Source organism: Cynocephalus volans, chromosome 1 (assembly GCF_027409185.1).
Source record: "Cynocephalus volans isolate mCynVol1 chromosome 1, mCynVol1.pri, whole genome shotgun sequence".
Taxonomy (NCBI): domain Eukaryota; kingdom Metazoa; phylum Chordata; class Mammalia; order Dermoptera; family Cynocephalidae; genus Cynocephalus; species Cynocephalus volans.
Window position 1 is genome coordinate 63,745,306 of NC_084460.1, and position 72,089 is coordinate 63,817,394.

Genomic DNA, 72,089 nt, shown 5'->3' on the forward strand with positions numbered 1-72,089 from the left:
GATGTCTGCACTCCCAAGTTCATGGCAGCATTATTCACAAGACAGGGAAATAACTGAAGTGCCCATCGATGAACAAACAGATAAAAGAGTGATTTTATATATATAGTAGTGTGTGTGTGTGTATATATATATACTATATAGTAGTGTAAAGCTACTATAACTTCAGACATTACCATATGTATGTACAAGTATCTGCAAATGGTTCAGTAAAATCAAAAACAGGTCAGACACAGGCCAGATCAATTCAGTCAAGTTAGATCTCAATTACAAATAGGAGTAACCCACCTCAACAGAATGTAAGTGAAACAAAGAAAAGCGAAAAAAATCATTAGTCCTGCAGCAATCACAGGGAGAGGCACATGGTGACGGCCTCAGTGGTGTCTAGATTGCCTGGACTTTAGGACACTCTGTTCACAGTCTCCTTCTATCCCATAAACACAGACTCTTGTGCAGCTCCAGACCCCCACACAAGCAGATCTGTGATTACCAAAATTACAGAGGGCATAGCAGACTCACTCCCCACCCTGGATGAAATATTCACCATGCAGGGCTGGTCATGCAGCACTATGGCTGGTACATCTGGGTCATGTATCACCCCTGTGGTCACACAGCTGGCCCATTACTAGAATAATGTGGAGAAGAAATGTTGGGCAGACAAAAACAATAGACACTCCAAATAATTTAGTAAATGGTAAAGATCTTATTTCAATTCATCAGGTGATATAGACGGAATGTTTGTGTCTTCCCAAAATTTGTATGTTGAAGCCCTAACCCCAAATGCAATTGTCTTTGGAGACAGGGACTTTTAGAAGGTACTAAAGGTAAAATGAGGTCATCAGGTAAGCCCCAAAATCTTCAAGACTGCTGCCCACACAAGAGAAAGAGACACCAGGGCTTTCCATCTCTCTGCCCAAGGGCACAGTGGAAAGCAATAAGGTGACTATCTGCGAGCTGGAAAAAAAGACCTTATTGGGAACAAACCTGTCGGCACCTCGATCTTGCACTTTCAGTGTCCAAAATTGTGACAAAATAAATGTCATTGTTTAAGTCACCCAGACTACAGTATTTTGTTATGGCAGCCTAAGCAGACTAACAATGGGTTAGAAGTAAATTAGTTATAAGTCATAGGATAAGGAAGTGACATCAAAAGTTAAAATAAGATCCCCACTACACATAAAATCTAGTCAAGCAACTCCAGGGAGAGTTATCAATGAACAATTCAATTTCAACAATATTCACTTTCAACGGTTTAAAAGATAGAAAGACCTGACACCATGCTATGTCCCAAGAGAAATCTTCTACTCCTATGACATCTTATCAATATACAAACAGATTCCCTTTGAACAATAGAATAAAAAAAAAACTGTATTTTTAGTGCAGAATGCAGTAACAGCCAACCTTGAAGCAATTTTTGTTAAGTAGTCCACAATTGCATTATGCAGCATTTCTGAAGTAATAATTACTATAAAATTAACCTCTGACACTCAAGATACCTCTGCTTTAAGAAACAAAAACCCATAACTTCATTGCTCACATACCCAAATTTATAATCTACATGTGGCAGACACATCCTAATGTGACCTCATGTAAGCCCTGGAGTGTGGATGGGGCTTGTGATTTGGTTCTAACCACCAGAATATGGCAAAGGTGCTGGGATGTCACTCCTGTGATTATTGTTATTTAAAACCGTCCTAGCAGACTAGAGTAAAATCCTTCCTCACTACCATTAAAGAAGCAAGCAGCACTGTGTCTCCTGCCTATGAAGAGACAGGGAAATGTGGGTGGACTCCATTTGGCAACCAGTGAGAAACTGGGCCCTCAGTCATACATCCTCCAGAAAACAAGTTCTGCCAAAACCTGAATGAGCTTGGAAGCAATGTTCAACACTTGAGCCTCCAGGTGAGAATGCAGACCCACTGAAACTTCGATTGCAGCCTTCTGAGATTCTGAGCCAAGAATCCAGCGAAATTGTGCCCAGACTCCTGACCTACAAAAAATAGTAAATGTGTGCTGTTTTGAGCTAAGTTGATGGCTATTTCTTAGGCAACAAGAGAAACCTAGTGCTCTGTATAAATGTCCCCAGAGACACTCCTAAGCTGATTATTTCAGTAACCCTTCACATCATCACTCACAGTGGTTCTACAGTGTTCTGCTCTGCCATTCTTAGCCCCCACACCCAAGGCAGCAATATGCAACCAGGCGACACATCCACAAAGAGCAACATCCTGCTGAGGGAGAGTCACCTTTTCCATGTCTGTCTTATCCTTTGAAGAAACTTTTCCAGACATGCCACAGTCTTCCCAGAATGTCACTGGACAGATCTGAGTCACATACCCCAAAGGACTAACAAAAAAGATTAATCTGAGCTAATAATAAAAAGCTCAACAAAGATAAATCCAAAAATAACTTTGTATAGGAGTAAGTAAGAAAACCAAATCACTTCTTCACCAAAAGTGAGAGATGGCTCATATGTTAAAAACAAAAAAACCCCGAACAATCTGTTGTCACATCCTACCAATTTCTCACAGACTTTTTCTGAAAATTATAATAACCAATACCATATCTACAGATTATATATTGTTTACCAAATACAAGGTAATATTCAAATCAATTTACTTAACTAGTTTACTCCTCACAATGACCCTTAGAGGAAGGTTCTATTATTACTCCCTTTTTAAATATAAAGAAACAGAAGCTGAGAGAGGTTAAGGTAAAAGTTATAGTAAGTGCAGCGGAGATTTACCAGGTTGTCCCTATTAGGCAAGGCATGCACACAGTCCTCCATCACTGGAAACAGATACATAAAAGATCCCTTGGTTTACACAGCACCTGCTGCACATACTCATAACTGTGCTGCTGCCACCATTTAAAGATATGAGAAATAAGAACAAAGGAGGAACTTTCTTTCCAGAGACTTCTTTTCACTGAGTAGAATGAAATAAGTAACAATGTTCACAGCTGTTATACTTCTCGCTGTGTAACCGAGATGCAAAAAAGATTACTCAAAGCAACATTGCAATGAGAAGACTGAAGGGAATGCACCTCAGCAACTCCTCTGTTAGAAGGAGAAAGTGAGTACAGCCCTGATTCAAAGTTAGCTTCTGTTTTTATTATAAAGACAAGGAAGTTTCACAAGAAAAATCAGTTGATTCAATCATTTCAAAAGGACACAAAGACACGGGCAATGTGACAAAAGTTATCCATAGCTAAGTATAGCTTAAACAATGGAACATAGTAACATCATTAAAACAGCATGTTATTCAAAAGTATAATTAGTGAAATGTTAAGCTAATTACACTGTGACCATTATCTTTAACTTAAGATATAACTATTTTTATAACAGCTAAAACAATCATTACATTCCTATGATTCTGTGATTGTATCTTAAGTTTCCATTAACAAAAAATTTTCCCTTCAGCAAACATTTCTCACATATTTTCCTACAGCAATTCTTTAAAATCTCTTAAGATCAGTATGTCAACCATCTGTTAACACACCATACCTAAAGTATACAATCCCATACCTAAACAGTGATTGGCGTTGATTTGATGCGCTATTGCCTGCTTAGCTGTAGGCCGTTGCCTCCTAGCTAAGGACTTTTGTCCCTTAAGTTTTTTAACTAACGAGCCCTATCTAAAAAATCAAACAAGAATCAAGATTTCTAATCCTCTACATTTTATAATAAAATGAAATATAAAGTACCAGGTGGGTATTTTCATACCTTGCTGTAGAGCTAGAGCTGGGGTCTGGAGTTCACAGACCCCTCAAGCCTGTTCACAAACACTTCACATGCAGGTCTATGAGCTAGGTAACAGCAATAAGGTCTTTGGAGCCATAGGTGAAGAAAGAATAGTCCTTATTCAGCACACACACCGCTAATAGCTAGGCAGTAGGAACAGAAACTCAGAAAATCTACTGCTACTGGCAAAGTCCCCCCCAAAAAAACTGAGCAGCTGCCAGCAGAGTAAACATGCTCTATTTTTAGATGCAAGCTCTCTGTGGCCAGCTCTGCTTCACAAACTGAAGAACACACACAAGCAACAAACTAGAAAGATACATGGGCACACATGCCCGCTAACTCAACCCACACACAACTTGTTTACAAGGAAATGTGCTGCTTGACCCCCAACCAGACCTGAGCCAAGGGAGCTTTACTAAATTATCCTGTTTTCCCCACAATCGTGCATGTAATTTTGAATTTGCACACCATCCTGAAAAGTAATTTCGTAATGTTTCAAAATCTTAAAAATGTTCACATCCTTTATTCAGCATAACTCCACATCTAGAAATGTACTCTAAAGATTTAACCAGATGTGAATTAAAAGACCTTATTTGAGGATATTTGGTTGAGAGCTCATATTTACAATGCCGTCACACAGAAAGTAACTAACAAGAATAGATAAAAAACAATTCCTACCAATCCAAAATGAGCAAAGGATCTGAATTCACATTCGTCCAAAGAAGACATGAAAATGACCAACAGGTATATGAAATGGTGCTCAACATCCCTAATCATCAGGGAAATGCAAATCAAAACCATAATGATAAAACACTTCACATCCATTAGATGGCTATACTAAAAAAGAGAAGATATAAGTGTTAGCAAGGGTGTTGTATGCTGTTGGTGGGAATGTAGATTGGTGCAACCATTGTGGAAAACACTAGCTTCTTGTTTGCAAACATGCAAGTAATTGTACAAAAACAAACAAAGAAAAAAAAGAGCATCTGAAAAGCACACAAATAAACTGGAATCCTATTGGTTAGAATAGAACTTTAATAACATCCTCACACAGAATCATCATTACAGTGAAACAGATAAAGGTTACCCAGAACGGAAATAGAGCAGGGAGTCAGGACAGTCAGACAGTCCTGACAGTCCTCAGACAGTCAAAAGATTCTGTCAACTCCTTCCAATTTTGCTGCAGCTTCCTTTGAGGTCTCCAGGGGAACTTCTGTTGTACAGCCTTCCTCTTCTGTTATTCTTGCCTGCAGGAAAAAAACCATGTTTAAGTAGATGGGTCCCAACTTCCTGTCCCCACCTGAGATAAAAATTTCTGGACCCCCACAATTTCAAGACTTTACTTTCTCTGGGATTCTCCTCATCTGATGGGGAAGTCTTTGGACCCACTTATCCCTTCCGTTGCTTCTTGACATTCTGGGTTTTTGCAGGAATTTGTGGGGCTAGTACTGTGGTAATGACCAGTCATTTGCCTTATCTCTTTGGAGATCAGGTCAACTTCCTCAGGTATTGATTTTTGGATGTCCTGGATCATAAAAAAATATAAATATTTCATATACCAACAGACAAAAGTTCTTATGCACCTTCTTCTCCACGTGCAGATGAGATGGCCTCATGACCACTAAGTGAAACCCATTTCTCACACATTGATGTCCCATTCTGAGGTGCCATGATTATTCTATCAGAATAGGATCCACAGGGCTGACCAGTTAGCTCAGTTGGTTAGAGTGGTGTCATCACACCAAAGTCAAGGGTTCAGATCCCTGAACCGGCCAGCCACCAAAAAAACAAAAACAAAAACAACAAAAAAAGTAAATAATAGAACCCACAGTTTAGGACACAAATTTTAAATGGTGAATTTAGGCCTGTACCCTTGAATGCCTGATTTTGGAAGCTTGTGATAGTATATCACAATAGAATGTATTAGGAAAAAGAAAGACAGCATTTCTCTAGACATACAAAATAACAGAAGCCTATGGGAATGCTACATTTAATCCTGCAGCAAATATACTTGAAAATCAAGTGTGCTACTTCTTTAACATTCAGTGAGATGATAGTACACAGGACAAGGATCAACCAGATAAGAGAGGAAACACTATCCTCAGCCATTAGGTTCTGTCATTAGCTGAGTCTGCTCACATCCCTCCTCACTATTCTCCATACCATAAAAACATCACTAATCCCTGGTCCTCAACAGCTGCTACATTTCAAAGAATTCTGCCAGAGGTTTGTTTTGTATTTCGTAGACATCTGTTTACAGAGCTCTTTCTCCAGAGACTTGTAGATAATTTTGAAAAATTCACCATAAAAATGGCCCATATAAAAGTCAAATTTGACGTGATTATTTGGATGTAATTTATAAACCCAATGAAGACTGGCTTAAAAATGATCTTCATTAAAATAAACACTGTTTAGTCCTGAAAAAGGAACTAGTTTTTTAGTGAGGTGGTTTTTCTAAGGAGTGTCTAGAAATTTTTTCTTATAATAATGCTCATAAAAACATAAATGGAGAAATTATACTTCAATGCACTGTCACTCCTTTTACCCCCCAGCTTTCATCAGATCTAACTGCCAGCCAAGGAATAGAGACTCAGTCAAGTGGTGAACAGAACTTGGTTTATTCAGACACCCATCTTATGGGCTCAGCTTCTCATAAAGAGATATGCATCCCATGTGGACCCAGAGAAATCACTAAATGGGGAGTCCAAAACATGAAAAGCCCTTGATCCAAAGGGCATACAGTCCAGGCTCCTCAGTCAGAGTCCAGTTTCCAGCAGGTCTGAAAGAAGTGAGCTGAGCTTGGGGGAAATGAACAGTGTCCTGGAGAAATGGAGCAGTGTCCTCCATATAAGCCCCAGGGTGGTTTGTCTTACTGCCTCAGAGAAAGATTTCTTCCAAAATTTAAATTGATTTGAGTTCAAATATTAATACTAAATAAATTTAAAAGTTTGAGAAACTGGTATTAGTTCTGGAAGAATCAGAAATGTGCTCTCTTTCAAAAATCATCTTTGAGAAATTTCTGTAGCCTGAATAGGTGGGATCTGGCCTTGCCAAATACCCAGCTAGCACAAACTTCAGAATTTCAAAGGAAATAAAAAAAGAGATATTAACGCACATATTTCACACTAAAATTTATTAAGGACATAAATTAAGCTACTGAAATTTGAAAACCTAATTTTCTTTTTCTTTTTTTGTGGCTGGCTGCTTAGGGGATCCAAACCCTTGATCCTGGTATTATCAGCACCATGCTGTAACCAACCGAGCTAACCAGACAGCCCTAATTTTACCATTTTTTGAAATGTTCATGTGAGAACAGACGGCCTTATCAAACGTCCCTGGTAATATTCTAAAATTAATTTTTCATTAGTTAAATACAAAGTCCACATATCTCCTAAACAGTATTCATTTTACAAGCCTCATATCTGTACACGAAATAAAACATTCAGAAATAGAAAACAAGAACATATATTAAAATATCTCATATTTTGCAATTCAAAAAAAATAGTTTCAGACAGTAAAATTACAACGTATTCAGAAATTGATAAACTATGGGATGCCATCCACGCTTGACCTTAAGGTATTGAATTTATAAACCATCGCAAGAAGTGTGAAACAGAACAAGTGAAATATGAAGGAGAATGGAATTACACATATACAAGAAGTAAATTTTGTTCTTTTAAAGCAATTCCTCAGCCTTCACCCTCAGCCCAGGCCCTGGCCCCATAAAGACCATGGAATTGAGCCCAGACCTCCGCCTTCCAGGAGAATAAATAACACAAATGGAAACCACCTTCTTCAGGAGTCAATGTGACATCGCGTACTCCACACAGGCAGTGTGGAGTGGGCTCCAAACGGAGCCAACCCCGCTGACTTCAGTAGGGCAGAGAGAGAGGCCGACCAGGAAACGCGCCGAGGGCGGAGCGAGGGAGGCTCGCCGGCCCTGCCCCTCGACCACGCCCCGCCTCGTGCGACCGAGGCTCCGCCTCCTTGCGCAGTTTCCTTTTGACCCGGAAGCGAACTCTACGGAGTCAAGGCCCACTTGGGTGAGTGCGCTCCGGTCTTTGTCGCTCAAACTCGCGTCTCGCAAGCCCCTCCTAACCCAGTCCTCAACACCCGGGGTCGGTGGTCCCCGCTGACGTCACAGGCTCCGGAGAGTCCCGCGTTGCCCTGATACTCTCCGAGGCCGGTTTCTCCGCTGCCGGCTTCGCGTCTGCGTCAGCTTTTAGTTAACACGCCCCGAGGCCTCCTCCGCCGGGCCTGTTAGCCTTGAGTGTGTTCACCATCTTCGCCCGCCGCGTTAGGTCTCCAGTCGGCAAGTGAATTCTTGCCTTTCGCCTCCAGCCTTGCCCCTCGGCCCCTTAGGGCAGTCCAGGGATTCTGCAGACCCCAGCCCTCTCCTGAGACCCTTCCTCAGCCTTTGTACCCCATGCGGCAAGTCCCTCCTGGTCCCCCGGCCTCCCCTTCGCGGTCACCGCCTGGGGAGGCTCCGAGCCCCGGGATGGAGGAGGGGACTGGCCCTGTCCTGTGACACCCCGTGTCCTCTTGCTTAGTGTTTACCTTCCCGATGTCCCACTGGAAGATGAGCTCTTTCCGCTCAGGGCATTGTTATTCCATCCCTGTGGACGTCTAGGTGGGCCGAGGGATGAGGAGAAAAGAGAGACGAAGAGGGAGATAGAGCTAGTGAAGGACAGTGAGAAAAAGGGAGAGTAAAATAGAGGATGGAAAGTGGGTGGGTATGACAGACTTGGAAAGACGCAGTAAGAGTGCTCCGGGGCAAGGAACAGTGCGATAAGACTAAAGGGGATCGATCAGCAGAGAAATGGAAGAGGGCGCGGAGAGGAGGGGGCATTGACCAACAACAGCAGAGAGGGCAGCAGAAGGGTTGATCTCAAATTTATTATATGGTATTCTAATTTTCAAATTACTTTCCTTTTAAAATTTATTTGTTAGGTTCAGATTATGAGACCGCAATGCTTTCCCAGTCTTTATTATCTATTGAGAATATTTTTGGTATTTAGTAAATAATTTTACACTATTTAAACTTGGTAATGATATTAACTTTTTATCTTAACAGTCAAAAACAAGTTTAAACAGTCTAATATTTTCACCAGCTTTCTTTTTTTCCCTTATGTGATCTTTTAATTTAATGGGCTGTGGGCTAAAGTTTCCAACTAAGTGTGTGATCTCTCCAAGTTTTTTGTCTTATTTTCTGCAAATATTCAAGGATGGGCTGGATTGTCCTGGAACTTTGTTCTAACAGATCCCATCTGTTCATCTGTTTGAATACATTGTTCAAAGGTATTTCCAGAGCTGACCTTCTTTTCTGTTTTCCAGTGCCAATAATTAGGTCTTCTTAAATTATGTATTTTTTGATGGCTTAGTGTGTCCTGGAAAAGAGAAATTAAGTGCTTTTATACAATATGATTAAAACCGTGTAAGACCTGTTGCTCTTGGTCAGGAGTATGAAATATAGTCTGAAATCTTTAGGGGGGATGGTAAGTGCAAATCCTGCTACTTTCCCTTCCAGGTCATGTCATTCCTGTGAAGCCAGTGCTACTGGCCTCCCCTGTTTACCTCTCCACCTTTGACACAAGGCAACTGGGTAGGGAAAGAGCAAGACTTTTTAGATTAAGCCCAGAACAGAGGTATCTCTCCAATGAGGCGGTGGCCCTTGGTTCTGGGAACGGGGCTTGGAGGAGGAAGGGCAATGCAGTTTGGGTGTTCAGGACCTAGGAATGGGGGAGAGCCTTGGGAGCTTAGGAACAGGAGAAAGGAAAAGCTCTGCCAGTTCTCATCCAGTGGCCCTGTGCTCAGCAAGTACTAGCAGGGACTGCAGGTTCTGTGACTGAGGAGTCAGACCAGCTCATACACCCACAGCTGCCATGTAGCATGTGGGCTTCACTAGGATATGAGGGCATTATGAAGAAAGGGGCAGAAAAACTCACTGTTTAGTTTCCATGTAAGTTTACTGTCCTGAATTCCCGATGGTTCAGTGGAAAGCAGAAGAGTCTTTTTCACGTGTTGAGTTCTGCCCCATATGCATGGTTGTGGTATAGGAAGATGGGGTATGTTGATTTGAAGCCCCAAAGGGCATACTCCTAACATTCGGGAGTGATCTGACCTTACCTGAGAAAAGCTTAGTGAAGGAAAATGAGCAACAGTCAGGAATGGCTTTCTCTGGTAAAAGTCCTATTTTCATTTATTGTTCTGTTCTCTCCTTCCTGAAATGCTGTTTTGAGGACTTGCTAATCTCTGACTCTCAAATATCCTGCCTAACACATTTCCTAACTCACCAGTAGCCTTCCGTTAGCCCCCTGTTATCTTCAGACTGATACCATTATATTGTGAACCTGTGAAAGAGAACTAGTGAAGTGATTTCTTTTAGGGGGTCATATGGGCGGGGCTTCATGAACCCAGACATGGAGTAAAGATGGGGAGTGTGCCCCATGAGGTAAATGAGGTTGGCCAGTAGGTAAGATTTAGTTTAGGGGCCAATCTGGATGCACTCAGCTTTCTGGATCAGGATTAAAGAAACATTAGTGGTGAATTAATGTCAGGAATACCTGACAAATCCTGGAAATGAAGATTGATGAGAAGAACTTTGTTCTGCCTGATTATGTAATGTATTTGAAGCTTAACAACGAATCAGTGTATATCTGGCCTCAAAATATTAATGACTTGGGAGAGAAGGGAGAATTTACAAACTGAGCCATGACAAGTTAAGGTGGCAGTTCATCCACAGGGTGGAGTGTGTTTTATTCTGTTATTGCTTGAAAGTGGAATCAACCTAAATGTAGGAGGATTTTCAAATCATTCACAGCATATTCCAAGGAAACCTTGGTGTTCATGGATTTCTAAAAATTGCTGCATTGGATGCTTCTTAGCACACTCACTTCTCTGCAGATGTCTGAGGGTTCCTCCACTTTGGGTAAGTCAGGGTTTGATTCCCCAGTCAAGGTATGATGCATTTCAAATTGTAATAGATTCTAGAGAGATGCACCCCCAGAACTACAAAGATGTCCTCATCTATCACCAACATGTGAGGTTCCCCCCTACTTTAACCAGGACATGATACTATATGTATATTTTTTATAGATTTGGGTAAGATGACAAGTCTTTGTTTTTATTTCCATGTTATTACTTGTGAGGCTGCATAAATTTTGTTTTATAGACATACATGTGTAAAATGAATTTTTCTACTTGACTTATTTTTGCTGTATTTTAGGTACCATTTTCTTTTTTTTTCTTTTTTTTTTTTTTTTTTTTGTCTTTTTTCGTGACCGGCACTCAGCTAGTGAGCGCACCGGCCATTCCTATATAGGATCCGAACCCGCGGCGGGAGTGTCGCCGCGCTCCCAGCGCCGCACTCTCCCGAGTGCGCCACGGGCTCGGCCCTTTAGGTACCATTTTCTGTTCTGTAGTTTAATCGAACATACATACTGACACATATATACGCTTTGGTGTCTTATGTTTCTGCAGTGAAACCAAAATCCATCTTTAATGCACTTTGAGTTTTGTAATACAAAATATTATAAAACCTATTTTGTATTATGTTCCATTCAGTTCTGATATTATATTGTTTAATCTAAAATTAATCTGACTTACTTTGAATTTTCAAATAATATAGGTTCAGATGAAATTTGACATGTCTCCATTTTGTTCTTTTCATATTTATTTTTTGCTGTACCCTCACCAAAAATCAAAATAGAGAAAAAATTGATTTTTAGGGCTAAATCTCTTTTTTTACCTGAAAGATCACAAATGACTTTTAAGTTTAGGTTACACTGAATTTCTGCAGTCACCGAGGTTTTATGTCACTATGTCCTTCAGTCTAAGAACTTGGCTTGCCGGGCTTTATTCATGTCATTTTTATTTCTTCAATAATTAAAAAAAAATTTTTTTTTTTTTTACATGGGTCTGCAAATTTATTTTTAGTGGGAGTCATTATATTTTGCTGTTTTAAATGGAGACTGATTTTTGTGTGTCTGCTTAGTTTGTAAATTATTCCTACTGAACAGGAAGTATGGATATCAGTATATTCAAAATAGGTTTGTCCGCTTTTTAAATGTTCTTATTATTTATAATAATTAAAATGGATTCTTCCACTTTTTGAGTTTGCGGTTGTATTATCTGAGAATAACTACAGTTTCAGCTTTTTGACTCCTTTTTTGTATTTCCTCTTTCCTTTCCTCTTTTCTTAGTCGCAACTCAGGCAACCTTTGCAATGGTGAATGGCAGCAGCCCTGGCCAGCCCCGTTTTGTCAGCTTTACCTTTACTGGAAGTGCTTACTGCCAAATGTTTATTGAAGTTTTCTTGATTAACAAGAATTATTCCACCCATTTGACATGATTTTTAAAGATTTTAAATTAATTTTAAAAATGTAAATGATTTAAAATATTTTTGCAAGGGCCTATTGATGTGATCTAATTTTTAATCTGTTAAATTACTCTATGAAAGTGATAGGTTTTCTAGTATTGAATCATCCTTTCATTATTGCAGTAAATGCCACTTGACAATGTTGTATTATTATTTAACCCCACCAGTGATGACCTAGTGGCCAAAATAAATTGATGATAGCTAAAATAAATAGGTAATGGCTATTAAATTGCACTGATTTTTGTAAATGTACTCAGTAAAGATTATCTAATTTCCATTTTTTTTGTTTTGCATTTGTGTACGTTTTGATTAGCCTAATAATGAAGACAGGCTTATGTTTTTCTTTTAGAAGAATTTGCATTACAGAGGAACCATAAGTGATTTAACATGTTGCCAGAACTCTCACAAATCCCTTTTAGAGATAGATTCTAGTGTATAATTTATATATTAAAACTGGCTAATCAGTTTGTTCTTGTTAGTGAATGTTTATAACATATTTTCTTGGAAATTAATTTCTTGGAACTACATATTCAAATTAGTAATTAGTGAGAACAGAATTCTTTCCATTTCTAACATTTTAAAGTATTGCCTTTAAATAAATAGATGCATTTCTAGCATTTTAAATTATTGCTTTTAAATAAATAGATGGTCTGTTTTAATTACCAGTGTTATTTTTTCATGGGTCTTTTTAATTCCAAGATTTAAACTCTCAAAAGTTTTATTTGACTGATTTATGTCAAATCTGTTTCTTCATTGCATTCTTTAATCATTAATTTAATATTATTATTTTAACTTTTATTCATAGCTGCTTAATTTGTAATAATTTGAAAAGTCTAATAACCCTGTTTCCTTTTTCTTTCTCTTGGTATAAGTGTTTTTAAAGTTTTGTATTTTTTCAAGGTCATAGCTATAGCCTTAATTCCATGGTTTTGACTACTTTCATTTTTCATATTTATCATGACTAATTGAAACACCCTTTGATTTTATTGTAACCCTATCGTTTAAACTATCTTAGTTTGGTTTGTTTGAACTACTTGATTATTATTTTCATTTTGATTTTACCATGGTAACTACTTGTTACCCAGATTATATATTATTTTTTACAATTGGCTGATATTTTCTCTTTGCCAACTACACAATCATATTTGACATATACCCACTGGTGTACTTAAGTGGAAAAAAGTCTCTATAATTTGGATAAAGGTTCTCTTTGTGTTTACTAGTTATTTATACTAAATCCTCAATATGCCTAATCATATTACTGATTACAGATGTAATGATTTCAGAGCACATTGTTATTAAATCCCCCTGTCAAATTTAAGGAATTAGCAATTTCTCTTTGAATTTTTGTTTTTAATTATGTGTATTTCCAACATATATTTTTATATATATGATATATTTTTCATAAAAATATGATAAATTTTATATAAAAATATATATTTTTATATGAATATAATATTTTGGTATTTAATTTCTGCAAGGATTTAGGCAAGACTCCAGATTCAAACCTAACTGCCACAGACCCACCAAAAATGTACATTAAGCACCCAGTGCTGTTTCAACACCCAGGGCCTGGTTGGCCTTCTACCATTTGCACTACTGGGCCCCTTGAGATCTGGACATCTCAGTTGGCATAACTCTACTGTGGCTATTGTTAGGTCCATTCATCTGTGCTCCCTGCTGGCAGGGCCAACCCAGGTCTGCATGAGCCATTGCTGGGCTCTTTGGATGACTTAGAAAATTCTAAAATTGCTCATGAGTGTGCGTCACCCTCCACATGCCTTCCAGTCCAGCACCACCCTTTTGTGTCACCTGTGGAAATTTAGATCATAACCAAAGGTGTAATAGGACACCCTTCTTATACCTCAGTTGTCTGTCATGGCTAGTCCCACACTACTGAGCTGAGGCAGTTAATTCTGAGGAGGTGTGTGGGGGTGGGGACACCCTATCTATCTAGTCTTTCCAAGAAGGTAAAAGTGGTTTGTGGACCTCCAGGTAGACTTAGAAAAAATTTTAGGGTGGCTCTGTTGGGCTAAGGAAGCTCTCCCTGTAAAGGGTGGCACCAGAGGTTTGATGGGACATGCAAATTTGTACTGAGTCTTAGGTACTGAGGTTATAATTCCTGCCCAGTTGGGTCCCTGACTCTGGAGAGGGCCTTGGAATATTTCAGGAGGCCCATACAACTGAAGAGTTCTAAGTAGTATAGCAGAGGTCTGGAAGCAACTGTGTGTATGTGTGTGTGTATATGTATGTACATGTGTATGCTGGGGAACCCTCCATAAAGACCTTCAGTAAATCAGACAATCTCTGTGAATAGAGCAAATCTATGGAATCTTGTATAACAGTCACAACAAAAATTATTATTAATAATAAATGTGATACCTAAAGTAATGTTAATATACTATAAGAATGACACTGATGACTATTACAGTGGTATTAATATTGCTCCTAATAAGAATGATAATAATGATAAGCCTAAGGAGTTGGGAGATTAGAGGACAGACTTCCCTAAATGAATGATAGGGTACTGATATTGGGCCTTATGGGGAGCTTCAGATTCAGAGTCGTAGTTTTGCATGATGAAACATGTTTCATAAGGCAAACATGGGCAGTAGGAGGGAAAAGAAAACCAACCTGCAGGAGGGCATGGGCTTATTTAGGGACTTGTATGCCAACCCACAAAGGAGAGGCCTATGGGGAGGGGGAAAGGGAACCTATTGTAGGGACACAACAGGTTGCACAGACCCCAAAACATTTCATGAGTTCAGCTAAACTAGCTAACTTGTAGGGAATCCTTGAAAGGAAAGCAAGCCTCCGATTATGCATCCAGCACACAAAAGCCTTACCTATAATGTACATAGAACCCTCAGAACTGTCTCAGTCCTTGCAGCCTGGCTTCCCTTCTGCTGTCTGTTCTACCCAAGAGTCGTGGGGACCCAGATATATTGAATTTACACATGTCATCCCAGGGCTGTTGGAGGAAGTCATCCATAGTGCTCCCAATCCAGCAGGGGCTCATGGGCCTCCATGAGCAGTTCCTGGGCTCTCTGGAGGACAAAGTTCTACGGTTGCTTTTGAGAGGTTGGCTTTCTCCTTGCACCAGCTTATCCTGGGCAATGAGTGGATCCAGAACATTTTTAGACGTTCAGGCAGGTCTAGAAAGCTGTACTTGAGCTTCAGTTGTTGTCAGTGGTGATCCCAGGCCCCTGAGCTGATATACAAAATTCTGAGGAAGGTTAGGCTGGTTGTGTATACACGTATGTCTGTTGGGGAAAGCTGCATAATTCTCAGTGAATCAAACATTTCTGTGTTCATAGAGCTAATCTATTCAAGTGTATGATAACAGCCACAAAATTAATACGTAGCAATAAATGTAGTAACAAAAATAATGATGGATAACAGTAGAAATGATGACCATGATTTTATTTCAATATTACTACTATTACTAATGATAGTAAAAATAGGCCATAGGAGATTACAGACTCCTTTAAATGAATGAGAAGGTAATGATCTCTGCAGTCAAAGGGTAGTCTGTAGTCAGAGTCTTAGGTTTGCACAATGGAAGGTGTTTAGTAAGGCAAATGGGAGCAGCAGGAGGAAAAAGAAAAACAACCTGGAAGAGAGTGTGGTGAACATGTGGACTCCTGCACCAACGTGGGAAGAAAAGCCTAAGGGGAAGAGAAGGAGGGACCCTGGTCTGGGGCCTGAATAGGACTGATAACCCACTAGCTTTCAGGAGATATGCTAGATGGCTGAGGGGCAGAAAGGGAGCAGGAACTCCTGATCTATACTCATACCCCCTGCAGTGCAGCAGCAGCCCCACCTGCCAGGATCTTGAAACTCTCCAGCAGTATGTCATCCCTCACCACCGGCTGCTCCTCTGCCATCTCCTGTCTCTGAGACCAGGAGGTGGACATCTTGGCTTGCATTTCTCTGCCCAGAGCTGTTGAAGGGTGTTGTGCTTGGTGGTCCACAGCTGGCAGGGATGGTAGGGGCAGGTCCTTGTCCATCAGCAACCTCTGGTCTACAGGTCTTCCCTCTCCATTGTAGAGTTCACAGTCCATCGCTCAAAAAAACATATATATCCTCACCTTATTCACCTTTCATAAGTTCCTCCTGGAGAAATCTCCACTTTGTCTCTTTGACACCTTTCTAATAAAGAGCTGAAATCTATTGGATTGAATAACACCAAACATTGTGCTATCATAAACTTACAACTAATAGCCCAAGTTTAACAACACTAATTGTCAGTCCCAATAATGTTTGGAAATCATATACTAATTACAGATAGTGTGTGTCTTTGTACAGTTGGAATACTTTTTTTTTTCTTGTAATATATGATTTTCTGTGAAAAATAGACAAAGTTCCCCCTTGGAGCTTGCATCATTTAGTCTAACCTTTTCCATAAATGATAAGATTTTTTTTTAAGTTTATTTATTAACATTACTTTTTTATTATTATTTTTTACATTCTTTGATGTTGCAGAGCAGTTGGGGGGAAGAGGAAGAGAGGGAAGGGGAAGAAAATAGGGTGGGAGAAGGAGGAAGGAGGAGGGGCGGGGTTGAAGCCTGTGGCACCCCCCACCTCATCCTTCCTGTATGGGAGACCAGGGGGCTTCCAGAGGTGGCTTGGTCATTGCTGGGCTGGGTGCAGATGTCAGAGGGCTGTAGCTGAAGCCCTCACCCAGTGATCAGATATTAAATATTTTATGCTTTGAAGACCTTACAGTCTTTATTACTTGTGCAAAATTGGCCATAGACAATACATTAAAAAAATGTGTAGCTGTATCCCAGTAGACACGGAAATTTGAATTTCATATAATTATTATGTGCCATGAAATATCCTGCTTTTAATTGTTTTCTCAATCACTGAATTATGAAAAAATGGCTATTATCTAGTGCACTGTATAAAAAGGGACAGCTGGCAAGATTTGTCTGAAGTCTGTAGTATGAGGACCCTTGACTTATATTATAGTTTCCATAATCTGCTCTTGTATCCTTAATAGTATCATTTCAAATACCCACGTCAATAAAATTCTGTCCCTAACCTTCTCAATATATGTGCTGGACCACCTTCATAAAAAAAGTAAATCCCATCTCTTTGGAACTTTTCTTCACCAAAAGTTAAGAAATTTTTAAAAGAAAATCTCGTATCTCAAACTTCCTTTGCTACCTCTATCCTGTTATAGTAATTTGCTTCCCTCTAGGAGTCCTTTCTTGGCCTTTCCAAACTGGGGAAGTTGTTTTGCTTTCTCAAACACACTTTTCTCTCTAAGTTGTAGTTTTTGGTTTAATATTCCACCCAAAGACATATCCATCTCGCACTTGGAATCTTACTTTCTTCTGCTTCTGCTGTCCACTAGAGAAAACTGCTTGGAAGGGCTTTTGTGATAAGATTAGCTCAACCTGCATAATCTCCCTCTTAAAGTCAACTGAGTATTAACCTTAATTACATGTGCCAAATCCCTTTGCCATGTAACATACCATAAGCACGAGGGGTCAGCTACCACAAGTGCCAAATTTCTGCCTGAAGTTGCTATTGTCAAAAATGCAGACTGCTGGTGTGACCAAAGAGGACTGTTGGGTGACCTTTCTAATTTCCAGATTCCACAGGGCTTTCCTAACCTATGAGTTTTGTAGTTAGTGCCAAGGTCAGGAACCTTGGAGGCCTGGTACTGTTGTAGGGCTCTTGTTTTTCTCACTGCTGTGTTCTGGCTGATTTATTTTTTAATCGTGCCCAACAGATTGTATCATGGAATTCTCAGCACATTTTCTGTAGAATGTAAGGTAATTTTAGTTTTGTATTGCTGTTTCTATCTTAGCAGCTCATTGTTTGTTTAGTTAGAATGTCTGTAGAAGATCAGTCTATTAAAGAATAACAAAGGTTCATATTGAGAGACACCCTGGAAGACCACAGGTGTAGATACACGGGCTAAGGGAGTCACCAGTGTATCCCAGCACCCTGAACTCTTGCCCTTCTGCTCACTTGTCAGCTGCAAACAGCCCTCGCTGACCCTGATGTAAATAAGAACAGCTGTGGCTCATAGTGCTCCATCTGTGGGCACTTCACTCTCAGTATCCATTTCCATCTGTCTACAACCCTATGAAGAGGAAGGGGTCATCTCTCCATTTGTGCGTGAACCAGCATGTGGGGGAGCCTGGCTGGAGCCCAGGCAGGCAGAGCCCAGAGCCTGGGCCCTTCACCCTTGAGGTATCCAGTCCCTTGAGCTGTTTCAGTATCCTGCTGGCCTTGGGGGCATACATACTACATGATGATGGTGATGATAGCAATGGTGGTGATGCAGGCTGTGACACTGAAGAAGGTTATGGCAATATTAAGAACTACTGCATTGTTTGAGCACTGCCATCTGCCACGTGACACCTAGGCATATTCTACATTAATTCAGTTCATCTTCACAACACCCTCTAAGTCAGGAACTGCTAGTGTCTCCATTTTCTGGCACCTTGTTAGAGCACTTGCCAAGAGCAGCAGCACAGTGTAGTAGTGATAAGAACTCAGACCCTGTAGTCAGATCCTGGCTCCACACCCTGGAGCTCTCTGCCTACATGTGATAGCTGGGCACAGTTTACTTGGCCTTTTTTTTTTTTGCCTCTCTGGTCACATCTGCAGAACAGGGAAATATTAATACCTCCCTGGGAGGGTTGTAGTGGGGAGTTACATGGTTAATACAGCACCTGGTAACTTAAATAAATAGAAATACTCTTTTTTTTTTTTTGGCTTTTTTTGTGACCGGTAAGGGGATCGCAACCCTTGGTGTGGTGTCGCACGCACCGCGCTCAGCCAGTGAGCGCACCGGCCATCCCTATATAGGATCCAAACCCGTGGCGGGAGCGCTGCTGCACTCCCAGCGCCGCACTCTCCTGAGTGCGCCACAGGGTCGGCCCTAGAAATACTCTCTTAATTCTGCATTATCCTTTCTTCTCCCTTCTCCTCTGCCATGTTTTTGTTTCCAAGTCTCAACTGCTAACATTTCTGGTGGAGCTTCCCTGCCCTCTTGCCTGACATGGCTCTCTGTTCTGCCCTGATACTCTGACGTCCCAGCACTCCCTGTTATCTCTTTATCTTCCTGCATGCTCCCTGCATCTGTGCCAGCACTGTTCTTGCCACATTGTTGAGCACTATTGATGTCCTTTGTTTGCTATTCCTACACTGTCCTCCTCGACAGACTTTGTGATGCAAATACTACTGTATTCTCCAGGTCTTTTCATCCCCTTGTATTTGCCTGTGAAAATGAGCATCAAAAATAATAAGATGTGAATCTTCAGTCACCTCAAAACAAATTCTACAAAAGGATATAAGGGAGGTAAAGAGCAAATATGAAACCTCTAGCCCCTTGAGGAATGGCCAATCAGCAATATCCTATGTCTCCAAAATTCCATAACCCCCGACTACCACCATTTTGCAGAGTTCCCAAGCAGCTACTTCCTCTTCCTGGAGTAGAACCTCGTGCCCCATTTACTCCCAATCCTCAGTTCATAGACACTGAGGCTCCACCTCTCTCTGTGGCCCAGCAACGGGATAGAAGATCCAGATAGAAGGGAAAGGAGAGCAGAGCCGAGAGGTTGGGCCGGGGGTCCTCCTCCTCCCCAGGCAACCCTTGATACAGACAAGGTCTGGGAAGAATATGGGGCTACAAGTGCAGAGGGTGGACCCAGGCCCCTTATACACTGCTGCTAGGCAGGGGAAAGGCATCTGAAAATGGCCCCTGATCACCCCATTTGTGCTCTGAGAATAGCAGCTCTGTCCTGTCACTGCAAAAAGCTGAGCTTTCGTGGGGTTCCAGGCCCAACAGAGTCGGGGAGGAGCAGGTAGGAAAGAAAGGGCCTAGGCCTCAGACCCACCCCTGAAGGGATAGTAGGCCTCCGCTGACCCTTGGTGGCCTCACCCCAAGTGATGCTCATCATTGAAGCATGAAAGGGTAGGGGCTAGAAATGGGGAAGCGGCTGACTTGTGGCTTTATGGTTAAAAGGGTATATGAGGGGGGTTGTCTTGACTGTGTGTACAGAGCAGGCACACTGCTCTTACTGAGACTGTTTATGGAAGAATTGGACATAGGTATGAAGCCCTCTCTAAACCACCACTTCAGTTTGACTATTTAGGAGTGAGAAAATGCTTCTGTGGCCAGTGTCCTGGAGGAAGGGAGATGTGTTTCACCTCAGAGAATACTAGGGCAGACTTGTGGGGGAGTGGGTACTGCTTGGCCTTTAGTCAGTCGCAGATCTTCACCAAACCCTGGGGAGATTGAGGGGAGGAATGACAAGCTACTGAGGTACAGGCCTGAAATTTTTCAGACTATGTTTCTAGCAGGGTTGGGAGGTAGCAGGGAAGTGGGATATCTGGGTCTGTGGAGTGGGATAAGGAGGAGGGTCTGCCCTCAGGTAGAAGTGCGATGTCTAGGATACAAAATACTCTTCTGTTCCTGAGGGGAGCAAAGGATTATAACAATTTTGATAGAATGTGTAAATGTAAATGCAAATGCGGATTCTTACACAGACTGGATGAGGTGATACAGAGCACTCATCACCTGTGCTCTTCTGTAGGAATGTGAGCCTCAGCGAATGGACTTACTTTTCATGTAGAGACATAGAAGAGAAACCTTGAAGTGATGCATGCACAGTCTCCTCGTTCCCCCAGGGTAACACCTGCTATTAATCACCAATCCTCAGTTTATAAATGAAGAGTGCGCCCTGTACCGTGGAAAATTCTTCCCTTTTCTCCCTCTGTTCTTCTGTTACTCACCACTGATTTCCAAGCTAATTCCTATGTAATATCAGTCTGATAATTTTTAAATAACACATTCCCAGCACCTGCCATAACACCTGGCTTATTATTCATGCTCAATAATATCTGAGAAAAAACAAATAATAAAGCTTTGTGAATTCTTCCTGTTCCTCATCTCACTTATCCATCCATTTTCTCCCTTCATGACACTACCAAAACCCTGTGACAGAAAACAGTCATATATTTCTCGAAACTCAACAGTGCCCTTCTTAATTACTTCAATACGTTCTGCAGCAAAAGGCTCGCTGATGAACACAAATCTGTTATCACTTTTCTGCTTTAATTTCATCAGTGTTTCTCAGAAGAAGGACCTTTGGACATGCTCTGACCTTCAGGCCCTGAAATCTACAAGCCTGCTGCCTTCTCCAGTCCAGTCCACCTCACTCACTTGCCTTCAGTCTGCTCTCACCTTCTGGAATACAGCAGATTTGTTTGTCTCAGGAATTTTACATGCATTCTGTCAGCCTGACTAAAAAACCGAAACAAAACAAAACAAAAAATCAAGAAGCTCTAAAATCATTCCTGTCGTCCCCAGTATTTCTAAGACTTTGCCTAAATAAATTTGTAAAACATTAGCTAGAATATCTATCTGTACTTTCCAAGAGAGTTTTCCCTTCTTCACAAACGATGTCTTTTACGGTTATATACATAAAGTTTTTTTTTTTTTAAATATAAAAAATTATCTCTTCTGAACTAACTTTTATACTCAACTGGTCTGGCAATCTGCCATTTTTATTTTTCGGTATAACTCCATTCCCTTCCTGACACAGATCTAATTCAGCATCTCTTTCCATATATATTCATTTCTGACAAAAAGAAATCGTTTGCCTCAAAAAATGTTGCAGTGTAAGTAGGCTAAAAAAAAATACAGGAACACATAAGGCAACCATGAAAATTGAATATTTAATTACCTAAAATGCTTGCTACAAAAATAATACAACAGAGCACACTTTTTTACTTGATAGAAATACATTTTAAAAAAATATTCTTTTTGGAATCAAATGCTTGTGCTTAAGATGAAAATACAGTCATCCCTTGGTATCCATGGGGGATTGGTTCCAGGACCTCATGTGGATACCAAAATTCAAGGATACTTAAGTTCCTGGTATAAAACAGTTTAGTATTTGCGTATAACCTGTGCACATCCTCCTATATACTTTAAATCATCTGTAGATTACTTAATACCTAATACAAAGTAAATGCTATATGTAAATAGTTGTTATACTGTATTGTTTAGGGAATAACAAGGAGAAACAGTCTGTATGTGTTCAGTGTAGATGTAAGCATCCTTTTTTTTCTTTTCGTCAGTTTATTTGCTTGTTTGTTTTTATGGGACCTGGCCAGCATGGGGAACTGAACTCTTGACCATAGTGTTAACAAGGCCTACATTTTTAAAACGTTTTTTAAAAATATTTTTGACCCAGATTTGCTTTAGTCTGGATATGGAGGGCCAACTATATGTATGGCTTGATTTTTCTTCAGAAGTAATTTATTTCACAGAGGGATGGGAATAAAATGGATTTAGGACACCCCCCAAAATAATAATTTATTTCATATCTTATTTCCTGAGACTTAAAGTTTTTAATATTATTCAGAAAGAAAAACAGTTTAAAATATCATGTTTACATGAAAATTAATAATAAAATTAGACAATTCTGGGAATCATTAATATTTTGAAGTGTGTAGAATATTACAGTTTCTAGAATTTTTATTAAACCCGAATTGAAGAGACCCACACTGGATGGTCTTTCTCTTGATTGGTAGCAAAATATGCATTCTCGAGAACTTTGAAAAAAATTTTCATTTATACAGATACACATAATTATTTTTTTCTATTTTTATATTTACTTGTATATATTTATGGGGTTTAGTGTGTTGTTTCAATACATGCATATATTTCACAATGATTTACTTAGGGTAGATAGCATAGTTTTGTGCCCATTAGTTTACCATTTCTCCGCCCTCCTGTCCCCCCACTGCAATACTCCTTCTCTTCATGGCCTTTGGTAACCAATATTCTACTCTTTACTTCTGTGAGAACTACATTTTTTTTCTTTTTTCTTTTTTTTTTTTAGATTCCATGATTCCATGTGTGAGTGATATCATGCAGTATTTGTCTTTCTGTGCCTGACTTACTTCCCTTAACATGATGGTTTCTGGTTCTATCCACATTGCTGCAAATAATAGGGTATCTTTTTTCTTTTTTTTTTCAATAGCTGAATAGTATGACATTGTATGTATATACCACAACTTTTTATCATTTAATCCCTCAATGGATATTTCATGTAGCGTTTTTCCTATGTTTTCTTCTAGTAGTTTCATAGTTTGGGTCTTACATTTAGGTCTCTAATCCACTTGAAGTTGATTTTTGTGTATGGTGAGAGATAGGGGTCTACTTTCAGTCTTCTGCATGAGGATATCCTGTTTTCCCAGCACCATTTATTGGAGAGGTTGTCCTTTCCCCACTGTATATTCTTGGTGCCTTTGTTGAAAATCTGTTGGCTGTAAGAATGTGGGTTTGTTTCTGGGCTCTCTATTCTGTTCCGTTGGTCTATTTGTCTATTTTATGCCTGTACCATGCTGTTTTGGTTATGATGGCTTTATAGTTTATTTTGAAGTCAGGAAGTGTGTTGCCTCCAACGTTGTTCTTCCTGTTCAAGATTCCGTTAGTTATACAGGGTCTTTCATGTTTCCACACAAATTTTTTTTTTTTTTTTTTTTTTTTAAAGATGACCGGTAAGGGGATCTTAACCCTTGACTTGGTGTTGTCAGCACCACGCTCAGCCAGTGAGCAAATCGGCCATCTCTATATGGGATCCGAACCCGGGGCCTTGGTGTTATCAGCACCACACTCTCCCGAGTGAGCCACGGGCTGGCCCTTCCACACAAATTTTAAGGCACTTTTTTCTATTTCTGTGAAGAAGGTTGTTGGTATTTTGATATATGTATTGTTGAATATGTAGATTGCTTTAGGTAATATAGACATTTTCATGATGTTAGTTCTTCCAACCCATGAACATAGGGTATCTTTCCATTTATATGTGTCCTCTTCAATTTTTTTCACCAATGTTTTATAGTTTTTGTTGTAGGGTTCTTTCACCTCCTTGGCTAAATTTACTCCTAGGTATTTCATTTTTTGGTATTTATTGTGAACAGGATTACTGGCTTGATAACTTCTTCATCTATTTAGTTATTGGTATATAGGAAGGCTATTGATTTTTGTGTGTTAATTTTGTATCCTGCCACTGTACTGAATTTATTCATTACTTCTAGTAATTTTTTGGTGGAGTCTTTACGGTTTTCTATATCTACGATCATGTCACCTGCAAAAAGAGATAGTTTGACTTCCTCTTTTCTGACTTGGATGCCCTTTGTTGCTTTCTCTTGCCTTATTGCACTGATTAGACTTTCCAGTGCTATGTTAGATAAGAATGGGGAATGTGGGCATTCTTGTCTCATTCCAGATCTGAGAGGAAAAGCCTCCAATTTTTGTCTATTCAGTAGTATATTAGCTGTGGGTTTGTCATATATGGCCTTTGTTGTATTGAGTTACATTCCTCCTATATCTAGGTTGTGGAGTGTTTTTGTCATGATGGTGGTCCTTTTCTTTCATTCTGTTGATGTGATGTATCACATCCCTAGGATAAACCCCACTTCCTCATGGTGAATGATCTTTTTAATGTGTTGCTGGATTCTGTTTGCTAGTATTTTGTTGAGGATCTTTGCATGTGTGTTCATTAGGAATACTGTGGTTTGGTTTTCTTTTCTTTTAGTATCTTTTTCTGGCTTGGGTATAAAGTTAATTTTGGACTCATAGAATGAGTTTGAAAGGGTTCCCTCCTCTTCAGTTTTTTAGAAGGGTTTGAGAAGACTTGGTATTAATTCTTCTTTAAATGTTTGGTAGTAAAGCAACCTGGCCCTGGGGTTTTCTTTGTTAGAAGACTTTTTATTATTGCTTCAATCTCATTACTTGTTTTTGGTCTGTTTAGTTTTTCTAGTTCATGATTCAACCATGATAAGTTGTATGTGTCCAGAAATTTATCCATTTCTTCTAGGTTTTCCAGTTTGCTCACATGTAGTTCATAGTAGTCTCTTATGATCCTTTGTATTTCTGTGGTATCAGTTGTAATTTCTTCTTTTTCATTTTTGATTTTATTTTACTCTTTCCTTTTTTCATTAGTTTACTTTCTTTTCTTCAAAGGTTTATTGGTTTTGTTTATATTTTCAAAAAAGCAACTCAGTTTCATCAGTCTTTCGCATTTAAAAAAATTTCTAATTTATTTCTGCTCTGATCTTTGTTGTTTCTTTCATTCTAGTGAATTTCATTTTGCTCTTGTTTTTCTAGTTCTATGAGGTATAATGTTAGGTTGTTTATTTGAAGTCTTTTGTTGTTGTTTTGTTTGTTTGGTTTTTGTTGAAGGCTGATTGGTATGGAGATCTGAACCTTTGACCTTGGTGTTATAACACTGCCCTGTAACCAACTGAGCTAACTGGGCAGCCCTGAAGTCTTTCTTTTTTGGTGTAAGTATTTATTGCTATAAACTTCCCTGTTAGAACTGCTTTTGCTGTATCTCATAGGTTCTGGTGTGTTTTCATTTTCATTTGTCTCTGGGAATTTTTAAATTTCCTTTTTGATTTCTTCTTGGGCCCAGTTGTTGTTTAGGAGCATGTTGTTTAATTTCCATGTATTTGTATGGTTTCTAGTATCTCTTTTGTTATTGACTTCTAGTTTTATTCCATTGTTGTTGGACAGTGTATTTGATGTGATTTCAATTTCTTAAACTTTTTTGAGACTTGTTCTGTGACCTAACATATGGTCTGTTCTAGAGAATGTTCCATGTGCTGCTGAGAAGAATGTATATTCTGCAGCTGTTGGATGAAATGTTCTATATATGTACGTTAATACAGTCAGCCTAGAGTAGAGATTAATCCTGATGTTTCTTGGTTAATTTTCTGTCTGGATGATTTGTCCTTTGCATAAATTGGGGTGTTAAAGTCTCCAACTATTATTAGGTTGGAGTCTGTTTCTCCTGTTATGTCTGTTAGTAATTGCTTCATATAACTGGGTGCTCTGGTGTTGGGTGTGTATATGTTTAGAATTGTTGTATCCTCTTGTTGAATTGATCCCTTTGTCATTATATAATGACCTTCCTTATCTTTTTTACACAGTCCTTGGATTGAAGTCTATTTTATCCGATATGATTATAGCTATTCCTGCTCTTTTTGGTTTCCATATACATGAAATATCTTTTTCGATCTTTTTACTTTCAGTCATTGTATGTCTCTGTAGGCAAAGTGAGTTTCTTGTAGGCAGCATGTTGTTGGTTCTTGTTTTATATTCCATTGAGCCACTCTGTGTCGTTTAATTGGGGGCATTTAGTCCTTTTACATTTAGTTATTGATATATAGAGATTGTTACTGCCATTTTGTTACTTTTTTCTGATTGTTGATCCTTTTTCTCCTTTTTTTGATGTTACTGTCTTCATTTGTGATTGAGTGGTTGTTCTCTAACAGTGTATTTTGATTTCTTGCTATTTATTTTTAGTATATCTCATAAGTTTTTGTGTTGTGGTTTCCATGAGGTTTACAGAAAATATGTTATAGTTATAACAGATTATTTTAAACTAATAACAACTTAACTGATATCTAAGAAAAAACAAAGAACCAAGGCCAACTCTATGCTTTGGCATCATTCCCCCTCCCTTTTTGACATGTTGTTGTTTCAAGTTACATCTTTTAATATTTTCTATCTCTTGTGCAGTTGTTGTATTTGTTGTTGTCTTCTTAGGTTTGTCTTTTAGTCTTTGTACTAAGGCTATAAGCAGTTTTTTCAGCTTTCTTATGACTTTAGAGTAGTCTGAGGTTGTCTGTGAACCTTTTACTAATGAGTTATGTACTGTCAGCTGTTTTGTTGCTGTTCCTTAGTGTTTTCTTCTTTTAGATTGAAGAACTCCCTTTAGCATTTCTTCTAAGGCAGGTCTAGTGTTGGTGAATTCCCTTAGCTTTTGTTTGTCTTGGAAAGACTTTATTTCTCCTTCATATTTGAAGGTTAGTTTTGCTGGATAGAGAATTCTTGGCTTACAGTCTTTTCCTGTAGCACTCTGAATATATCATCCCACTCTCTTCTGGCCTGTAGGGTTTCTACTGAGAAATCTGCTGAGAGATGTATCGGGGTTCCATTGAATATGATCTCTTTATTTTCTCTTGCTGCTTTCAGTATCCATTCTTTGTCTTTGGTTTTTGATAATTTGATTATGATGTGCCCTGGAATGTTCCTCCTTGGATTGAACTTGTTTGGCAACCTCTGAGCTTCCTGTATCTGAATGCTGTCATCTTTCTCCATATTTGGGAAGTTTTCAGCCATTATTTCCTTGAATATGTTTTCTACATCTCTTCCCTTTTCCTCTCCTTCTGGTATACCAGTTATGCAGAGGTTGTTTCACTTGAGGGGGGTCCCACATTTGCTTTAATTCTGTTTCATTTTTTCTTATTTTTCTTTTTTGCTCCTCTGATTTCATGTGTATTATCTTTGAGCTCATTGATTGTTTTCCTCTGTTTGAGTGAATCTGCTATTTGATCTTTCTATGGAGTATTTCAGTTCTGATAATGTATTCGTTATTTTTAGAATTTCTATTTGTTTTTTTTAAATTGTTTCAATTCCTTTGTTGAGTTTTTCAGTCTATTCCTGGGTTGTGTTGCAGATTTTATTTAATTTTCTGTTCGTATTTTCTTTCCTTTTGGGGTTGGGGTAGTTCTTTGATAAATTGCTGATGACCTATGATTTTTGGATCTGTGAACCCAGAGGCCAGGGCTCCTTATAATCTGAATGTCTGCTTAGGAGTAGGGAGAGACCCAGGGAGAAAGGGAGGGTGAGAACAAGTCACCTCAGCTGTAGAGCAAGACCTGCCTCACTGGTCAAAAGCAGAATCCCTGAGGATCAGGGAGCAACAGGGACCATGCCAAGGTGCAGTCTGGGGACTAAATTGTGTTCCTATTCTGATCCATCAGGGTTTGGCTGATGGTTCCCATCACAACTCCTCCATGTTGATGCACTGGGTTGTAACTGCCAGGCAATACATTAAGTCCTCACATGACAAATGGGATCATCTTTTTTTTAAGTGGGTAATCATTACTTATTTAGTTGAAACATAATTGATTAAACATATTTATGGGGGACAGAGTTTACTGTCAACAATTTGTGTACAATATATGATGATCAAATCAATATATTAGCATGTTCATATTTACAGATCATAATTATTCTTGTGACCCTTACGCAGTTTCTCTCTAACCAACACACCTCCCCCTTTCCCACCTCTAGTAACCGTAGGTATGTTCTCTCCTTCTGAAAGTTCACCATGTTATTGTGATCTCTTTATCTTTCTCTCTCTCTCTCAGAGCTGATTAACAATTTCAGTAATGATGCAGGATACAAAACCAACACCCCCAAATCAGTAGTGTTTTTATTCTCCAATAACAACCTAGCAGAAAAAGAAATAAATTAAGCAAGTCCATTTACAATAGTCACCAAAAAAATAAGGTACCTGGGGATAAATTTAACCAAGGAGGTGAAAGATCTCTACAATGAGTACTACAAATTACTACAGAAAGAAATTAAAGAGGTCACAAGAAGGTGGAAAGACATTCTATGCTCATGGGTTGGAAGAATTAACATTGTGAAAATGTCCATACTAACCAAAGCTATCTACTGATTCAGTGCAGTCCCCATCAAAATACCAACGATGTTCTTCACAGAAATAGAAAAAAACAATCCTAACATTCATGTGGAACAACGGAAGACCCTGAATAGCCAAAGCAATCCTGAGCAAAATAAATAAAGGCATAATACTACCTGGTTTCAAATTATACTACAAAGATATAGTAACCAAAACAGCATGATACTAGCATAAAAACAGACACTTGGATCAATGGAACAGAATAGAAAACCCAGAAATCAACCCACATACTTGCAGCCAACTGATCTTTGACAAAGGCAACAAGAACATACATTGGGGAAAAGACGGCCTCTTCAATAAATGTTGCTGCAAAAATTGGACATCCGTATGCAGAAGAATGAAATGACCTGTACCTCTCACCATATACCAAAATCAACTGAAAATGGATTAAAGACTTAAGTATAAGACCTGAAAGTATAAAATTACTTAAGGAAAACATAGGGGAAACACTCCAGGAAATAGAACTGGGCAAAGACTTTATGAATAAGACCTCAAAATTACTAGCAACCAAAGAAAAAATAAGCAAATGAGATTCTATTGAAGTGAAAAGCTCTGCACAGCAAAGGAAACCATCAATAGAGTGGAAAGATAACCTACAGAATGGCAGAAAATATTTGCAAACTATACATCTGATGACAGATTAATATCCAGAATATGCAAGGAACTCAGACAACTTCTCAGTAAAAAAAGAAATATCTGTCTTTTCTTGTGACTCCCTGAACATCTTTAAGAAGGTTATTCTGACTTCTCTGTCACACTTTTCATAAGTCCACTGTTCCTCTGGGTCTTTTGCTGGTGCTTGGTATTTCGCTTTAATGGTGTTATATTTCTCTGTTCTTTCTTGATCTTTGTGTCTTTACATTGATGCCTGAGGAGATGGCTGCCTCTTCTAGGTTTTATAGGTGTTAATTGACAGGGTTAATATCAGAGCTTTGTCTCTGTTTTTTTGTTTTGTTTCAGTTCAGTGTTGGGTTTTTAGCTGCCACCACCATTTAAACTGTGCAGTGTAACTAATTGGGGGAACTTTCTTTGGGGACCAGCACTTGACCCCTGTGGTTGAGCTAAATTGCTGCTTTGCTGCTGGTTCTTTGGAGAAGGCTCATTGTATGGCTCAGATTTTAACTATTGGCTTTTTAGTCACTTCTGGGTCTTGTGAGATCAGGTAAACCTGAGCTTTGTGGAAATTCTGGCCGGGAACTGAATCGTTCCAGTAAACTGCACTTCCTGCAGATCTGTGTCCCTGATCAGTTTCCACTGAGTGGGCGTGTGTGAAAGGCAGATCAGCTGCCCATGCTACACCCCCATGTTCCCCTGGCAACCAGCCTCCCCCTGCACTTCAAACACTTCCCTGCGGTGTGGGCCATGCACAGGTCCTTCACAATGAGTCATTGTCCTGTGGGTCGTTTTTTACTTCAGTCAGCTGCAGCCCCTTACTCCCAAATGTGTCAGTGGGAACCTGTTGGTGTTCTCACTGGCCTGGGGGCTGGTAGGGTGTGCTCCAAGACACTCTTCTCCACTGTAGGCTCCAAGCAACTTCACACAAAGGACACAGCTGCAGTTTTGTTGGCTGCTGTTCTCTGTGCTACAATTTCTTACCACCCCTCACTGGGGCCAGCCCGGAAGTAGTTGGGGCTCAAAATAGTCCAGGTGATCACTTCATTCTCTCACTGCAGTTTCTTCTGCCTTCACAAGCTCTGTAGGTCTTTCATCCTCTTCCCCCAAGCTCCAACAGTCCCAGGTTGGCATTCTTTGCTTTCTAATAGTTGTAAATTGATCAGTTGTGGGAGAGACTGAAACTGGGGACCATCTATTCTGCTATCTTGAAGATGTCTCCCTTTGTTCTTTTCTTCCTCTTTGACTCTCTTCCTTAATGAATTGGTAATTTGCTATAGTGAAATGCCTTGGTTCATTTTTCTTAATCTTTTGCATATCTACTGTAGGTTTTCACTATATTGTTGCTATGAGTCTTAGATAATATATCTTAGTTATACCCATCTATTTTAAGCTAATAACGACCAACTTTGATTGCATATACTCTGCACTTTTACTCTCTCCCTTCTCTCAAAATTTTGTTTTTGATATTTTTACACTTTGTCATTTTATATTGTTTTTGTATTTTTATATTTTATATTGTTTTTATATTTGTTTCCACAGTTTACATCTATTTATGTTGTGTAGCCATTAACCTGCTATTGTAGTTCCAGTTATTTTTAATACTTTTGTATTTTAACTTTTATACTAGAGTTATAAATGATTTACAAATCACCATTGCAATAATAATAATAAGGTATTTTGAACTTGACTATATATTTACCTTTATTAGTGAGTTTTATATATTCCTGTGGCTAATTAGTGGATTTTTAGTTTCAGCTTCAAGAGCTCCCTTTAGCATTTCTCATTAAGAAGATGATAAAGTTTGGATGTGTTATCCCACCAAAACTCATTTGGAAATCTGATCCCCAATGTGGCAGTGTTGGGAGCTGTTTGAGTCGTGGGGGTGGATCCCTCATGAATGCATTAATCCTCTCCCTGGGGTGGGGGTAGTGAGTGAGTTCTCACTTTATTAGTTCCCATGAAAGCTGGTTGTTTAAAGTACCCTGGCACCTTGCCTCTCTCTCTCCCTTGCTTCCTCTTGCCTTGTGATCTGCTTGTACCTGCTGGTTCCCTCTGCTTTCTGCCGTGAGTAGAAGCAGCCTGAGGCCTGCACCAGATGCAGCTGTCCCAGAATCATGAGCCAAATAAATCTCTTTTCTTTATAAATTGCCCAGTTTCGGGTATTCTGTTATAGCGACACAAAAAGGGATTAATACAGAAGATACCTATGAACTCCCTCTAATTTTATGTCTTCCTCATTTTGAAAGGACAGTTTTTCCAAGTAAAATATTCTTGGTAGATAGTTTTTTCTTCCCTATGCCCTGTATGTTGAATATATTGTCTCACTCTATCCTGGCCACAAAAAACATCTTAAAAAATTTAAGAAGTTTGAAATTATATGAAGTATTTTGGCCAAACACAATGGTTTAAAACTAGAAATCAATAACAGGGAAAATTGGGGGAAAAAATGACCAATATGTCAAATTTAAACAGCATACTTCAAAAAACTGAATGGGTAGTAGAAGTAATCAAAAGAGAAAATGCAAGATACCTTGAGAAAAATGAAAACAAATCATGACATTCTAAAACTTATGGGATGCCACAAACCAATACTAAGTATAGCAGTAAACATCTACATTAAAAAAAGAAAGATGTCAAATTAACAACCTAATGTTACACTTCAAAGAACTAGAAAAAGAACAAGCTAACCCCAAAGTTAGCAGAAAGAAAGAAATGATAGAGATTAGAGCAGAAATTAAAGAAATAATGACCAGGGAAACATCAGAAAAATCAATGAAACCAAGAGTTCTGTTTTCAAAAAGATAAATAAAATTGACAAATTTTTAGCTAGAATAACTAAGAAAAAAGAAGACTTGAATTAATAAAATAAGAAAAGAAAAAGACATTACAACAGGTATCACAGAAATAAAAAGGATTGTAAGAGACTATAACAAATTTTGTATCACCAAATTGGGTAGTTTAGAAGAAATGGATGAATTTTTAGAAACATACAACCTACCAAGACTGAATCATGAAGAATTACAAAATCTAAACAGTCTAGTAATGAATAAGGAGATTAAATTAGTAATTAAATATTCCCAACAGGGAAAAGCCAAGACCAGATAACTTCTCTAATGAATTCTGTTAAATATTTAAAGAATAATTAATGTTTATCCTTCTCAGGCTCTTTTTATAAAGAGAAGGGAGCACTTCTAGACTGATTTTATGAGGTCTCTATTACCCTGATACCAAAGGCAGACAAAGACTGTACAAGAAAAGAAAATTAGAGGCAAATATACCTGATGAATATAGGTGCAAAAATCCTCAAGAAAATGCTAGTGAATAAAATTGCAGCACATTAAAAGGATTATACACTATGGTCAAGTATGATTTATCCCTGAGACCAAAGATGATTTAACATACGTGAATCAATAAATGTAATATACCACATTACCAGAATGAAGGTAAAAGTCACATGATTATCTCAATAGATGTAGAAAAAGCATTTTACAAATTTCAATACCCTTTCAAGGTAAAAACACAGGTAGATAAGGGAAGTACCTTAATATAATATAATTGATATAAGACAAGCCCACAGATAACATTGTATACAGTGATAGAAAATTGAATGGTTTTTTCTTAAGATCACAAACAAGAATACTCACTCTCCTTACTTGTATACAACAGGTATAGTACTGAGATCTTATCAAGAGCAGTTAGGCAAGAAAAAAAGAAAAGGATTCCATATCAGAAAGGAAGAAGTAATACTGTCTGTTTGCAGATAACATGATCTTATCTGTAGAAAACCTTAGAGAGTTCAGAGAAAACTTGTTAATACTAATAAATTCAGTAAACTTGCAGGATTCTGAATCAATATTACAAAAATCAGTAACACCAGCAAGCCACCAAAAAAAAAAAAAAAAATCAGTGACATTTCTATACACTAATAACAAACTTTCTGAAAAAGAATTCAAGAAAACAATCCCATTTAGAGTAGCATTAAAATGAATAAAATACTTAGGAATAAACTTTACCAAGGAGGTAAAATACTTGTCTCTTGACAGCTACAATACATTAATGAATGAAGTTAAAGGATACACAAATAAATGAAAAGATGTTGCATGTTCATGGTGAGAAGACAGTATTGTTATAATGTCCATACTGCCCAACTCACTCTACAGATTGAATGCAATTCCTGTTTAAATCCATTGGAATTTTTTACAGAATTACCAAAAACATATGGAACCACAGAATTACAAAATTCATACGGAACCACAAAGGATCATGAATAGTCAAATGTACAAAGCTTGAGTCATCACACTTCCTGATTTCAAAATATATTACAAAGCTACAGTAATTAAAGCAATATGATACTGGCATAAAAACAGACCAATGGAAAACAGTAGAGAACCCAGAAATATACCCACATATGCAGTCAACTGATCTTTGAGAAAGTTGCTAAGAATACACAATGAGGAAAGGACAGTCTTCTCAATAAATAGTGCTGGGAAGATTGGATATGAAAAAATGAAAAAAAAATGAAATTAGGTCACTGCTTTACTGCATATAGAAAAGTCAACTAGGTGTCAATTAAACACTTAAGTCCTGAAATTTTAAAACTCCTGGAGTAAAATATAGGGGTACGCTTTATGACATTGGTCTTGGTAATAATGATTTCTTTGATATCACACTAAAAGCACAAGCAACTAAAGCAAAAAGAGACAAATGGCAATACATCAAACTAGAACACTTCTTCACAGCAAAGGAAACAACATAACAAGAAGGCAGCCTACAGAATAGGAGAATATCTTCAAAGCATGTAGCTGATAAGGGACTCATTTACAAAGTATGGAAGTAACTCCTATAACTTTCAAAGGAGGTTTAATGTGCACTAATTATCCGTCCTGTGGGAGGACTGCCACTGCCTGGAGGATAGTAAAGATCATTAGTATGACAACCACCGAGAATAGGAGTCTGGACACTTTAGCCCACTGAATTTGGGGCTGCAGTTTCTATCACTTGAACCAGTGTTGTCAGAACACTCATATACAACAAGTTAAGTGAAGTAACTTTATTACAGATAGGCAATGAGGTACAGTAGAACCATAGGATTAATGGCGAGCCAGTCTCCCAAGGCTCAGGAAAGTTGCCCAGGGCAGATGGAATTTTGTCTGCACATGCTACATTTGTACCACAACTGAGTGTCCTCAGAAAGCAGTCCACCTTGAGTTTTATATCTCAGGTGTCAAAGGAATTGCTGTTCTAAGGCGTTAAAGGACATTCTGTTCTAGAGGGACAGGAACTGAGCCTGTACTGTTATTTCAGGGTGTTGCATTACCAACACATTCCATTTTTGAGAACTACAAGCAGTAAGGGGGAGGGGGAGAACTGAGTCAGTCCAAGGCCATCCAGAGAACTGTCCTATACAACTCAGTAGAAAATACACACACACACACACATATACACATAAATTAATGGGCAAAGACTTGAGCAGACATATTTCCAATGAAAACATACAACTGGTCAACAGGCATGTGGAAAGATGCTTAGCATCATTAATTATTAGTGAAGTGGAAGTCAAGACTGCAAAGAGATGTCACCTCACACTATTGGGATAGCTGTTACTGAAAATCAAAAGATAACAAGTGTTGGCAGGTTGTGGAGAAATTGCAATCCTTGTACACTGTTGGTGCGAATGTAAAATGGTGCAGAAGCTATGGAAACAATATGCTCCCCCCCCCCGAGAAAATCTAAATTAGAATTACCATATGATCCAGGAATCCCGCTTCTGGGTGTTTATCCAAAGGAATTGAAATGAAGATCTTGGAAACATATTTGAACTTCCATGTTCATTGCAGCACTACTCATAATAACAAAAAGTACAGGAACTACCTAAGTGTCCATGGACAGATGACAGGATAAAGAAAATGTGGTATATACCTGCAGTGGAATATTATGCACCTTTAAAAAGAAGATAATGCCATTTGGGACAATGTGTGCGAACCTGAAGGATATTGTGCTAGGTGACTTCAGTCGGTCACAGAATGGCAAATTCTGCGTGATTTTACTTATATGACGTATCTAAAAAGTCAAACTCATAGAAGCAGAGAACAAAATAGTTGTTGCCAGGGGCTGGGGTGTGGAAGAAACAGGGAGTTGTTCAATGAGTATGATGTTACATTTATGCTAGATTAATAAATTCTAGAATTCTGCTGTACAACATAGTGCCTATGATTAACTATATGGTATTGTGCACTTCAAAATTTGAGAGTAGGTCTCATATTAGTTATGCTTACCACAATAAGTAAATATATACATACACACCTACATACATACAAAGGGACAAGGAAACTTTGGGAGGTGTTAAGATATGCATATTACTTTGTGGTGATGATATTATGGGTGTTTGCATATGTGCAAACTGTTCAAATTGTACACGTTAAGTATGTTCTGTTCTTTATCAACTTCATCTCAATAAAGGTGTTTAAAAACAAAAAAACCCCAAAAGTTTGGCTCAAATATAAGCTAGGCAATAGTAAAGAACAGAGTATAAATCAATTAAAGTAGAAATAGAAAAAAATAGAGAAAAACCAGTTTAAGCCAGAAGGTGGGTTTTGGAACAGATTAATAAAATTGCTAAAACAAAGGAAAAAAGAAGGAGTACTCAAATACCAATATCAGGGGTGAAAGAGGAGATTATCACTAAAGACTATGAACATTAAACAGATAATAGGAATACCGTGAAAATTCTATGAAAGTATATTTTACAATTTTGATGAAATCAGCAAACCTCAAAAACCACAAACTAAAAATCTTAACTTTTGATAAGTATAAACTTAATTGTCCTGTAACTACTAAAGCAATTAAAACTGTAGTTGAAAACCTTCTGGAAAAAAATGTGCAAGCCCAGATGGCAAATCCTACTATAAATTGAAGAATGAAGTAACAGCAGTACTATGCAATTTCTTCCAGAAAACAGAAGAGGGAAACTTCTCAACTCAATTTATGAAGGCTTCATTAACTTTATTTCAAGCTCAGATATAGTACAAGAAAATTACATGCAAATATTATTCATGAACATAGATGCCAAAATTCTCAATGAAAACTTACTAAGTTAAAACCAAAAATATATAAAAAGAATAATATACCACAACCATATGGTGTGAATCCCAAGGATTCAAGGCTGGTTCAATTTTCAAAAGCAACATTAACCATACTGACAATCTGTAAAATAGAGAAATGAATTGTATCTATTGGTGCATAAAAACCTTGATAGAGATTTAACATCTCTTCTGATATTAACTCTCATAGATGCCGGGGAAAAAAACACTAGGTAATCTAGGACTACAAAGAAATTTCCTTGCTAAGGGATTTATATTTAAAAACCTACAGATAACATTATACCTGATGGTTAAAGACTAAAATATGGTTCTTCTAAGGTTAAGAAGGCAAAGATGTCCACTCTCATCGCTCTTATTCAAGATTGTAGAGAAGGTCCTAACTGGTACAGTAAGGCAAGAAAGAGAATTAAAAGGCATGCAGAATAAAGAAATAAAGCTCCCTATTCTTATACATTATGATTGCTTACATTGAAAATCCCAAGGAATCTCCAAAAAAAAGAATTAAATGATTTTAGCAAGGTCACAAGATACAAGCTTATCACACAAAAATTAATTGTATTTTTATATGCTAGCAATGAAAGATTAGAAACCACAAAAATTAAAATCAATTGTATACTGTAGCTTCTAAATAAAAGATCAGATATAAATCTAACAAAACACATACAGGAATTGTATGCTGACATCTACAGGTTGCTAATTAAAGAAATCAAGACCCAAGCAAATGAAGACATATACTGTGTTCATAGATTGGAAGACTCATTCTTCCATCAGTATGGCCATATACTGTGTTCATAGATTAGAAAGCACATTCACTTATCCTGGTAATTATGTCAATTCTTCCCGAATTGTTTTATGGATTTAAGCAATGGCAATGAAAATCGTAGCAGAACTTTTTGAAGATATACTTAATATGATTCTAAAATCTATAAGGAAATGCAAAGGAACTAGAATAATCAAAATTCTTTTTAAAAAGTAAAGGTTCAAGAAATTGTATCTGATTTTAAGACCCAGCAAATGAATGTAGTGTTTGTGATGGGACAGACACATTGGTGGAATAAAATTGATAGTCATCAAATAGATTTATGCAAATACAATTGATTTTCGAAAAGGCACATAGACAATTTTGTAAAGAAATGGTAATATTTTCACAATTGGTATTGGAACAATTGTAAATCTGCATGGAAAAATTATTATAAAATGTGTAATAGATCTAAATGTGAAACATCCAACTAGAAATCCTTCAGAAAAAAGCATAGGAGGGCCGAGCCTGTGGCGCACTTGGGAGGGTGCTGCGCTGGGAGCGCGGCGACGCTCCCAGCGGCCGCGGGTTTGGATCCTATATAGGAATGGCCGGTACACTCACTGGCTGAGTGCCGGTCACGAAAAAGAAAAAAGAAAAAAAAAAAAGAAAAAGAAAAAAGCATAGGAGAAAATCTTTGTGACCTAGGATTAGCCAAAGTGTTCTTAGAATGTTATTAAAGGCATGATTCATAAAGAAGAAATTTGATTAGATGGACTTACCAAAATCAAAAACTTTTGCTTTGTGAAAGACTTTTGATAGAATGAAATGTAGGGCAACAAACAGAAAATATTTGAAATCATCAGTCACATAAAACACTTGTTTCAAAAATATATAAAGATCTCTGAAAGTTCAACAGGAAGAAAACATACATTCCAATTTAAAAGTAGTCAAAAGATTTTCACAGGCACTTTACCAAAGACGACATACAGAAGACAAATAAGTACATGAAAAAGTGTTCAGCATGATTAGTCATTAGGGAAATGTAAATTTAAACCCATAACAGAATACTACTACGTCTCTTCTAGAATATCTAAAAATTGAAAAGACTGAGCTTATCAAGCATGAGAATGTGGAGCAATTAGAAGATCTCTCATGCATTATTGGTAGTAATACAAAGTTCTCTACCTACTTAGTACATTTTGATAGTTTTTGTAAAGTTCAGCATTCACATATATGTCCCCTTCCTGTGGTTTGAATGGTTTAGTCTCTTCAAAATTCATGTTGAGACTTAATCCTTAGTGGGAAAGTATTAAGAAGTGGGACCTTTAGGGGGTGATTATTGCCCTTGTAAAAGGGCTTGCGGGAGCCTGTTTGGCCCTTTTTGCTCTTCCATCATGTGAGAATGCAGCAAGAATGTGCTATCTTGGGAGCAAAGAGCAAGGCTTAACCAAACACCAAATCTGATGGCATTTTGATCTTGGATTTCCAAGCCTCCAGAACTATGAGAAATTTATATTACTTATACAGTAGTCCCCCTTATCCATGGTTTCACTTTCCATGGTTTCAGTTACCTGCAATCAACCATGGTCCAAAAATATTAAGGTATTTTGAATGCAAGAAAGGGAGAGGGCACATTCAGATAACTTTTATTACAGTATATTACTATAACTTCTGTTTTATTATTATTATTGTTAATCTTTTACTGTGCCTAATTGGTAAGTTAAACTTTTTTATGGGCATGTATGTGTAGGAAAAAAATCATAGTATACATAGGGTTTGGTACTATCTTCAGTTTCAAGCATTCACTGGGGGTCTTGGAACATATGCACTATGGGTAATAACGGACTACTCTAAATTATCTATTCAAAGGTATTCTGTTATAGCAGCCCACGTGGACTAAGATACATTACCCATCAAACCTATTTCTAAGTATTCACTTTAGAAAAAGGAAAACATTTACACAAATACTTATATACTTGTACAATGTTTATAGCAGTTCTTTTAATAATTGCCCCAAATTGGTAACAACCAAAACGTTCTCCAGTTGGGTGAATAAATAAAAAGCCTGTGGTACATTGTTGTAATGAAATACTAATCAGGAATAAAAATAAACACATGCAGCAAATTGGATGAATTTAAGGCACTATCTTAAGTCAAAGAAGCCAAAGATTACATATTAATGACATTCCTGAAGAGAGAAAAAATAGTGATAGTTATAGGTGGAGGGAGGATATGACTGCAAAAGGATAGAATGGAGAAGCTTTGGGTGGTGATGAAACTCTTCTGTATCTTGATTGTGGTGGCTACCATAGGAAACTATACATGAGAGTATTTCAGAAAGTTTATGGAAAGATTAGTATTATGTTTTAAATCTATTTTTCCACAAATTTTTTGAAGTCCCTGTGTACATGTATTAAAATTCATAGAAATGTATCCTGCAAGTTTACAGAATTAATTTATTCTAACAGATTTTTGGTGCACTTTAGGGTTTTCTATATAGGAGATTATATCATCTGCAAAAATTTTTTAATACTTTTTTGATTTGGATGCTTTTATTCGTTTTCTTGCCTGACTGCTCTAGCTAGGACCTTCAGTACTGTATTGAATAGAAGTGGTGGTTGTGGGTATCCTTGTCTGGTTTCTGGTCTTAGAGAATAAACTTTCATCTTTCACCATTCAGTATGATGCTAGCTGTGGGCTTGTCATATATGGCCTTTCTTCTGTTTAGGTACATTGCTTCTATACCTAATTTGTTACAAGTTTTTACCACATACGTATATTGAATTTTGTCGAATGCTTTTTCTGCATCTATTGAGATGATCATGAGTTTTACCCTTCATTCTGTTAATGTGGTAGGTGTATTACATTTACTGATTTGCATAATGTTGACACATTGTTGCATCCCAGGAATAAATCCTACTTGATCTTAGTGTATTATTCTTTTGATGTGCTGTTGACTTCTGTTTGTAAGTATTTTGTTGAGGATTTTCGCACCTATGTTCATCAAAGATATTGGACTCTTTATTTTTTTTCTCCTGTACTGTTCTTATCTAGCTTAGGTATCAGTAATTCTGGACTTGTAAAATGAGTTTGGAAGTGTTTCTACCTCTTTACTTTTTTGGAAGAGTTTGAGAAGGATTGGAGTTAATTCTTCTTTAAATATTCGTATTCACCAGTAAAGCCATCATGTCCTAGCCTTTTCTTTGTTGAGAGGTTTTTGGTAAGTGATTCAATCCCCTTACCTGTGATTGGTCTGTTCAGATTTTCTGTTTCTTCATGATTCAGTTTTGGTAGGTTGTATGTTTTTAGGAATTTATCCATTTCTTGTAGTTTATCCAATTTATTGACATATAATTGTTTGTAGTAGTCTCTTATGATCCTCTGTATTTCTGTGGTATTAATTGTTATATATACTTTTTTCATTTATAATTTTATTTGTGTTTTCTCTTTTCTTAGTCTAACTGAAGGTTTGCCAATTTTATTTCTTTCCCCAAAACCAACTCTTACTTTTTTGATCTTTTGCATATTTTTTTAGTTCCTATTTTAGTTATTTTTGCTCTTTTCTTTATTATTTTATTCCTTCTCCTAAATTTAATTTAATTTGTTCTTTTTTCCCTAATTCCTTGAGTTGTAAAGTTAGGTTGTTTTTTTGAGATTTTTTCCCCCCCTGAACCTAGGTGTTTATTGCTACAAACTTCCCTCTTAGAAGTTTTTGCTGCATCCCATAAGTTTTGGTGTGTTGTATTTTTGTTTTCGTTTTTCTCAAAATATTTTTTTGATTTTCTTTTTGGTTTTTTCTTTGAACCCTTGTTCAGAAGTGTATTGTTTAATTTCAACATATTTGTGAATTTTCTAATTTTCCTCGTTATTTCTTTGTAATTCTATTGTGGTTGTTAAAGGTACTTGATAGGATTCCAACCTTAATTTGTTAAGATTTGTTCTGTGGCCTAGCTTATGATCTATACCAGAGAGTGTTTCATGTGTGCTTGAGAACAATATGTATTCTGCTGCCATTGGATGCAGTGTTCTGTGTGTGTCTGTTAGATATATTTAGTCTACAGTATAGTTCAATTCCAATGTTTGTCTATTGATTTTCTGTCTGGATGATCTATCCATTGTTGAAAAGTGGGGTATAAAGTCTCCTACTATTATTGAATCACTTTCTATTTCCCTCTACAGATCTGCTAATATTTGCTCCATATATTTAGGTGCTTATTGTGATAGTTCTTTTTTTACTTAGTCTATTTTGTTTTTATATAAGTATAGTGACACCCTGCTATCTTTTGGTTGCCATTTGCATGGTATGTCTTTTCCCATCCATTTACAATTGTTATGTCTTCCTGATGAATCGGCCTCTTTATCATTACAGTATGATCTTCTTTGGCTTTTAAAACAGTTTTTCACTTAAGGTCTATTTTCCCCCCTGTGAAGGTATAGCCACTTCTCTCTCTTGGTTATGATTTACATGGAATATGATTTCCCATCCCTTTACTTTTAGCCTATCCGTGTCTTTAAAGCTAAAGTAAGTAACTTGTGGGCAGTATATAGTTGAATCTTTTAAAAAATCTATTTAGCCATTTTATGTCTTTTGATTGGATAAATTAATTCAATTACATTTAAAATATTTATTGGTAAGTTAGAACTTACTACTGTCATTTTTGTTGATTATTTTCTGACAGTTTGTAGTTCCTTTTTTTCATTCTTACTCTCCTGCTGTCTCCTTTTGTGATTTGAGTTTTTTAATGGTATAATTTGATTTCTTTCATCCTTTTTTGTGTATCTACTATAGAGTTTTTTTGTGTGTGTGGTTACCATGAGGTATACAAAAACATTTTATAACAGTCTATTTTAAGCTAACTTTAACAAGTTAACTTTACTGCATTTCAAAACTTTTTCATTTCTCCTCCCCTATATTTTTTGTTATTGATGTCACAATTTATATCTTGTATATGTCACATATCCTAAAAATATTATAGTTATCTTGATACTTTTGTCTTTTAACTTTTATACTAGAGTTACACATGATTCATGCACCATCATGACTGTATTAGAGCATTCTGAATTTTACTATAGTCTTACCTGTACAATGAGTTTTATACTATAAAAACAAACTGTATACCTTTTCTACTCTCAGGTCTCAACACAAAACACTTCTTTTCCCAAATGCATGGGTTTTTTCTCCCGTCCTGCTGACGAATTCTCTGACACCAGTTGGGTGCCCTACAATTCAATTCAATTCTGACACTAACTGGAGTTAGTGTAGAGCCCTTAATGGGCCTAGTTCCTTATTACTGCCACTCACTTGAGATAACAGTCATATGTAGCAGGTTTCTGGGTTACCTACAACTTCTGTTTGACTTGGCTACAAATTGGAGGTTCCCATGACCCTCTTCTCAGGTTCAGTGTGCTTGATTTGTTTTATTTGCTTGATAAGAGCAGTTCATAGAACCCAGGAAAACAATTTTCTTACTATTTATGATTTATTACAAAAGATATTTTAAAAATTACTAATGAATGGTGAGATAAAGAGATACATAGGGTAAGATATGGCAGGGTTCCTTGTTTAGGAGGTCCATCCCCATGGAGTTGGGATGTGCCATCCTTCAGGCATGTGGGTGTGTTCTAGTTTGCCAACCCAGAAGCTTGCCAAACCCCATAGTTCAGAGATTTTTATAGAGTCTTCAAGGATTTTTATAGAGGCTTCATCACATAGGCATAGGCATTTATTAACTCAGTCTCCAGCCCCCTCCCCTTCCTGGAGGATGAGTGGGGTTGGGGGGGGCTGAAAGTTCTGAGCTTCAAATCATGGCTTGGTCTTTCAAGTGACCAGCCCCTATTTTGGAGCCCAACAAGAGTAGTCTCATCAGAACAAAAGACACTTTTATCACCCAGGAAATTCCAAGTGATTAGGAGCTTTGTGTCAGGCAAGGTCAAAGACCAAATAGGACAAAAGATACTCCCAGCATCCTCATTGCTGAGAAATTACAAGGGTTTTAGATGCTCTGTGCCAGGACTGGGGATGAAAAACAAATTATATTTCTCATTACAAATCACAATACCATGTATACTTTCATGTTGTTAGTGTCCTTTTGTTTCAACTTGGAGTATTTCCTTTAGCATTTCTTGTAAGATATGTCACTGAATTGATTATAAAATGTAATCTGATGTTGCTTGGATGATAAATGAATCCATGCAGAATAAAAGTCAGGGTTGGGGGAGTGATATTGCTGGAAACCCTATGTGGAGGAGACAGTGATTCAGGACAAGTGTATCCTGAGGGCCAGGGGCAGGAAAGAGGTGGAACGGGGTGAGGCTCCAGAGAGGTTGGATGGATGTTGGCCAATGACTACTAGTGCATAAACCAGGAATAATTAAATCTGAGAAATTCTGTTTTCCTGATAGCGGAGACCAAAATTCACGTGGCATGAGCTGGGGAGCCCTATTATTTAGAATTATGGAGGGTTTTGAAAATTTCAAAATACTGTGGACTAATAATCAGCATATAAAACTCAGTGACTTTCACATTTTTATCTCTAAAATCAAAGTATTTATCTCTTTTTTATTAGCATCGGTAGTCATAATCTTCTTACTTTCGACCCTGGAAGAGGGAATCCCTCTCCTATTTCTTAGAGTATACTGCATGTCCTTATTTGTTGGGCTGGGGCTACTTTTAAGTGACAAATTGGACAAGACTGGAGTCCCATGGTTTCTTTCTTCTTTCTCAGATTTGCCACCTTAGTGCTTGGACTGTGTGAGTGAAAACCCAGTGGCTGAGCTAGTGATAATGCAATCACAGGTGAGTAGAGAATTCCTCTTTGTACTGAAAGTGTATCCATCTCTGCCAGCATATGGGCCAGTTTTCCTATTAGCATGGATGTTCTAAGTGCACACAGGAGTAGTTCAAGGACCTCGGCTCCAGTTAAGATTACCCGGGGGTTTGTAATAGTCATGTTGGATTAAGGGATATTCACGAAGTAATCTTCCCAGATTTTACTAAGGTATTCAGCCTCTATTAATGCTATGTATTCACAGAAGAGATGCAAAATGTTTTGTTTTTCTCATTGAGCCCATGGCCAAAGAATTCACTCATTAACCATGTTATTGGCAGAAATGGGCTTAGGATTGTAGTGAATGCAGGTTGGTGAAGATAAGTGAAAACAGAAAGTTACAGCCCAGTAGGGAGGCAGATGTTCACCAGATGAGCTCAGTCAATTCAGTGTTACAGGTGCTGGGGAGAGGGCTGTACAGCATTGAAGGGAAAGCAAAGAGAGTTAGGCCAGAGAAGACAATGAGCAATTATTTATTCATTTTTCTTATTTTAAACTTCTAAAAGTTTTGATAGAATGTATTTATGCTTTTTGAAAAACTTATAAAAAAGAAAACTAAATTTTGTTATTACCCTTGTCCCCAGTCATGATTTTTTCCTCTTTGTAATCAACCTTTGTTCAAATTTGATAACTGGAAGGCAATGCATAGGGAGTGTTGTTTCCTTAGTTTTGGCTGTTTATTTAGGTGAAGGAGTATAGGAAATAGAGTAAATTTAAGGCCCTGGGGAAATTTTTGAAGTGTAGAAATCAGAACAATTAAGAGGCTTTTTTTACCCTTGAACATAGAGATAAGTTGAAGAAACAAAAGAAACAATGATATCTGGTGTTTGGAAATCACAGAGAAAATTGAGAAAGGGAGGCCTCAGATGATGGGAAGGGTCAGGATAACACTGTCTTTCAGTATAGAAATTTAGAGCCCCTGGCTTGGCTGCTGACCCACTTATCTTTATTTGTTATAATGAACACCTGAGTTGTGTAGAGATGAGAGGCTGCATCTGCTGATCCCAAGTTCTCTATAAAAGTTGTTCAGTCTGCAGAATACTGGACATTGTTTCAGTGTTCTCAGTCATTTAGTGAATAATATGTGACTTTTATTTGAGAAATATTTGATATATAGGAAGCACTTTACACACTAGGTTATTGGACCTTTCAGAACTCATAACAGGTCATTAAATTATTTTGTTGGTGAAACTTAGGTCATGTAGGAAAATACCTAACTGTAGTCATATATAAAATATGGCAAATCATGGATACTGCTTGCCTTGTGCTGAGTCTGTGAATTTACTTAAAGTTGGTGGAGAGGAGAATTTTAATAGCGAATTTCTAAGTGTAAATTTTATAATTTGCATCTAGAATTATAATTGCAAGTTCACTGGGAAATCTCCAGATTATGCCACACTTAGTATTTCTTTTTATGGAGTTTTATGTATTTATAATGTATTATGTCTTTGAGTATATCTGAAAGTCAGGTAAATGCCCAGGTCAGACTAAGAACAATGTGACTAGAATCCCAAATACTGAACTTTCTGTACACATCACCCTGTCTCTTTGACCATGCTCCCCTTAATATTGGTAGAGATGGCCTTGCTAGAAGCAGAATGTCTATAATGTTTTAGGAATCCATGACCTTTGAGGATATAGTTGTAGACTTCACCCAGGAAGAATGGGACCTGCTGGACACATCCCAGAGAAAGCTGTTTAGAGATGTGATGCTAGAGAACATTAGTCATCTAGTCTCTGTTGGTGAGTCTCTTAATATTTGGTGTGTGTGTGTGTGTGTGTGTGTGTGTGTATTCATTCTTTCATTGATATATTAATTCATTCTAAAAGTGTCTAGAAGAGCTTTTCTGCCTGTCATTCCAAACTCTGCCTAGATTCTTTCATAACTTTTACAACTACCTGAGAGCTATTTGTTTCTTTACTTTTCACTTATATTAATTTTTCATCCCAGTAGAATGTAATCTTTCTGACCACAGTGTTGTATGTTCTTCTTGCTACTCAATCTTCAACACTCAGAACAGTGTTGGCAACTCACTGTTTTTAAATAGAAAAATAAATGTACTGATTTTTAAAATATTGTTATTCTGCTGTACAATCTCTTGCACATAGAACCTAGATTGTTCTGATGGAGCGTGTGTTTATTGGATTATTTTTGAATATTCAAACACTGAAAACTTGTAATTTCTCACTGATTGAAAATAGTGAGGATTCTGTAGTCTGTCTTTGAACTTAGGCATGGGCACCAGAAATTATTGGTCTTTAATATCTTTGGGAACACATTCAGGAGTTATACCTTTGTTCATGAAGGACTGTTGATGTTGTTTTCAATGTACTCTTCCCTGGGTGACCTTCCTCATTACTCAGCCCTGTTCTTGGTGACTGTGCGTTATCAGCACAAAACTCAATATCCATGTATCTTTTTTCCCCACAAACAGGCAAACAGCTCTGCAAATCAGGTGTGCTTTTTCCTTTGAAGCAAGGAGAAGAACTCTCAGAAGGAATAAGTGTTCTGCAAGGCCAGAGTCCAGGTGAGCTCCAAGAAGCTGTGTGCTTCACTAAGAGGAGCAGCCTGGTCAGTGAATGAGTAGGCCCTAAGTGTTACTAAATGAAGATTTCTTAAGTTAGTGTTGTTTCTGAAATGTAGGCAAAAGCATATGGGAAAAATTCCTCAGGTGTTGTCATTATACCTTGCAGGTATCAATTTTTATTCAAGTGTCTTTCAGTCATTGTCTTTGACTTCAGTGAAGGAAACATTCTTGTACTTATTGGAGTTAAACTTTCCCATAATGGCCCTTGTCATGGTCCTCTTTGAATATTTTCCTTTCTTTACTTCCCCTACTTGCCATCTTCATTTTATTTTTTCTCATGTCCTAGAAATACCAATTGTCCTGTAATTCTCTACTTCCCAGAGTATACTTAGTCATTCTTTCCCTGTCTGTGTGTCAATATTTGAAACATACTCAAATGGGCATTGGGTCTGTTTAACATTTTCATTCCCTTCATGACATTCTAAAAAAATTATTTCAGGTACGGAAGGTTACCCTATAAAACAAGAAATGATATCCATGCAACATACCTATAAGAAGGACACATCCACGAATGGTGCAATGGTAAGCTTTATGGGTGTGAACCCATTTTTTCCCAAATAGAAACCTTGAAATGGAATAAGTTAGAAATTGGCAGTTACTTAACAGTACTTAAAGTTGGGATCAAGGCCTTTTTCTGTGGAAAGTTTTGGTTAGTTTGAATTTAGCGAAAAAATTAACTTGAAGTCAAAATCAACATGAGATCTTATAATAGGACAATTGAATAAATATGACTTTATATCTAAGCTTTGAAATATAATAAAGTCTTAAAAATAAATCAGATAGCTCTGCCATTGGGATACTACAAAAGAGAAAATCTCTATGCATACAGGTGGGTCATACACCATGTTTAACTATTACAGGAACAATTGTAACTGGAATCTACCACTGAATGATTACTCTAGAGTTAATATGTAGAGAAATGAATAAAGGATTGAATGAATGTGGGTAAACCTTTAATTGTCTTTCATTTCTTTCCCCAAAGCAGAGATCTCATACTCAAGAGGATTCTTCTGAATGTAATGATTTGGGAGAAGATTTCACTGAACATATTACATTGACTCAAAATGTGATGACTCACATGGGAAAGATACACTGTGTAAGCAAAGAATTTGGGAAATCTTTCAGTGACTGGTCATTCTTTAATCAACATAAGGAAATACACACTAGATATAAATCATATGAAAGTCATCTGTGTGGTTATGCCTTTATTCAAAGCTCTTCCCTTAGATCACACAGTACGACTCACCCTGGAGAGATAACATTTGAATGTCATGTATGTGGGAAAATCTTCAGTAAAAGTTCTAATCTTAGACGACATGAGATGATTCACACTGGACAGAAGCCACATGGATGTCATCTATGTGGGAAGGCCTTCACTCATTGCTCTGACCTTAGAAAACATGAGAGAACTCACACTGGAGAGAAACCATATAGATGTCATCTATGTGGGAAAGCCTTCAGTAAAAGTTCGAATCTTAGACGACATGAGGTGATTCACACTAGAGAGAAAGTACATGGGTGTCATCTATGTGGGAAAGCATTCTCTAATTGCTCTGACCTTAGAAAACATGAGAGAAGTCACTTTGGGGAGAAACCATATGGATGTCATCTATGTGGAAAGGCTTTCAGTAAATGTTCTTATCTTAGACAACATGAGAGAACTCACAGTGGAGAGAAACCATATGAATGTCATCTGTGTGGAAAAGCCTTCTCTCATTGTTCTCACCTTAAACAACATGAGAGGAGTCACAATGGAGAGAAACCACATGGATGTCATTTTTGTGGAAAAGCCTTCACTGAATCTTCTGTGCTTAAACGACATGAGAGAACTCACACTGGAGAAAAACCATACGACTGTCATGTATGTGGGAAAGCCTTCACTGAATCTTCTGACCTTAGACGACACAAGAGAACTCACACTGGAGAGAAACCATATGAATGCCATCTGTGTGGAAAAGCCTTCAATCACTCTTCTGTCCTTAGACGACATGAGAGAACACACACTGGAGAGAAACCATATGAATGCAATATATGTGGTAAAGCCTTCAATAGAAGTTATAACTTTAGACTTCATAAGAGAGTTCACACTGGAGAGAAACCATATAAATGTGCTCTGTGTGGGAAAGCCTTCAGTAAATGTTTTAACCTTAGACAACATGAGAGAACTCACACTATAAAAACAATAAATGTGGACGATTCTTCAGACATAGCTTCAACCCTAAATACACTAGAGGACTAACACATTAAAGAAACATTATGTCTGTAATTGTGGAAGAAGCTTTAGCCATCATTACTGCTTCACTCAACCTAAGTTAGTTTAAGATGGAGAGATTCCATATGTATTTTATCTGCATGGTACAAACTGTAGACACTGAACTGATCATGTACAGCATGAGAGAACTCACACTATAAATCAAATGAATATGGAAGAATCTTTATCCACAGCTCTGTTTAACAAAAGGGGGGAAGCACATCTCAGAGAAATTCTGTGCTTGTCAACAATGTGGAAATAACCTCATTTATAATTCATCCTTTAAACAATTGAATAAAATCCACAAGAGAGAAACCCTAACTGCAATTGCTGTACACTCTTATTTAGCTAAACAAGAGTCTTGGTATGCACAAGAAAATTCAGTGTAGGGTAACTGCTAAAACAGGAATAAGTGAAAATATTTGTTGCTAGGTAGATGAAGCCTCTTGGACAATTCCAGATATTCATAGTGGAGAAGTTATTCAATGAGAAATTATTTTATTAATAGAGTAATACTTATATATTAGGCCAGGATTCACATGGTATAAAACACTCCCAATGTCATGAATGAAGGAAACTTCAGTTATTACTTATTCCTTAGTCAATACCAGTATTTGGCCACTGAGGAGAAAACAGTTCTGATACAAAAGTGGAAAAGCCTTCATGTAGATTTCATGTCTGAAAAGTCAAACTGTAAGAAAAATTTTAAAAGCCATTAAGCATATGATTCTGCAAAAAGTTGGAATTTTGACCAAAGATTTGTTGTTGAAAACATGTTAAATGTAAAATTCTGAAGAGATCTGGGTGTATTGAATGCAGAATTTTGTAATAAGTAACAAAGATTAAACACAATTAGTACTGGCAGAAATGCAGGTAGTAAGTGCTGTTGCTGAATAATCTAATGTTATCTAATGTTGGTAAAGTTCTAGGCTTTTTATACAGTTTTAAACACATAAATTGGGGCCAATTAGAAACTAACATTGAATAGCACTGATATATGTAGAACACAAAATTATATGTCCTAACTATATTAGTGGTATATGTGTACATGGCAATGATAAAATGAAGCATCGATTATTAAACACACACTTAACAGGTAAAATGTCATGGTACATAACTTTGCCTCCTTTATTTAGAAACCACTTTATTGAAGTGTAATTGACAGTACAAGAAGGTATACATGTTTAATGTGTACAACTTACAGATACATTTACACTCACGAAATCATAAATGCTATCTAAGCCATAAACACATTTATCCCCTCCAAAGGTTTCATCCTTCGCTTACTTTTCATTTTTTCTTTGTGATAAAAATACTTAAATAAGGTCAACCATCATAGCAAATTTTTAAGTAAATATTACAGTGTTAAATATAGGCAGTATGTTGTAAAATTTGCCTCCATTTAAAAGTTAATACTGCAAAAAATTAAAAGTAATTGGAAATGAATCTATTCAAATAAAAATTGGTGGTCCTTTGTAATTGTGGGTACATTAGTGTGAACATTTCTCAGAAAGCAGAATCAGAGTGTCATTCTGTGCAATAGAATTTAGTTGCCAAGGGCTTTTTTCTAAAACAAACGAGGACATGGAAGAAGAGTGGAGACATTTGGAGTATACTATTTTCAGAATGCCTTATATACTTACACTAATTTATGTAATAAAAAAAAGCACTGACCCTTCTAGGGACAGGCAGAACACTGTTTAGCAACGCTGGCAGAATAGAAAGGAGTCATGACAATCTGATCTTGCCCATATTTTCCAGTGACAATGACCATGAATCTACAAATCACCAACTGGAAATGAGTCTCTCGAGTCCCAGCCCCTCCATACATGCAGAGACTGAGAGAAATAAAGTTGGAGCTTCTCTACCAGAATGACAAGAGAAGGCTCCATTCTTGGGTACACATTTGGGAATTATTAATATCCCTGTTTCAAACATGGGAAAACAGAACATAGATGCTTATAATTAATCTAGCCCATGTTTTTCTGAGGGATATGCAACACCCTCCTCAAATATTTCTGTGCTCTAGTTTGTATATTTTATGTTGCTGCTTTTTCAAGTTTTCAAATGTTTTCTATGTGTAATGTTTGTTAAACACCTCCACCCATGGACCATAGTTTGTCAAACCCAGCACTAGTGCACTTCTTTATCTTTTCAGTCACTTCTTACTATTTTCTCTGTTTTACGTTACATACTTATAGTTACTATAAATTACTTTTCTCCTGACTCCAGTCTAAAGATGTGTGGGTTTATTTGTATTGTCTCTTTTTTCTTTGTTTCTAACACAAACTTTGCTGCTTTGCACAGATCATGTTTTTTAAAATTGTATGTGAGACATTGCCTAATAAAAAGGAAGGAACTGAAATTCTTGTTTTACCCAGAGATGTTATCTATTCTCTCTCGAGTGAGGACTCATCAAGTTTCTTCCACTCAGGAAGTGAAATGAACTCTGGCTGGGTTGCAGCTTTGATTTGATTCAATCTGACCCTCATGCCTTTAGGTTCATTCTTAAGTTATTGCATGCATCTTTCTGTAGTTGGATGTTATTTTCAAAATACCGTGGGACTGAGAAATAATACTGCTTTTCTTCTCCTGTCCCCACACAATAGCCTTTGGGGAAAAGCAGCCCCATGTGTGGTGATTCTCTAGGTTTCAATCTGCCCACCCACTCCACATGTCCATACATTCATCTGCTTGTTTTTATTTACCAGTAGTGTCTTTCTGCCTATGGTTTTCAGGGTCTGAACTAAGCCAATTCTCTGAGGTAGGGAAATGTGTAGTGTTCTCACTTCTCCTAACAAGGGCTCTTCTCTTTCTGTAGTTTTAGTTCTTTAAGTCCTCTCTATTTTCACAACTCTCAGGCTTTTAAAGTTTACACTTTAAAATGAATCTATATTTTCTATTTTTTGCCTCCCATGGTGTTAATTTCCAAATGCTTGAAAACAGTGAGTGTGGAAATGATACAGCATTGGACTTCCTCTTTCTCATGTATTGTACCTCAACAAATCCTGTCTGAAGAGGTTGCACTCCGATACCTTAAAATAGTTGTTTGGCATATTTCATCTATGTTTTGTTATTGTTATTGGTGTGTTGATCCAATTAAAGAAAAAAGTGGGAACTGAAATGTTTTACTCTGAAATATTTTGAGAAAAGAATGCTTTATCTCTATTTTTATGAAGAAGATATTTAATTTAGAACTTTTACAATAATGATTATATATGCTGTGGACTGAATATCTCCCTCAAATCTCACTGAAGCTCCACCCCCATTGTAACAGTGCTAAGAGGGTGGGAAACCAATTATGGTATTTGAAAGGTGGGGCCTTTGAGAGGAGGTTGGATCACGAGAACATTGCCATTGTGAATGGCTTAATCCATTCATGGAGTAATGAGTTACCATGGGCATAGTTCTGATGGCTTCATGAGGAGATCCAGTGAGAAGTTTAGCTCTCTTGCTCAGCCCATTCTCACCATGTGACACCCGGTTGCCATGAGACCCTGTAGAGTTCCAACCCAGAAGGCCCTCACCAGATGTGTTCCTGGGACCTTGGACTTCAAAGACTCCAAAACTAAGAAATAAATTTTGTTTATTTATAAATTACCCAGTTTCAGGTATAAAGTTATAAGCAACAGAAATGGACTAATAAGATATAAGAAAAATTCTCTACAATTGACAACTTGGAATCACATCAAATCATTTCCTTCACCTGTCTCATGTACTACACATCACCATAAGACCTGGCTCTGCTTGGTAGTGATGGAGGTAAGCACACATTTTGTCCCTGTGCCACCTGTGTCTCCCCTCTCAGCCCTGAGTTTCCATGTTGATGCTGAAATGTGAAATTCCTCACAGTGAAAGTACACATATGCACAGCAAGGATTCTCAGACTGTTGTTTGTGTCAGAAATTGAGTGTGGTTATAGGGCATCGTCTTCCCCTCTTTCCATGGCGTTTCCTCGCCTGTTGCCCTCTATCTTAGATGCATGTCAGTCTTGCACTAAACCACATAGACCCCCAGGTTACATCCCCACAGCAGCTCCCATCACCCCAATCCTATGCAAACTCTCCTCCATCAGTTCTCTTCTTCCTCTGTTTTGCATTCTGACCCTGTGGAATCAGAGGGAATTTAGGTGACTGGCCACCTTCAGGTGCCCAGAACCCAGTAGTCCACCCTGATCCGTATTAGTGGGACATTTAACAAGGCTGTTCAACCAGTGGGAGGGCGAACAGGAGGAATCTCGCTCCAGGAGATCATTGCTCAACTTCCTCAGACCTTTTGTTGACTATAAGATATTTCTAATCCCCTTTCCCAAAAGAAACACAACCAAATATCCTCGATTCAGTGTCCACATCTCCACTTTCCTCCAGCGTCCCACAAACAGTCCAAGTCATTTATCATTTTGGGGGGGGTGACTCTGACTAGCCTTTGTAGGGGGGTGTCTTTTCTTTCAAGTGGTTTCTCCTTCACATTTGTTAAAGGGTCACTATGGAAGGGGATCCTTTGTGGGGAGGGTTGGATGGAGGGAGAGAGGGAACTGAGTCCCATCTCCAAGTCCAGGTGAAAGAGTTTCAGTGTCTAGAGTGAGAAAGGGGCTAGCAGGGTGCACCAGCCTATAGTTGCATCTCAGATGGCAGGTGTGGCTCCCACCTATTAGATGACAAGTCTTCTCCTTCCTGACACTTCACCAGAGACCCACCTGGGCCAGACCAAGGGATGTTTCTGGTTTTGTGATGCTTGGGACTCAGCCACAGGTGAGGTGAGGCTTGTGCAAGAAGGGTCCTGTGGGCATGTCCAGAAGCAGGAGAACAAGAGCAGACGGGCAAAGGGCAAATAGTTAAGCCCTGTCTGATCTACAGTCCAGTCCCTAATCAGTAGAACTTGAGATCCTGCCAGGTTAATGCTGCTTCCTTCACCATGACATGCAAATGAGGGCCCTCTTGGAGTCCAGAATAAAGAATCACAGAAGCTAATCTAAATGAACAAAATAACTATTTTAATATATCTTCATTTAGAAAATTTCATCCTTAAAGTCACACTGAAATATGACTTTTAAAAAGTTTTAGAAAGATAAAGCATCACCACAGACACCTCATCATGTATGTTTCAGGAAATATTCTCTGAGGGTGGTCAAAATACAAGGGGGGAGGAGAGGTGTACAGGTGCTCTGGTTTGAGTGTTTGTCCCTTCCAAAACTCATGTTGAAATTTTGTTGCCCTTGTGGCAGTGTTAGGAGATGGGATCATTGGGAGGTTAGGGTGGAGCCCTTGTGGGTGGGATTGATGCCATTACAAAAGGGCTAGTTTGGCTCCCTTTTGCAACTCTTTTGCCCTTTGGCTTTCTGCCATGGAAGGGCATGGCATTCTTCTTCTCTGAGGGCACAGGAGGAAGGACCTCACCAGATGCTGGTGCCTTGATCTTGGACTCCCCAGCCTCTAGAACTGTGAGAAAAATTAATTTCTGTTCATTACAAATTGCCCAGTCTCAGGGGTTCTGTTATATCTGCACAAACAGACTAAAACATGGGGTCAAGTAAGCTTGGATCCAGAGCTGAGTCCTGCCTCTAATCATAGTCTCTAGGCCTTTATCAGTTTTACATATGGGGTTACAATTATTTTTAAAGGGCACGGTCTTTTTTTGATTTTTAAGAAGTGTTTTGTTTGTTGGAGCATAAAAAGATAGGAGAGGAGCTCAAGGGTCTTTCGGTTACGGTAACCTGATAAAAGCTGCCTTCTTTTTTTTTTTTTTTTGTATTTATATAAATTGCACTAAAAACTGAAGAGAAAATGCTTCAATTTGTCATTAAATTCTTCCTCTGCAAAAATTTAAAGGATTTTAATTCTAAGAAATTTATAATCAGTGGTTCTCAATCCTCCAAGGGCATCAGAATCACCTGTGAAACTTGTTACACATTGATTTTAAGAACCACATCCAGGGGCAGGGGAATCAGGTCCAGGTGCGAGCATTTAAAACACTCTTGGGTAATGCTGAAGCTCACCTTATTGTGAGAAGCCCCATAACATATTTTGATCATAAAGACATAAATTTGATTTGTGTGATTCAGTCAGCAATCACCTAGATAGGGTCTTTCAAAATCACAGCTCCCAGAACATCTTCAGTTAAATAACTTAATTATTCAGGCCTCCAAACCTCAACTCATGTTGGAACGTGGATTTTCATTTTAGGTTTGTATGTTAATTAGAAGTCCATTGCTTTAAATGTAAACCTGTCACCAAATTCTGCTATACTATAGACAGGTGATGTGTAGACATGTGTTAATGAATGATTGCTTTTGCTGGCAAGTTGAAGAGCGAGAACCTTGATTCCTAAGTTAAACTTACATGATTTCTCTACAGATTAACAACCACCACAGCCTTAAAATTGTCATTTGAAAAAATGACCCTCCTAACTGGAAAGTGAGATTTTCTGGATGTTTATATTTCTCAGGATACTATTTCACATTGTGATAGTAATATTGAATGAAATTAGATTTTTTTTACATAACAATAAAAGATGTCAAAATTTAACACATGTACTTTGTTACTCAGAGTTTGTTCAGGTATATGCATGTTGGTTTAACTTGCCAGATGAATTCTGAAAGTAAAACTTGAAATTATTTTCTAAAGGGATGAATCCCTAGGTCTTGAGCAGGGCGAACAGAATTTGTGTAAAGGGTCATAGGAAATATTTTATGCTTCCAAGCCAGATCATCTCTGCTGCAACTATGCAAATCTGCACTAAAACAGCCATAGAAAATGGCAAAAGAAATGGTATGTTTATGTTCCAACATAACTTTCTTGAGAAGCAGTTATCTGGATGAATTTGGCCTAAGTATCATAGATTGCCAACCCCTCATTTTGAAGATGAGAAACAATGTCAAGATTCTAGATATCCCTGATCTTTACTCGTGTTCTTCCTATCCCAAAGGAATTAATTTTTTTTCCTCCTTTATGAGCTGTACTAGGATATTTAAATACCTAAGAAATACTCAGGTCTATATTTTATTCAGTATTACTCATAAAATTTGTTTTACATTGCTTCTAATTTATATTTAATTTTGTTTCTGCATTTATATTATTACTGTATCTAGAAAGATGAATCAAAATAAATTGATTCATTATTGCCAGAAAATACATTTATTAAAGTTTCCAGAGGAAGGAAAACAAGTGTAAAATATATGATGAGCTTAGTTTCAATTAATATTATTTTTATAGTGTACAGAAGATTGCACTATTTATATAAATTATACAGTAGTTTAAGCACGGGCAACCAAAGGAAAAATAAACAAATGGGATTATATCAAACTAAAAAGCTTCTGCACAGCAAAAGAAACAATTAAAAGAGTTAAAAGACAACCAACAGAGTGGGAGAAAATATTTGCAAAATATACATCTGACAAAGGATTAATATCCAGAATATATAAGGAACTCAAACAACTTTACAAGAAGAAAACAAGCAACCCAATTAAAAAATGGGCAAAAGAGCTAAGTAGGCATTTCTCTAAGGAAGATATCCAAATGGCCAACAGACATATGAAAAAATGCTCAACATCACTCAGCATCCGGGAAATGCAAATCAAAACCACATTGAGATACCATCTAACCCCAGTTAGGATGGCTAAAATCCAAAAGACTATGAACGATAAATGCTGGCGAGGCTGCGGAGAAAAAGGAACTCTCATACATTGTTGGTGGGACTGCAAAATGGTGCAGCCTCTATGGAAAATGGTATGGAGGTTCCTTAAACAATTGCAAATAGATCTACCATACGACCCAGCCATCCCACTGTTGGGAATATACCCAGAGGAATGGAAATCATCAAGTCGAAGGTATACCTGTTCCCCAATGTTCATCGCAGCACTCTTTACAATAGCCAAGAGTTGGAACCAGCCCAAATGCCCATCATCAGATGAGTGGATACGGAAAATGTGGTACATCTACACAATGGAATACTACTCAGCTATAAAAACGAATGAAATACTGCCATTTGCAACAACATGGATGGACCTTGAGAGAATTATATTAAGTGAAACAAGTCAGGCACAGAAAGAGAAATACCACATGTTCTCACTTATTGGTGGGAGCTAACAATTAATATATAAATTCACACACACACATACACACATACACACACAAACGGGGTGGGGGTAAGAAGATATAACAACCACAATTATTTGAAGTTGATACAACAAACAAACAGAAAGGACATGGTTGGGGGGGAGGGGGGGAGGGAGAAGGGAGGGAGGTTTTGGTGATGGGGAGCATTAATCAGCTACAATGTATATCGACAAAATAAAATTTAAAAAAAAAAAATAAAAAAAATAAAAAAAAAAAATAAATTATACAGTAGTTATAAAAAGGTCTAAATCAAGAAATGAAGGGAGAAGACTGAGCATTAACATGGAATACCTTAGGGAAAAAGCTTACAGCAATTAAAACATTGAAGAAACAAATTATGATTGGAACTATTACAAACCAATTATTTTGAGTAAAAACCCAAACCATTAGCTTTAAAAGGAATTGCGTTACAAGATTTAATTTATAAATTCATTGCATAATCTTTTCCCAGTGCCTGAAGTTATGTAATTTGTCTGTAATTTCTTGGTGTCTATCACTGTCCTCTTCATGGGTCTTAGTTTGAATTAGTGTTACAGGAGGGTTTCTAAAAGAATGTATAGGGAAACGTAACAGTACAGAGACCTCAGCAGAAAGAAAATGGAATTTGAAAAAAATGGAGAAAAAGGAAGTAAAAAGACACAAGGGAAAATACATCCCATTTTACACTGTTGCCTATGGTTTTCTTGTATACTTGAATTTCTTTATATCTAACATTTGTAATTTATAATTCTTGGTGGCTGTGTCCTTTGTTAAATAATAAAAAGAGAAGCAATGCTTCATAAATTTTTAGGAATGTAGTCACAATAGAGCATTTGGATTCTGTTGTCTGTTTAAAATTTTTTAGTTGCTCATCACTCTACACATATGAAAATACTTGCAGTAAGTAAAAATATTTTACTTCTGTCAGTGGTTGATTAGTGTCAGAACAGCCCTTTTGCTGAAAACAACTATAAAGGAAGGATGAAATTTAAAACATTTTTGAAGAGAGAGAAGAGTTACAAAAACAGAAAAGACTTGATAAAACAAATTCCTGAAAAGAAGGGAAAACTCAGGAGATAAAATTAATATTTTGTAATATTTATACCTCTGAGGCATTTGCTAATTGAGAAAGGCTGATAAACTAACCAAAGTTCATTAGCAATTGCTAAGAACTTTTGACAGTGTCATAGATCTGGAGAAACAAATATTGCCATTCAGAGCCCAGTGAGGAAGAGGTCAGTATCCCCGGTATTTTGATTGGACATCCAAAAGGGTACATGTGAAAAATAAGGGTGTTTGAATTAAACTAACTCACACAGTCCTTATTAAAATATCCTTATAATAACTATTATGTTCATTATTCTTGATAAAATTTCTATCTACACAAAACAATCAGATGGTACTTACATTGGGGTCAAATTCAATTTATAGATTGACTAAAGAATTATTGACCTCTTTCTGTTGTTGAATCTTCCTACTAAACTTGTGTTGTAATTTCTCTCATTTGTACAAATTTATTTTCAGTTTATTCAGAAATATTTTTCACCAATTCTTTATTGATTGAATGTTTTATAAACATAAATTTCTGTAGAATTCTTCCAGTTCAATTTTTGCATTTTTAGACACGATTACATCATTTTCTCCTTATTTTGATTAATATAATTAATTGCATTAATGTATTTCCTAATGCTGAGTCATACTTGCATACCTGACATAAAGGGCACTTGACAGTGGTATAATATTTAAATGTGTTGATGCAATTTTTACTAATATTTTATTTAATATTTTAAAATTTCTGTGTATATATCATTTGTCATAGTATATATGGATCAATCTATGGAAACTTCTGGTGTCACCCTGATATACTTTTCCCCTAAACTATTGGGACTATTGACTACTTCATATTCTGGAATAGTTTAAGTAGCATTGGTTTACCAATTAATTCATTAATAGAATTTCCCTTTTAAACTATATTAACTTGGTGCTTTGTGTGTGTATGAAGGGACTCTTGTTAATATCTCTGTTCTTCTCTATTCAGTTTATGATCTATATTACTAGAATATATAGCATCTACATTTGTACAGTAATTTGCATTGAATGAATTGCACAAATTTGTTTCTAATTATATCAGTATTTAACATCACATTCTCCCATTCATTCCAAACCATTGACAAACCCTTCTCAAGTTTCTTGCATTTTTTCATTTCTCTGTTCATAATTAAATAATTACCAGCAAATGGATTTTTAGCAGAAGTTCAACTTAGGGAAGCACGGAATTTAGTAAGACACATTTTCTTCTTTAACAGTCTCTCATCTTATACATCAGCATTTCCTATTTCCTCCATGTGAGCCCCTGTCTGCCTCCAGGCATCATGGACAAGGAAAAGCCTCTCCCCACCACTCTAAATCACTAATCTGTCTCACTGGAGATGCTCACTAGAAAGTTTTAATTGCTCTCTCAGTTCATAGTTTTTTGTTGTTGCTATTTGTTTTTAAATCTCAGATCATGGTTGGAGTCCCGGGAAATGCATTTCTTTATCATTATACCTTCCTTTATTTCACTGAATGCACATTAAAGTCCATGGATTTGATTATCAAGCACCTGACTGTAGCCAGCTCTTTGGCATTTGCAGCTTTTAGGGTAAATATTTCATCAGTGATTTTGGGTGCAAACTTCCTTTCTAAGTTCTCAGAGAGGCCAGTGGTGAGTGCGTTGGCACCACCAGCCTCTTGAGTATTCTCAGGCCATCAGTATCAGCCCCAACAACTCCAGGTGTGCAGATCTTAAACAGTAAACTCCCAAGAACATTGGGACCACCAGCATGCTGTGCTGGATCCAGAACATGCTGGTAAATACTGTTTTTTGTATGTATGTGCCTGCCAAGTGGAACAGCAAAAACATCACAAGGAGAAATGATTGGGGATGCTTTTTGGAAGAAGTTTTAAAAATCACATGATTGCTATATACAGGATTATTATCTTCCTAGGATGTTTTGTGTTTGGGACTCATGATGCAGGCCAGCAGCTTCATGGCTTTCATCCATCGTAGACACGAGCAGCAGGTCTAACACTTTCATAGGACCAGTCTCCTGCAGATTCTCCTGAGTCCAGAAAAACCCAAAGCATTTTTGTTTTGGTGAGCACCTTTGTGTTATTTTACACCCTCTCCTCCATCTGTATATTTGGGCCTTTTTTCATAATCCCTGTTGATTTATGAACACCTTGAAACTAATCACTGCTTATTTTCCTACATTCATCCCCTTTGTGTTTATGAACCCTGAACCCAGTATATATAGGCTGGGCTCTGCCTGCTGTGGGAGGAATAAACAATTTCCTAAACTGGTGAGATAACTCTAAATTTTATCTGTTTTTGTGTGTTTTGATTTTACAGTGTGCTATCATTTCTTCTTTCTTTGCAGTGATTTAAGCATCACAATGATCAGTCATATAACAGGAAGAGCATGAACAACTGAATCTCTGTCCTGATAGGATTTATAATATAGTAGAAATGGCAGGTGTAGAATTAGATGTTTTCCAAAATAATTTCATAATTTGCATTTTATTAAATATTGCAGTAAAGAAGTTTAGAGTCTAGGAATTCATAAAAATAGGGCCTCTAATAATTTGAAGAAAATTGAAAGTTTGTGTGAGTGTGTAACTTTAAACCAATAAATTAAAATTTCCCTGGAATCAACTGGACACAGAAGTATGAGAAGAGTTTAATGAAATGAAAAAGCATGAGTGATGATCAGTCAAGAAAGTGAGAAGTGAAACAGCGCCTGGAGAAAGGGTCTGGGATTGAGATGGAAAAAAATAATGTAGCAGACAATGCAGGCTATTGGAGAGCACTTTTTGAAACTTCACCTTAAAGTCTAACAAGAATGATCACAATTTGAAATATGTGATGTTTTGAGAAGAGGAGAGTAGCACCTATAAAATATTTTCTAGCAAAAAATGTACAGATTATTCTGGGTGGGGCAAATTGAGCACAAGAAGCAGATTACGGGATTTTAATTAGAGTTTAATTTGGAGCTGATAAACATAAGTGTGGTAAAGAAAACTAGCCAGATTTTGGGGCCCTTTGAAGGTAGAATATTCTGTACTGAGCAATGATCCTGATTGGTCTGTTAGAAAGAAAGGCATCAGATCAGGGTACAGTCCACATTGCAAATGTTTGAAACGTTCTATCATTGAGCCATTTAATGTCTGTGGAGGAGCTGAGGACAAGATGTCTGGGGATGACAGTCATAGTTCTGATTTTTAGGGACATTATTGCTGTGTTCAAATATGAAAGGAAGTAAATTTGACAAGATCATAAAAGAAACTGGGTAATTCCTTTATCATAATATAAAAATTCAACGGACCTTTTGTGATTATAGTTAGATAAAGCAGATAAAATTTATTAAGGATTCAAGTTTGAACAATACAATGAACAATACAATGACCTAATGACATATATTGAACTTGTATGTACATGAGTTTCAACATATATGTGTGAAAATTGATTATATGGATTTATGTTGTCATACACAACTGAATTGAAGTTGAGAGATGGGGGCCGAGGGAGGAAGCACTTGTGGCACAAAGTGTCTGCCCAGGAATTATATCGCAAGCCAGCTACTGAAATTACCTGCTATAGCCGTAAGACCAGTTTTACCTACTAGCGGCTGAAACAAACTGCCCTGACTCTAAGACTAGTTTTACCCACCACCTTCACTCACCCATTAGCTTGCCAACTCCCCAAACCTTTACTAATGCCAGAGTTTTCTTTCAAAACAATATGTAACTTTTTTTTTCTAATAACCCTTCAAACTTCTCTGTTTTTTGGACATACTGAAGACCACCCTGGTCTGTGTGTATGCCCCAAATTGCAATTATGTTTTATCAAAGAAAAAGTTTTGTTTAGAGACTCATCCCTACATTTTTATTTGACTTTGACATATGAAATAGTTAATATAATTCTATGCCAAAGAAAGTTTTAACAAATATAAAATATTTTAATCAAACAGATTAACTTTGCTATCCATGATGCAATAATAATTGTACAAAGGTACATTAAGGGACTTTAAAATATTAAACACTGGGCAATACTTCTAATGATCAATTAGAATGTATTATACCCAAAGACAATGAAAGCTCCATATCAAAGTTATACACTGTGTTTAAAAGTATTTAGGAGAGATGAGACAGCAGCAATGCCTCCTACTAGAACAGATGATGCTTGCCAATATGTGTGCTAGAAGTCAAATTCTGTAATTTGTAAAAAAAAGAAACACGGAGTAAATCCAAGTAACATAGTATAATGTAACAATATGTAGAATAAGTATTACTTGAGTTATGATAAACTGAAAAAAAAATAAGATTGAGGTACTGCAATGTTGAGGAAAAAATGTACAAAGACAATATTAAGAATAAATAGCAGATAAAATTAGTGACAGTGTAGGTATTTTTTAAACCTTTAGAGACTAATATAAACAATATCATACAATAAATTTGAAATCTGAGAGGAAAATAATTTCTATAAAACAGAATACCAATGCATTAACAAAATAACATTAAACACAGTAAAAGTTAAATAAGTAAATTTATTGAGTAAATTGTAGCTTTGTAATTTTTTTAGCTTTGCACTTTTGTATAAATTAGAAAAATATTCTATCAGAGAACATTTTAATTACTAGTGATCAAAACACATTATAATACAGGAATGTGTGACACAGATGTCCAACCAACACAAAATAAATGCACAATATCCCCATTCACTAGGGTAATGTGGATAAAAACCAGAGTGAGATGACATTTCCCAACTATTAGGATGGCTATAGTCACAAAGGGAGATAACAAATGTGGATGAGAACTTGGAGAAACAAGAACCTCATAAAGTGCTGGTGAGAATATAAAATGATAGTCACTGGAAAATATTTTGGCAATTCCTTAAAAGATTAAACAGAGTTACCATATGACCAAGCAAATCCAGCCTGAGGTATACACCCAGGAGAAAAAAACTTGTACACAAATGTTCATAGTACAATTACTCTTAATAGCCAAAATGTGAAAACAACCTGAATGCCTATCAATGGATGAATGAATAAATAAAACATGGTATATCCATGCAATGAAATATCATTTGGCCATAAAAAAGAATTAAGCACTGATACCTGCAACAAAATGGATGAATACAGAAAACATTATACTCAATGAAAAAAGCCAGACATAAAAGATTACATATTATTTGATTTTATTTGTTTGAAAGTCAAGCATAAGCAAATTTATAGAGGCAAAATACAGTAGTGTTTGACAGCAGCTGGAAGTGGAAGATGAGTAATGCCTGCATAATGGATGCTAGGTTTACTTTTGGGGTGAAGAAATTGTCTGAAATTTAATAGTGGTACTGATTATACAATCATTGTAAGTGTAACAAGAACTGTTGAATTTCACACTTTAAAATGGTTGAAATGATGAATTTTATGTTATTTGAATTTTATCTCAACAAAACAAGTTTAAAAATAACAACCTATCCCCCTCATCCCAACACTCTCCTTCCCCCAACTGCTCTACCAGATGACTGGACATCAACAAAAAGATACAAGAACTAAAAATAAACAAGAAGATAGGACACCACCAAAGGAATAAAGGAATTGTCAAGTACCAGACTCTATAGAGCAGGAAACCCTTGAAATGTATGAAAAGGAATTCTGAACAATGATCTTAAGAAAACTCAAAGAGATAAGAAAATACTCAATCAGCGAACACAATGAAACAAGAAAAAAATATCCAGGATATGAAGGAGGAAAATTACAAAGAGATTAATACCTTAACCATGAATGTAGCAGAACTCCTGGAAATGAAGGATTCACTCAGTGAAATATAAAACAGAATAGAAAGCTAGAGCAGCAGACTAGAGTAAGCAGAAGAAAGAATTTCAGGCCTTGAAGATGGTCTCTTTCAAATGACCCAGGCAGGAAAAAAGAATTTTAAGAAATGAAGGAAATCTGAGAGAGAGAACAGACAATCTCAAGTGCACAAACATTCAAATCATGGGTATTCCAGAAGGGGAGTAGAAAGGAGAAGGCATTGAAAACCTATTCAAGGAAATAATAACAGAAAACTTCCCAGGTAAAAAGAGAGATGCAGACCTTCAGATCCAGGAAGCTCAAAGATCAACAGATTCAATCCAAAGAAGATCCTCTCCAAGACACATTAGAGTCAAACTGGAAAGGCTCACAGACAAAGAGAGAATTCTAAAAGCAGCAAAGGAAAAGTTTCAAGTCAACTATAAGGGAGCCCCTATTAGACTAACAGCAGACTTCTCAACTGAAACCTTACAGGCCAGAAGAAAATGGGATGATATATTCAAAATATTAAAAGAAAAAAAATTGCCAGCCAAGAATTCTATATCCAGCAAGATTATCCTTCAGAAATGAAAGAGAAATAGTATGTTTCCCACACAACAAAAAATATGGGAATTCGCTACCACACAACAGCCCGGCAAGAAATTCTCAAAGGAGTCCTTCATCCAGAATCTGAAAAATGATCCTCAAAATCACAAATTCACAACAAAGAGCAAAACCTGCTGATAAAACCAAAATGCTAAATCACGTCACCTCAAAAATCAAACTAACATTGACGATTAAAAGTAAAAGGGGAAGAAAAGAACAAATGATATTTAAAACATCTGAACAAAATGCAGTATAATGACAGGAGTAAAACAATACTTGTCAACAACAACCCTGAATGTAAATGGATTAAACTCCTCATTCAAAAGACACAGACTGACTGACTGGATTAAAAAGCTAGACCCAACTATGTGCTGTCTTCAAGAAACTCACCTCACCTATAAAGACATATACACTAAAAGTGTAGGGATGGAAAAAGATATACCATGCAAATAGAAACTGAAAACTAGAAGGTGTAGCTATTCTTTATAGCAAATAAAAGAGACTTTAAACCAAAAACCATAAAAAGAGACAAAGTAGTCCATTACATAATCAGTTAGAAGACGTAACAATCAAATATATATGTACACAACACTGGAGCACTCAGATATGTAAAGCAAACACACTTAGACCTAAAGAGAGATATAGAACTTAATACAATAACAGTGGGTGACCTGAACACCCCTCTCTCAGCATTGGACAGATCTTCCAGGCAACAAATCAACAAAGAAACACAGGAGTTAAAATACAACTTAGATCAATTGGACCTGGCAGATATCTACAGAACATTTCATCCAACAACTAGAGAATACACATTCTTTTCCTCAGCACATGGAACATTCTCCAGGATAGACCACATGTTAGGTCACACATAAAGTCTCAAAATATTTAAAAATTGAAATCATTCCAGATATCCTTTCAGACCACAATGGATTAAAATCTGGAAATCAAACAAGCAAAACTCTGGAAACTATACAAGTACGTGGAAACTAACAACAGACTCCTAAATGACTATGGGCCCAAGAACAAATTCAACAAGAAATTAAAAAATTTCTTGAAATTAACAAAAATAAAGACACATCACACCAAAACTTGGGGGATACTGCAAAAGCAGTAATAAGATGGAAGTTTATTACAATAAATGCTTACATCAAAAGAATAGAAAGACTCCAAATAAATGACCTAACACTACACCTCAAAGAACTAGAAAAACAACAACAATCCAATACTGAAAGTAGCAGACTGAAAGAAATAATTAAGATCAGAGCAAAACTAAACGAAATAGAGACCCCCAAAATGATACAAAGATCAATGAAACATAAAGTTGGTTTTTCTGAAGATAAATAAAAAATAGACAAACCATTAGCTAGGCTAACAAAAAAAAGAGAGAGAGAAGACCCAAGTAACAAAAATCAGAAATGAAAAGGGAGACATTACAACCAATACCACAGAAATATGAAGACACATTAGAGACTATTAGAAACAACTGTACATCAACAAATATGAGAACCTGGAGGATATGGATAAATGTCTGGACACATACAAACTACCAAGACTGAAGCAAGAAGAAATAGAAAACCTGAACAGACCAATAACAAGCAATGAGATTGAAGCAGTAATCAGCAATCTTCCAACAAAGAAAAGCCCAGGATTGGATGGCTTTACAGCTGATTCTATCACACCTGTAAAGATAAATTAATACCACTTCTCTTCAAACTATTTCAAAAAATTGAAGCAGAAGCCATTCTCCCAAACTCATTCTATGAGGCCAGTATCACCCTGATGCCAAAACCAGATAAAGATACAACAACAACAAAAAAGAAAATTACAGGCCAATATATTTGATGAACATACATGTAAATATCCTCAAGAAAGTATTAGCAATCATAACACAGCAACACATCAAAAAATATATATACACCATGATCAAGTGGGATTCATTCCAGGAATGCAAGGATGGTTCAACATACAGAAGTCAATAAATGTTATACACCACATCAGTACAATCAAGGACAAAAACCAAATGATTATCTTAATAGATGCAGAAAAAGCATTTGACAAAATTCAATATCACTTCATGATAAAGACTCTCACCAAACTAGGTAGAGAAGAAAATTATCACAACACAATAAAAGGCGTTTATGACAAACAAATAGCCAATATCATACTTAACAGGAACAAGAGAAGGATGCCCACTATCACCACTCCTACTTAACATAGTATTGGAAGTACTAGCCAGAGCAATCAGGCAAGAGAAAGAAATGAAGTCATCCACATTGGAAAGGACAAAATCAAACTATCCATTTACAGATGATATGATCTTATATATAGAAAAACCTATAGACTCTACCATAAAACTCTTAGAGCTGATTAACAATTTCAGTAGTGTTGCAGGATACAAAATCAACACCCCCAAATCAGTAGCATTTTCATACTATGATAATGAACTAGCAGAGAAAGAAATCAAGAAAAGCAAGCCCTTTTACAATAGTTGCCAAAAAATTAAATATCTAGAAACCAATTTAACCAAAGAGGTGAAAGATCTCTACAATGAGAACTACAAAACACTATTGAGAGAAATTAAAGAGGACACAGAAAGGTGGAAAGACATACCATGTTCTTGGATTAGAAGAATTAACATTGAGAAAATGCCCATACCACCCAAAGCAATCTACAGATTCAATGCAATCTCCATCAAAATACCAATGACATTCTTCACATAAATAGAAAGAACAATCCTAACATTCATATGGAACAACAAAAGACCCTGGATGGCCAAAGCAATCTTGAGAAAAAAAAATACTACTACTACTAGCACTACTACTACTAATAATAATAATAAAGTAGGAGGCATAACACTACCTTCAAATTATATTACAAAGCTATTGTAACCAGAATCCAGCATGGTACTGGAATAAAATAGACACTTGGACCAATGGAACAGAATAGAAAACCCGGGAATCAACCCACATGTTTACAGCCAACTGATCTTTGACAAAGGCAACAAGAACATACATTGGGGAAAAGCCTGCCTCTTCAATAAATGGTGCTGGAAAAATTGGACATCTATATGTAGATGAATGAAACTGGACCTGTACCTCTCACCATATACCAAAATCAACTCAAAATGGATTACAGACTCAAATATAAGACCTGAAACCATAAAATTACTAAAAGAAAACATAGGGGAACACTCCAGAAAGTAGGACTGGGCAAAGACTTTGTGATTGACCCCAAAAGCACAAGGCAACAAGAGAAAAACAAATGCGATTATATCAAACCAAAAAGCTTCTACACAGCAAACGAAACAATGAACAGAGTGGAAGGACAACCTACAGAGAAGATATCTGTAAGCTATACATCCAACAAGGAATTAATATCCAGCATACATAAGGAACTCAAAAAACTACCCAGTTTAAAAAAAACAAAAACAAATATTCCAATTAAAAAATGGGCCAAGGAACTGAATAGACATTTTTCAAAGGAACACATACAAATGGCCAACAGGACATGAAAAAATGTTCAACATCACCAATCATCAGAGGAATGCAAATCAAAACCACATTGAAATATCCTCTCACCTCAGTTAAACTGGCCATTATTAAAAAGATTGAGAATAACAAATGCTGGCATGGATGAGGGGAAAGAGGAACTCTTCTGCACTGTTGGTGGGACTGTAAATTAGTACAGCCATTATGGAAAACAGTATGGAGGTTTCTCAAACAACTACAGACAGAACTACTATGTGATCCAACAATCCCACTACTGGGTATATATATACAAAGGAATGGAAATCATCATGTCGAAGAGATACCTGCACTCCCGTGTTTGTCACAGTTCTATTTACAATAGCCGAAATATGGAACAAACCTATGTGTCCATCAACAGACGATTGGATAGGCAAAATGTGGTATATCTACACAATGGAATACTACTCAGCCATAAAAAGAATGAAATTCTGCCATTTTCAGCAACATGGATGAATCTGGAGAAAATTAAGTTAAGTGGAATAAGCCAGACATGGAAAGAGAAATACCACATGTTTTCACTCATAACTGGGTGGAAAGAAAGGAAGGAAGGAGAAAGAGCTAGGGAGGAAGAAAGGAAGGAAGTGAAGGAGGGAAGGAAGGAGGGAGGAAGGGACTACAACAATATGTTGAACTTTTAGAAGGAGTGAACGATCCTAAGGATACTAGGGGAGGGAGGAAGGGGGTTTGGGGAGTGATACATTGGGTAAAGGGCATAAAGAAAGATTCTCGTTTATAATAATGAATATGCTAATAATCAAAAATTAAAATTAAAAAAATTTATTTTCCTTTCTCTAAGAGTTTTGCTATGTGTATGTGTATCTTAACTAACAAATGGAAAACATAAATACACACAGTCTTATGTAAGTGACTATAAGAGTATTATAACTAATGTTTTACATATAACTTTTTTATAGATGAGAAGACCTTAGGCACAGGAAAGCTAAATCACATTCCTAAAGTCACCTCCTTGTAAGAGACATGGTCAGGAGTTGACAATGTGTTTAACCAATATATTTTCTTAATATCATAGTTGCTTTTCTAAACAGTCCACATATGTTCTTATGTTTGTTTCTACATCTTTTCATTTTTTAATGAATGGTTATACTTTCTTTTCAAATCATGACTGTAGCAGTTTCTCAGTTGTGTTTAATTGTGTATTTTATAAAATAATTAAGAGACCCAAATGGAATATAGACCCATGATTTTAGTGTAACCCCAAAGGAACAATCAAGCCCAAATGCAATTTATTGAATTCATAAATGAAGCCACAAATATTTCCATGTCAGAATTAAGACAGAAGACCCTTTTCCATCTTAACCAGAAGTAGCATCCAATGAATGGCTGTGTGCTAAGCATTTGGATGTGAAACTTGAATAGGAGATAAATTAACATTAATAATAATGCATATTATTTCTTTATTAATTATGATGTATGAAGTGAAATTATTATAACGTATTTAGAGCAGCATTTATTTATTTTAATTGACAAATGATGTTGAACCTGATAGCCCAACTCATTAGCATTCCATGGATATCAGATTTATAGTAAATTTTGGAGTCATAAAGGGAAAGTAATGAATCAGACGAAGATCAAGAACTCAACATATACCTGCCCTCTCTCTGGCCAGCCCACATGCAGGTTTAAGTTACAAGGTGGGCATTCTCGGCAGGGAACTGATTCTTTCTCTCTGGTCTTTATTTATTAGACAATTAAATTTGAAACAAAAAGTGAAAATTTGGAGGGAAAACTTAAAAAATGCATCATGAAAGTCCAGTGCTCCATGATTACAGAAATTAGCATATGCATACTTCCCAATGTAAAAAACATGGCCCTCCTCACATCTGTAATCATCTTCCAACTCTTCATTCTCTGAGATGTTTACATTTTGTGACAAGAACCCCTGGGACCATATTTTTAATATAGAGAATGACCACTGTATGACCCAGGATTTGGGGGATTTTTACTGCCCAGGTAACCACAATCCTCCAGGATTGACCTCATTTGAATTTTAAGATTAAATTAATTTTTAATTTTATTTTTAAGTTATGAGAGCAATAATGACATTTTAAAAGAATTTATGCTCCAACGGACTTAACTCACAAATTGCGTTATACACATTCAATTCCTTATTGCTATGTGATAAAAGTATATAGTAGTTATTACACATTATCTTGTATTCTTCATTTTTCAGTTAATATTCAAAGGTTCTGATTGAACCAAATTTTATTATAATTATGATTAGAACTGCATAAAAAAATTAAAACAATATAACAGACTAGCAACAACTTTGTCTATATTTTATTGCACTAATAATTTGGGGGGAAATATTATTTCTTGTTGTTACAAAATTCTGCAGCATTCCCAGGTCACATCACGATCCTAAATTTTTATCCAACATTTTTGTAACAGCAGGTCATTAGGCAAAATAAATAATGACTAAATTGTGTGGTAAAGTACTTTTGATAGGTGTTTATCCCAGTCTTGAATTTCTGATACAGACTTCCAGCCTCACCTTTGATTTTAGCAATGGTGTATACACAGTGTGAGAAATTGAATTTTGACTAAGGAATTGAAAAATCACTAAAGACTTCCTTTCATTCATTACTCTGAAAGTCTTATACAGTATAAAACCTCATGCGTCCACAACTGTTTCTCTATAACAACAGATTTTTTCACATGTATTTTACTGAATAACATCTCTAGCATTAATTTTCTGTTATTCCTCTAGAGTGTCTTCCTTCTGGTAAAGACTTTCCTGTCTGATTTTCAATTTTAGGGATTATTCATACTCTGAATTTCTTGTGCACACAAAAGATCAGCTAAAATCTCTTCCACCTTGTTCATAATCATAGAGTTCCTCTACATGAAGTTTACTTACATTATTTGAGGATAAATTATAAATGAAAGCATTTCTTCATTGATTACATTTACAGAATTTCTTCCATATATAAGTTTTTTAGTCTGTTTCAAGTTAACAGTGTGGCTGAAGATTCTTCCACATTTTTATCATTTATAGTCATGTCATCTAAGGCAAGAGCTTGACATAAAGGTTTTTCCACATAGATGGCACTCATATGTCTTCTCTCCAGTATGACTTTCTCTCTCATATGAGTTATTTCATGGAAATAAAGGTGAGAGGTCTGGCTGAAGTGTTTCCCACATTCATTACATTCAAAGGGTTTCTCTCCTGTATGAGTTAATGCATGTAGAGTCACTGTAGCTCTCAGTGAAAGCTTCCTCAGACTTAATATGTTCTGATGGGTCCTTTTCAGAGTGAGGTCTCTGCAGTTGGAAAGTTGAGGGGACTGTCCACATACATTCACTCACTCACTTTTGTAGATGAGAATTCTAGGCTGATTATTGAGAGATAGTCCCCAATTAAAATCTTTCTCATTACTTACATACACATGGTGAGTTAGTCTCTTGCACGCACAGGATTTTCCCTTTGTAGCATCTTTACTGGAGCACTGAGTAATTTTGAAGACTTCATTATATTTCATGAAAATGAGTGATTTTTATGCAAATATTATTTTATCAGAACACAAGTTATAGTTTAAATTCAGATTAATTTCTTTCCTAAATTGAAATTTATCAAAACTTTCTGGGGGAATTTGCTTATGCCCAACTCTAACTATAGTAATGTGACTATTCTAAATTATTAACTTATCCTATTTCCAGGTCTCTAATATGGATGAAACTTACTACTGTCTTGCATTTAGATGGGTTCTTCCTGCAGATATCCTGCATAGAGATTATTTCTTGTTTTTCTACTGTTGTTTTTTTTTTTTTTTTTTTTTTTTTTTACAAAAGTATGCTTTTCTAGCCTGGAATAATTGATCAAAAATGAGAAAATAAGAAATTAACCTAGAAACAGCTTGAGTGGAATTAGGGATATTAAATTATTGAAAGCACGCAAGGCCCACTTGGAGTTTATTCCAAATACTGAACATTAGATGGCAAAATAATTGTAAATTAAAGAATACGCCAGCAAAAGATACAGATTTTAGAACAATGTCAATTAGAAAAAAAGTCACTATTTAAGTAAGAGAAAAATAAAAATGGATGTCGCAAAGGGTATGAGAATAGAAATTATTAAAGTAAGAAAATCGTGACAAAGATCACAATGTGAAATTTTATCTCCAACGTGGACAGGAGCATTCTCACTCTGAGATCAAATGTAAGTAGGGGAGAATACATGAAGAAAAATTGATAATTGTGACAAAAGATGATACAATCTGAGAAATTTTGTCTGAGTG

The 72,089-nt window shown here is 36.8% G+C and overlaps 1 protein-coding gene and 1 long non-coding RNA gene across 4 annotated transcripts; one reads left to right on the forward strand and one right to left on the reverse strand.

Annotated features, from left to right (window-relative positions):
* Positions 1-4,756: 4,756 nt before the first annotated feature.
* Positions 4,757-7,632, reverse strand: LOC134371040 (uncharacterized). Its single transcript, XR_010022696.1, has 3 exons — positions 7,530-7,632; positions 5,083-5,264; positions 4,757-4,986 (listed from the first exon to the last, which is right to left on the reverse strand). It is a non-coding gene; the product is annotated as an uncharacterized LOC134371040 (long non-coding RNA).
* Positions 7,633-7,749: 117 nt separating this feature from the next.
* Positions 7,750-50,109, forward strand: ZNF596 (zinc finger protein 596). 3 transcript variants are annotated; one of them, XM_063103694.1, is made up of 6 exons: positions 7,750-7,782; positions 43,837-43,907; positions 45,555-45,681; positions 46,374-46,466; positions 46,966-47,048; positions 47,509-50,109. In XM_063103694.1, the coding sequence occupies exons 2-6, from the start codon at positions 43,896-43,898 to the stop codon at positions 48,763-48,765; spliced, it is 1,572 nt and encodes a 523-aa protein (XP_062959764.1). In that variant the 5' UTR covers positions 7,750-7,782; positions 43,837-43,895; the 3' UTR covers positions 48,766-50,109. The 3 variants fall into 3 exon arrangements, with proteins under 3 accessions (XP_062959764.1, XP_062959772.1, XP_062959781.1); XM_063103702.1 differs by having other exon boundaries at positions 47,512-50,109; XM_063103711.1 differs by lacking the exons at positions 7,750-7,782; positions 45,555-45,681 and having other exon boundaries at positions 43,836-43,907.
* Positions 50,110-72,089: the final 21,980 nt, after the last annotated feature.

Excerpts from the sequence above, each read along its gene's own strand:
- ZNF596 (XM_063103694.1), top strand. Across the intron at positions 45,682-46,373 it reads TAGTCATCTAGTCTCTGTTG|GCAAACAGCTCTGCAAATCA; the intron begins GTGAGTCTCTTA and ends CCCCACAAACAG. Across the intron at positions 46,467-46,965 it reads TCTGCAAGGCCAGAGTCCAG|GTACGGAAGGTTACCCTATA; the intron begins GTGAGCTCCAAG and ends AAATTATTTCAG.